Source organism: Castor canadensis, chromosome 6 (genome assembly GCF_047511655.1).
Source record: "Castor canadensis chromosome 6, mCasCan1.hap1v2, whole genome shotgun sequence".
Classification (NCBI taxonomy): Eukaryota; Metazoa; Chordata; class Mammalia; order Rodentia; family Castoridae; genus Castor; species Castor canadensis.
This window is the reverse complement of record NC_133391.1, coordinates 156,195,567-156,267,655: the sequence shown is the minus strand read 5'-3', so window position 1 is coordinate 156,267,655 and position 72,089 is coordinate 156,195,567. Positions and strand designations below refer to the sequence as shown.

Below are 72,089 nucleotides of genomic sequence, written 5' to 3'. Positions count from 1 at the left end.
ATAAATAAAATAGAAATAAAAAGCTAAGGGCAAGGTGCTGTGATACAGAATTTGCCTAGCATGTGTGAGCCCTGAATTCATGCCCCACACACACACACAAACATACACACACACACACACACACACACACACACACTCCTTCAGAAGATTTAAAGAATAAATGACAAACTTTGACCACAAGCCTAAAAATTAAAAACAAGGGACAAAACATGAAAGCAGCAACCATCATAGATCAGATTTGGACATCAGAGAAGGTAAAAGATAAAAAAACAAACTAGGACAAGTCACTGTGAATATTCATTTTAGCTTTCATCTTATAAGTTTTCCACAGTAACATAACAGGTAGAAATTTAGACATTAAAATTTTTATTTCTGTTACTTAATAAGTATTCAGAAGAACATGATTAAATGCCCTCTGGATTAAAAACACTTCTAAGTAATAAAGCCACTCGTTGCTCTGTAAAGAGTATGAAGCTTGCTCACAACCAATATTTTTGTTTCCAGATCAAATAAAATTAAGGATTAAATTAATACTTCTTAAATAAGGAACATTTCTGCCTGTGACTGATACACTGTCCACACATGACAAGAGATACAGGGTTATTGAAGCCATCTTGTTGTCCACAAGAAAGAACAGGTGTAAGAAGAGGCAACACACTAAAGACAAGAAACAAGAAGGTGGATTTTGAATCATCAATGTGAAGGCGTTACCCTGCCAACCCAACCTCACCATTCCCTATTTCCAGGTGACACATTGTCCAGCTAATTCTTTCACTGAAGAAAAAACATTTCTAACTGATATTAGGTTCCATTCAATGCATGTGTTTCAAAGTTGGATCCTAATGAATTTAGACAATAAAGTCATCCAGAATTAACCACATGTGAAAACAGACAAAACATAAATATAAAACAAAATGAAAGAATTGTATGGCAACAGTATGGCTAAGCAGAACAAGTCAGGGGCTAGAAGACTGAAACAGAAGAAAAACAGGTATACTGTTCTGTATATAGAGGGATACCTTAATTTGTTTTCATATATTATCAAACTGATCTTTGGCATAACATTATAGGTGATTTATTATGCATTTTGACAATCCTACTTTTAATTACTAAAAGTATTTGCTTCTTACTACTTCATTTGATAGACTATTGTTTTCCCATGGGTACAAGTTTTTCCGGAGTATGTTTATGAGGGTAAGTTTATATTGTTCTGTATCTATCTTCCCTTTAAGACAAACTTGGTTTTTTTGGTTTTGTTTTGTTTTAGGGAGGTTTTTCTGGGGATTGATTTCAGTTTTATTGAGGATTTTGGTTCAGTTTGTTGCAAATGTGACATCCTGGTATTTTTTACTCAAATATTGGCTAAATTTAGACCTGTCTTGATAATTTTTACTAAGATGTTTGATGAATTTATATTGTATTTATATAATATAGCCAAATGAAATGGTTTCTCCACACAAGTAAAATCATTGTTCACAGTGAATGCAAGTAATAATTATAGGAATCGTGATCTTAGTGATTCATATGCAATCTGTTTCTGTCTATTCCTTGTCCATGGCAGAAGTGTCTCCCAGATTTATAAGACTCTTTCTATCATAATATTTCATGGCAATTTATGTAATATTCCTCAACATGTTTATTTCCCTCATAATTAAATGCCTAAGTAAACTCTCCCTACAAGGAAATACCCCTCTTGCCTGGGTTTATAAAATTATTTTTTCTTCTCAACGGATTTTTTTTTCTAGAAACAAATGCTGCACCCATCCAAGCTGTCAGCTAAGGATGAATGATTATTCTATATTTCCATTATTTCTCTAATTTATACTGATTGATACTAAACTGTGACTTTTCTTATTTCTGATATTTGGAAATTTTTTACTATGTTTCTTTAAAAATACCTTTTTCAACTTTATAACTTCCAAAATATTTTCACATTTTCCAACTGGTATAGCATCTTTTCTATTAGGCCACATTGATGTGGAATTACTTATTCTTTTATTTTTTTTTTTTATGTATTCTGTCATTTCCATGCCACTTTACCAGGTAGGAAATATATCAGAAATTGAACATTTATTTGTTCTAAATTGCATGTGACAGAGCCCTAATTCCTAAGTGATCGTACTTGGAGAAGGAGCTTTCAATAGACAATTATCTTCTTGACTTATTTAAAAAAAAAAACTATCCTGTTGAAGTATAATATGCTTGGCTGAAGGCAGACCCTCTTTAAATGGGATTGGCATGAAACCCACTAAAATTGCACAACTAAAATTTCAGAATTTTAAAAAGAGGAAAGAGACAAATGGATTCTAAGTCTGAAGCAAAACTGTCCTCTAAAGTTTGAGGACAGCAGAGAGAGCAGTATAAAAGTAGGATTAGTTGTTGGAAGATGTAGCAGCAGTCAAAATGAAACATCCATTGATGGTTTTATCAGGAGTGTAGGCAATGAGATCAAGTGATGAAGCTATCTATATTTATGGTATATTTTGGATAGAAGGTCAGCAGACTTGATGTTCTAATAGATATTGTGAGTAAAGACACAGGTCAGTCACTAATGAAGAGATGGAGAATGCTCTGAAAGGGCATATTTCAGGAAGAACTAAAAAATTTACTGGTGGGATGTTAGGTAAGAGAAACTTCATTGTAGGTAGGTGGAGCAGTTCGTGAGAACATTGCATTTCTGACTCAGACATTTCCAGAAGTGTGTGGTACATCTAGGCATTGAAGATCATGAAAAGTTGAGTTTCTTGTTGTTGAGTAGGGTTGTTGTTTGCTTGTTGGAGGGGTTGGGTTCTTTTTGGCAGTACAGGGATTTGAACTGAGAGCCTTGTACTTGAAAGTCAAGGGCTCCACCATTTAAGCCACACCTCTAGCCCTTTTTGCTTTAGTTTACTTTTCAGGTAGAGTCTCACACATTTTGCTTGGGGCAGGCTTCCCTCTGCTGTCCTACTACCTCTGCCTCCTGTCTAGTTGGAATTATAGGCATGAGCCATGGTACCAGGCTTATTTTTAGAGATGAGGTTTTAATAACTCTTGCCTTGACTGTCCTTGCACCTCATACTCCCATCTCTGCCTCCTGCAGAGCTGCTGTTTCACACTTGAACCACCATGTTGGGCCCTAAATGATAGATTTAAATTCACAAAATAGTGTTTGCCAATTATGAAAAGGGTTGAATAGAGAAGAGAAGGGAGAATGCTACACATGATGGAAAATACTGTCATTAGTGAAAAGGAAAAAAGGGATTCTCTGATAGATTAGAATTAAGAAAAGCACCAACAGTGAAAAGAGGGAGGTACATATTTGGTCACATGAATGATTAGAAAAAGTCTTATAATTGGGAGGAAGATAGCTATAATTTCTGAGGGGTTTCATAAAGTGAAAATAACAAAATGTCACTATTGGGTTTGGAAAGTAAAATTCAACTTATCTAATTAGCAACTAATACAAAAATTAATAAGGAATTGGAGTGAATTTATATCTAAAATACCAATTTGTGAAAGAGAATTAGTATGTAATAGGAACAATAATTTGACATTGTTTGTGAATAAAGGGAGTACTGAGCTTGTGTAATAAAAGAATGTAAAGGAAATTTATATGTAACTTAGCAGATATTAATTATTAGATTTTTATTTTGTAAATGTGTAGTGTTTGAGAGAGTTAAGTGCAATCCAGTAATAAGGCCAGGTCATGAAATATCCTGTCCAAAGATTGCTAAGGAGCTAACGATTTACATAGAAATGTCTGCTTCTTGGCACAAAACCTACTGAAGGACCCTGTTGAAATGCAAATGATTTTATTATATCAGATCACATTAAACTTCATAAATAGCCTAATGCACATAAATTCTGTGAAAACTGTTTGTGTAGAGAAAATAAATGGATTAATATGAGAGCATGCATACATTAGATAATGCCCATAAAGCAGCTTTATTTGCTGTTTAGCATTTAATTTTCTTGGTTATAAACAATCCATTCTAGGGATATGAACTGGCAGATACTTGAAGCTAAATATTTGCATCTGATTAGAAATGTGAACATGAGAGAGATAGGCAGACTTACTAAATAAGCAAAACCTCATGAATTGTTTATTCCCTTATTTAATCAGCATATTAATATTTTCAGCAACACTAGTGTTCAAAAATATTTTCTCAATAAGAATTGACTTATTTAAATCTTTGAAACAATAAGAATTTTTTGTAAACATTATTTTTTGGTGTTTAAAACAGATGCCTTAAGTTGAGCAATTAATCTGAAAGTTAAAAATAAATCGACAATTTCAAAAGAATTCACTTCTGATAAACTTTTCTCGCATTTGTGAAAGAATCTAACATAGAGCCTATGAATGACTTACATTGATTATCATCAATATCTTCTAGCCAGAGATACACACTTGTAGTTAAAAAGTTGACTTTGGTTGTTGTGTAGAGCAAAAGCATACTGCATGAGGAATTGCAGGGTCCTGAATTGTAGAGTGTGTTAGAATTTGGTATAGGACATGATCTTCTGGCAGGTGATTGGTGGAAGGGTTTCCCTGCATTTGGTTGTTGTCAGGAAGTGCATGTGCTTCTATGCCTGAGAACTTTAATACCTTACTTAGAAGGAAAGAAAACCAAGTCAAGGCATAATCATAACTGGCAAAGGATCCACATTTAATTATCTCAGTGAGAAGGGAATGCTTGGTGTTTTGTGTGTTGAAAAATGGTCATGTTTGGTTTGGCTTCAGACATAATTAGGGAGTAGTCCTTTATTTTCTTTGTTTCTTAATGTCCAGAGTAGCCTTGTCTCATATTGCCATTGTATGAAATTCCTTGAGATCAACAACAGCACACCAAAGGATAGATGTGAGATTCATACCTATTCACGGCAATGTCGAGTTTAGCCGACACTATAGAGCCAGCTTGCAAATATCGCAGGCTGATTTTTTTCTTTAGATGTGTTGATGAAAAGTGTACTAGTCGCAACTTTTTCCTCTACAACTCTTTCAAAATGAGGAAAAAAAATATATGTGTAGCTGAAAATGATCAGTTTCACAATAATATTGATGGGCAGCAAGGCTTTTCTTCAAAGTGAGAAAATGTAAACTATCTCCTGTGATAAAGTGATTGAAAATACAAAGTGTAAAGATGAAAAACAGCAGAGAAAACCATAAAGAAAAAGGTATTGTCAGGGACATTGAGGGCATTGTCAGAATTATCAACCAAAGAATGACTTTTGAGATAAATTGGCAAAATAATTTCAATTTGGAAGAATAAAAGAAAGAAATATAGGAAGATGAATAAACTGAAAGAATTTTGAAAAGGACAATTCAGAATACATATTTTTAGATATAAATAGTTATTAAAAACCACTATGTATTAGAACAGGACAGAAATGTCCACACTTGTGCATGTGTTGCAGTGTAATACAACGTAGAAAGGGTTATCAGTTCCTAATTGTCACTGGATCAAGTAGATACCCAACTGGAAAAAATACATAGATGATGGATTAAATAGAGAGATGATAGACAGAGATAGATAGATAGATAGATAGATAGACAGACAGACATAGATACAGAATAAATAGATATATCAAACACACAACACACAGTATACACAACAATAAATTTCAGATATAATTTTGACCACAGAATAAATTTAAATAAAAAAAGAGGGTATAACAAAGGGGAATGTCTTTAACATCACAATTTATATGACAAATTTTACTGACACATGAGGCACTAGGATAAAGAAAATGGATGAAACATTACATTATAATAAAATTTTTAACTTTTTTAGGTTGTTGGTTGGAATTTGAACTTTTGTGACCTACTGTAAGTATCTAAAGAAGCTTGGATATCTAAGTGCCCTGTAAACCAGGCATTCTGCTTATATGTATGTGTGTATGTGATATACATGTGCATATATAAATGTGTATGTATTCCTCAAAATACACACACAAGAATGTTATTTAGAGTTCCTTTTGAAAATGCTAAAAACTTGAACAACACATTTATTTCATAATGGATTACAAGTATGTTGATATGTTCATTAAATGGCTATGGAAAACAACCTCCAAGAAGACCCTACTGGTTCTTCACTCCTGGTATTGCCTCCTTCTCCTTGTTGACTGGACCTACTCATTCCTTGCATTGCCTCACACTGCTTGACTGGACTACTCTTTCATTTCTAATGAATAGACTAAATAAGCAGCAATAGAATTTTATTTCCAAGATTACATAATAAAAAGATTATGATTTTGTCTAGAGTGTCCTCTCTCATTTCACTACTTGCTCCAGGGAAAATCAGCTATAATGTGAGTTGTCTCATGGGAAGGCCCACAAGGCAAATAAGTAATATCTGTGAATAGCATCCAAGATGGACCACGTGAGGTGGCTTGGAATCTGACTTCCTTTTCAAATCTTTGGCACAGTCAGAGTTACTCAGCTAAATTCTACATGCTATTCTGACCCACAGAAATTGTGAGATAATACATGTTTGTTGTGTAAGCCTTAATGTTTTGGGGTAATTTATTTCATAGAGGAAGATAACAAATTTAGTAGAAAGAGAGAGAGGTAAGAGCAAGCTATAAGTATAAAAGAATGATAATCATATAAAAAGAACTTGGGTAAATATTACAAATAATAAGCTCACCAATAAATATAAACATAAAATGATTCATAGTACTGGAATCTATTTACAAACAGTTCAAAAAGAAACAAAACTAATTCATAGAATTGGAAGCCAAAATAATGATTATACTTGGGGAAATAGACTGGAAGTTGTCCTGAGAACTTGTAGGTCTAATGTTTCTTTAATTTGAAAAGGTATAAAACTGTTTACTTTTAATTTGTTTTTTCTGAATATACTATTTAGATAATGATCATATTAGACATAAATTTCAAATTTGTTCTGTTTTTTTTGACTTACTTTTGTCCACAAATTTATTTTTTAAATATTTCTATAGAAATAATATAATGAGTTATTTTTCATCAATGTGCTTTTTTATTTTAAGCAATTATTTTAAACATTTGCATTAATTATAGTTACTGGTAATTTAAAGTTTATTTCAATCATATTCTTTTGTTTTTCTAATCACTGTGTCATCTTTGTTCTTCCATTGACTTGATCGGTTTGATTTTGTTCAACATCTCTTATCATTTTGAATGCTATAACTTAAATGTTGGTTCTTGGAATCGATTCACAGTTACTAAGAAAATACTTCATGTTATTTCTCAGAACCTGGCTCTTATAGTTTGCTAAATTAGCAGGATTAATCCATTCAGGGCTTCTGATGATAATGTATTGCTCAAATGAAAGAGAAATTCTGTAGTCCAAATTTTTAATGCAAATTATTAATTTTCATAAAATATACATAGGTCAGGAAAATCTAGAGATCAATCTCTCTTTATCTATCTATATCATCTAATTTACATAACTGAAGGAATTGTTGAGTGTTTTATCTGTATATAAATGTAAAAAAGAAGATAACCAAGACTCTAGAATTTGAACATCATCTTGAAGTTCTATAAAAGACTTCACAGTGCAGTTATCATTCCATTTGCCCTGATAATGGGTTTGCACCCCATGCATTGACAAAATAAAAAGAAAAGCCATTTGCAAATGAAGTAAATAGCACTTAGAAGTGCAGCCACATGTGGTAGAGCTAAAATCTATTCCAAGAAAATCTGTAAATGACATTAGGACTAAAATGAGGAGTAAAATTGGCCATAAAAATACTTAGATTTCTAAGTTTTGATAGCTTTTAAAAGTAAATATCCATAATTATATATAAAATGAAAAAGTAATACTAACAGTAGAATCAGGTTCACAAGGTCAGTGGAAGGAAAAAAATTCAAACAAATGGGCTAGTGTAGTATTAACTTGTTGATAGGAAAGAAAATAGAAAGTAATTGCCCAAATCTTTGCAAAATTTGCATCAGAGAAACTTAAGATTGTTGCTCCACACAGAGAAGAAAATAGGGTAGACTTAAATCATTAACACTAATATCCTAGAATAGCTTTCCAGTTGCCAAATTATCCCACTACATTCTCTGCATTATATTGATAATGAATATGAATTGAGTTGAATTTAAGAGCTTGATCTGGGCAGAGAAATGGACAGTTTTTAGAATTGCCTAGAGTACCAAATTCCCTCCAAGGAGTCATTGTCAGTCAGTTCAAGTAATGAAGGATGGAGGACAATTGTGTTTGCACAAATGCAAGCACAGTAAACTTCTAAATGGTACTATGACCAAATTTTATTTCTTTTCTGTCTTAAGAGACCAGTATCAAAAGAAAATATATATTGCAATGAAACCTCTTTATACAAATAATTTAAGCTAATAAGTTTAAGAAAGAGTTTTCTGTCTCTTTCCCACTTCTTCTATGAGCAAACTGTAAGCATTCCTTAAGGAGAGAGCCACTGATTTCTCTTCAGATTGTATAAATCTTTCACTTTTTTTTTTCTCTTGCCTTTAGGAGAAAGCAAGAAAATTCTTTTAAATCTAAATTTTATAAGTTATCTAAGCACTACCGGATTTCAACAGTTAATTGTATCCAAATTCTTCTCCATATTCCATAAGAGTCAAAAAATGCAAATATCCATTAATTTATGCAGTAAAACTATGCATAGATAAGCATATGTTTTATCATTAAATAAGCATATTTATTTTGTATATTCCCATTATATATACAAGTAGGTGGTTTTGTGTTTTATAAATACAAATGCATGTGTAAATATGTATAGAATTGAGACTTTAAATATCTTGGATCTGATTTATGCTCCTCTCACTTATTTTGTGAATATCACTCTACTACATTATGTCACCTCTTAGTCGCGTGCTTTTGAGTTTTCAGCAACTAACTCCTGAAAGGAATTTTGTATCCAAGAACTGTAATTTTGATTTTCAGGAATCCTGTCTACTATGTTGGTATGTGGTCATTTTCCTCGATCTCAGTGGCTAGCCCCTGTTTATGTTTCTGTGTCAGAATACCCATTTTTAATATTCTTTTGTCATCACCAGGCAAGAATTTGGCATCTTTGGACTAATTTACCAACTTGGCCAAAAATAGCCACCTGTTTGAAAATTCCATGGTTAAGTGCAGGCTCATAAACAATAAAAACAGTTAAGCAAATAAAATAAAAACATTCTGTTTTTACCATATAGACTTCTTAATTTTACATATGTGTCTGGAGCCAATAACTTTAGGAAGCTACACAGTTCAAAATCTTTATAAAATGATTCAGTTAACCCTTTTATAATATGAATAAATTGATGACAATAGCAATGATTTGAAGAAAACACATATAGAAACACAGACATAATAGCATCATTTGCCAGACTCTCTCTAGGCACTTTTCATATATTAACTCATTCAACCATCACAACAAAACTTAGAAAAGTACTGGAAACAGAAAAAAAACCTCACATTACCACTCTGGTAAGTGAATCAGAAATCAGACCCAAGCTGATTTACTCCAGAAACCATGATACTTAACTTCACTTATTCTTCACTTTTTTAAAATAAATTTCTTCATAATATTAATCCCTACCTTATACTGTATATGGTAAGCAAAATGTTGTAGCATCTCACATTACTTAAGTATCAATCAACATACTGTGTGGGCTGGAAGTGGAAGTGCAAACCTGCAATCCCAGTTGTTCTGGAGTTAGAGATCAGGAGGATACTGTTCCAGGTTAGCTCAGCCAAAAAATTAGCTAGACATAATCTCATAAAATAAACTGGGTGTGGTGGCACACTCCTGTATGTCAATCAAGGCAGCAGGATTGTGTCCCTAGGCTTGCCCTAAGTATAAACATGAGACACTATCCAAAAAGTCATGAAAGCAAAAATGGGCTGTGGGTGTGCCTCAATTGGTAGCATGCCTGCCTTGCTAGCATTAGGCCCTGAGTTCAAATCCCAGTGCTTCCAGAAAAAAAACAAAAAGATACCACCTGCATATGAAAAATTTTAGATATATTAGGTTTTAATTTTTGTTATTGAAATTGGGAAATAAGTATATATGTATGAGTATTTTGTGTGTGTGTGTAAGAAACAGAAATACTCTAGATATAATTTACTTTTAGATTTCAAAAACTAGTAAATTTAAATCTAAATCTAGAGTCCATTTCTTTTTCCTAAGTTATGTTCTTCTCACTTTATTTGGTCAACACCATTCTACAGATTATGTTACTACCTAGTCCCAGTGTTTTGATTATTTTTATTTTCAAATTGTAAATAATATAATCATAAAATGCACAATTATCACTTGTATTATGAACCATAAATGTATGTAATACAAATGTAAATTAGACTTTCACATTCAACTTGTAATTATTTTCTAAGGAAAGATATGTTTTTATAAATAAATAGTTATAAACTTCCCAATCCAAGTTTATACTGAATTATTTTAGTGAAATTAAGTAACATATGCTTGTAATTGTTGACATGACAATAATGTTAAAATGGAATTTTTTTCTTGGATGTATTACATTTGATGCTTGGTTTTGATTAATAACTCTTGCAACCATTAAATGAATTTGTTACTTATAAGTACAAATCCATGATTTTTAAAATGCACTGCACTACATTACTACCTAGCTACTAATGTAGCTAGTCTATCTAGCTATCATCTGCTGTCTTTAAGTACACACAGATACTTAAGCCCTCTGTATCCATACAAGTGGAAATGTCAATAGTTGAGAAAGATATCTGCAAATTCAGAATCCTGTATTTCATTTCATCTACCTTATTTTTCACTGTCTGAAGCACAAGTGGAAATTTAACTGAAAGACAAAAAAGAAAATGGGATAAATTTGTTATTGCAATTTTAAGATCATATGACTTCATCAGTTCTATCAATGAAAGAATTTGGTATTCAGATTAGCATACTAAAATATAAATTAGAAGAAAGTAGTTATGTGAACAGTAGATAATGAAATGCCATGTTTGTGAATAGCTTTGTACAAAATGCTTTCAAAAAGATGTTAGTTTCTGATGGCAGAGGACTGACCTAATTAAGATATCTAACTATATTGAATGCCTACATGTTTGCAGTCTGAATTCTCTAAATGATTTCATGTGCTGGCAGTTAGGAAAATGTAAAGACCATGGGGGGATTGATCTTGTGACCTCAACTTCATTAGCTGAATACACTTAATGAAGTGACTTTGCATGGTCCTAGGAATAGCTGAAACACTTGTTATCATTACTCATCAACCCATGTGTAGACATTTTACCCTAATGAAAGTAAAAGCTACTTCAGCGATTTTGCTCTTGTACATAAAAAGGGTGGGTCACCTCAGCCTTTCTTTGCTTTATTTTTAGGAGTATATGAAACTTCACCAATATTCTCTAATCTTTTTTGGCTGATTCTCATTTCATTTTTCATAAATCACAAATGCATAACTTTTAACAATCTGTATAACAAAGTATACACATTAAAGCAGAGCATTTAATCTGTTCTTTCTTTCAGCACACATTTTTTTTCTTTTCTGTTTTTTCTTCTTTCCCGTAGTCTGAGGTTCAAACCCAGAACCTTGTACATGCTAGACAAGAACTCTCTCAGTAAGCCCAATCCCTGGAATATTTCCTTTATATGATGTCACATTATACAAATTATGCTATTTTCATTTTGATACCAAGGCATCAAGACTGATGTTGCCCTATCATTGAAATATTGTCAGTGACAAATTCAAATGATTCTATAGACTGTCATTATTGGATATATTCTCAAAGAGTATGGAAATCCTAAATATTTTAAGCATGTCTCATGTAACCAATTAGACATAGCCACTGTCAGAATGTAAATACAGGACTGACAGAGTGTCTCGTATGGTAGAATGCATTTTAGCAAGCACAAGATCCTGAGTTCAAACAAAAAAAGTTCTTCCAAAAAGAGAAAAATATGAAAAAGTAGTATCAGCTGTTTAGATTTTTTTTTTTGCAATACTGGAGCTTGAACTCAGGGCCTACACCTCAAGCCACTCCACCAGTCCCTTTCATGTGATGGATTTTTTTGTGATAGATCTCGAAAATTATTTGCCAGTGATGGTTTTGAACTGCGATCCTCCTGATCTCTGCCTCTTGAGTAGCTAGGAGCTATTTAGAAATTTAAATAATGAGATACATATATATGTATATATGCATTGTACATGTGTACATATGTACATATATATTATATAAAAATTAATTATTAGCAAAGTATAAGCCAAAGGTATCACCAAGTTCAAAGGTCATTGGCACATTATAATCAATTTTTCAATGACCATTTAATTTTAGAAGACTTTTATTACATTAGTCACATTCTACAAGATATCCTTCTTTCCAGGTCATTATTCACTTCTATTTTATGATATTGTAACAAAACAACTTTTTTTCTCACCCCTCTATTACTTTTTGTGATCTCTCTCCCTCCTTTGAGAAACAATTTTATTCCATTTTCACACATGAAGATTACATACTTTGCTCATATTCACTCCAACTTCATGAAGTCACGTTTTCTTATGTTACTTCTTACTCAAGTAATTAATTTTCTCACTGTTAAATATATGTAAACTTTTTCTGTCCTAGAAAATTATGTGTCTCAAAAAATATATATTTCAGTGTAATCTTTTCTTAAAGATAGTTTTTGTTTGGGGAAGTTATTTGTTGTCTGCATAATCTTGAGCAGTTAGGCTTCAATATATATTCAAGGAATTTTCTTATGTTCATACCCTAGACACTTCCCCTTTGTGTTTAAAGGTTTCCACACTGCCTTTATAGAAATCACAAGTCCTTTAAATATCTGTTAAAGTACCTATTTTGCTATGACTAAATATTATTTACATTTTTATTTTTGGCAAGTTTAATTTTAAATACAAATTAAACGTAATAATAAGAGGAGTCTTGGATTTCACAATCTTAGTTTTTATTTGTTTGTTTCAAAAAAATATTGTCATAATATATATGGTTTGTGTCCAAATCTATGTACACAAGAGCTGTAATGTGTACACACATTATACAGTGAGAATCACTGGGAGATTCAGGGGCAAGCACCACCTTCCTCTTGATAGTCAAGATCAATCTGCCCAGCATGGGCTGTTAACCTCCTTGTTTGCCTGTCAATTTGATAACATGAGTTAAGTGACAATTTCAACTCATAATTCAAAAGAATCACTTTTCTCTTCGTTGGCAGAATACTCTTCCTTTTCCATCAAAGAAAAACTCTCACACAATGAACCCCAATAAAAATGGGGACAGAAGACAAATATTTTGTTCATGGTAAAATAGGATTAAGAGTGACAGGAATCACTGTAGTACCCAGGAATAGCTAGATATTTTGCTTAGCAATTTATGTATTTGGGGTTCCCATTATATGAAGTGGGCATAAATTTTGACATGACTGTATCCTGTACCCTTGCTTCCGATGAGTTGAGACATATGGGTGCTGCCAGTCTCTCTAAATGACAAAAAAACAACACATCTTGACTTTGGAATAATTATAGTTACTTAGGTCTTATTATATTTCTTTTTACTAAGGACAATGTGTCTTTCCCAAACTGAATTTCTTAGATAAAGATTGTAGGTGAGAATATCTACTCAGGACAACGAAAAATAGTCATTATAAGCTTTGATGGGATCTCATATCCAACAACTGATTAATTTATGCTGCCAAATAAATTCTTTCCCTTCAGCTTCAAGGATTAAGAGCCATATTGCTAATCTCTAATTTGTCATTACAAACATTATCTTTGATAATTCTACAGATCATTCTGAGGATATATCATATCTCTTTGGCTCTGGGGCAAAGATATAACCTTGACTGGCACTCCACAGTAACAAATAAGACTTGGTACAAATATAAACATGAACTGGGTGGGGCGGGGGATAGTTCAATAGCTACCTGAAATAGAAGTCCAGGACCTAATTACTGACTATAGGATAGACATGGAAGGTTTGGGGCTGTTAGAGTTCTAAAACACAGATGTATGAAATTCATGATGCAAATCACTTCTGCAAGAGTTGCATGTGGTTCTCAGTTTTAGAAGAGATATTTGGTTAGAGCTTCTCAAAGGAAAATGAAACCACAGGGTATGTTGCACTACGGAGCACAGCTGAACCTGGCAGGAAGTATGAATGAGAAAAATTATTTTCTTGAAACCAGGATGAATGAGGGACTATTGGCTTAGTAATGAATGAAACTGACATATAAGCCTGAAGTGGTATTGTTATAGTGAAGCAGAAATCCTGTCTTCATCATCCTCTCCCATTTTAGACAAGCAAAACATTTATGTTATTATCCCTCTCCCAGGCTTGTCCACTCGGGAGGTGTTGCATAGCCTTTGTGTACAATTCTGATTCATTCTCTTCAGTTCCCTGTCTGTATTCACATTACTGAAGACCCAGATGACTCTGCAAGGAGGCAAACAGAATGCTCCTTCCCAGGTCCAAGTGTCATCATTTTGGATATAATCTTTTATCACATATTAGTCCATGGTATCAGAAGTTCTACCAGTTCTGGATGTTTTGGCAGAATAGTCTTGTGCATGGCAATGTATTAAGTAATTTAACTTCAAAAGCCTTCTAGCCCCCTGAGGTCCCAGAGCTCAGAAAGTCCATAGTTAATCTCCCAGCTGTTAGAACTTCAAATCAGCACCCAAAATCTCTTGCTATTTTTTGAGGTTTCATCATAGTGGTTATGTGAATGCTGTGGGAGGGTGGTTCACTGTTCATCTCCTAGTATTCAAGTAACTTTACCACTTTGATGACCAAGGGAGAGAGATATCCTGAGTTCCTCATGGTACCTGGGACTTGTCTTGAACAGGGATGATATAGGTTTATTGGTGGCTTTTTTTCCCTGCCTTTCTTTTACTTACTTTCTTTCCATCTGTGTTCATTACCTTTGTATTTAAACACCTTTTACATGTGCACTGAAGTGCAAATATTCATTTAAGAACCTCCTGCTTTACATATAGTATTATATAACAATTGGCACTTCAATGAGTTTTCAGGGAACTGACTAAATATACATGCCACTTATGGGGCTTAACATTTTTCTAAGGAAAATTAAGATTTATATATACAGTATTGTTTGGGTCACATCTTTATCAATTTGAGAAGAAAGAACTGCATTTTCAAAAATTGAATAAAGGAAGCTTTTGCAAAATTTAATGATATTGATAAAAAATTGGAGAAGGTAGAGTTTGATATTCCTATAAATGACAAAAATATTTTTTACCAAAATCTTAAATCCATCTGTAGAGATACATTATTTCAAATACATGATAAGTATTTTTCATATTCAGACTTCTCTTCTACAATACCACATGGCATGTCTTGATTGGTGAGTCTCTTCTTTCAGAGGCTCTGATCTCTTGTTAGTGTTCAAGGATTTCTAGGTTGATAGAAGCTCACTTTTTACTACAAGTTTTATGGCTCTAAAACCATTAGAAGAACATTAATGCTTCCCTAAATTGCTTTTTGGTAGAAAATGTAATATGTTTGATGAATTAAAATGAAAAGATGGAAACATAACAGCATATTGGATTACTTGTTAATTTTTTCTTCTCAAATGTTTTATATTGAAGGGGATTGATTTGTAGAGTATCTTTTCAAACCAATTTCACCTTTGTTTCCAGAAAAACTACATTTTGTCCTAGAAAGCTATTGACATTTCATCAGAATAAATAGATTCAGAATTGCTGCCCAGTAAAATCTTTCTTAGCAATAGTTCTCTATCTTCCACCAAAGACAATGCAATTGACCTTGGGTCAGAGGATAAAAACCTGCCATTATGAAGTGACAGAATAAATGGTTGTCTTCCTCTGCTAAGTTTTTTGGCATCACTGAGCTCTTTCAGTGATGATTTCATGTAGAAGAGGCACGAATCCAATAACCACAAAAACATAAATTAGAAGATTATTTTGTCTCTGTCAATTAAATTGGAAGGTTTATCAGAAACAAAAAAGAACATCAACCACATTTGGAGATCATAAACATGAATGAAATAGGACCTGAACGTATGACTTCTAAAAACAAGTTAATTTCATTTCCCCAAAATTGCTTATCTTTGAGTACTGTTTCATTTAAGAATAGGAGGCTAGATCCATTTAAATTATTATCATCTCACACTAACAATTCAAAATAATTCCATTAATTTTCTTTTTCTAAGTATTTGAAAATAAACTTAAATAGAAAACATTTAACATCAAGTAACCATTTATTTCCTTCAAAATAGGAGAAACTATTGTTTGAAATACAAACAAAAATAGTTTTTCATCCTTATAATAAACAATAAGGAGCATACAAATATGATTTTTTTTTTCTGTTCTGGGAATTGAACACAGGAACCCAGGAACCCAGAGACTTGTAAGTAGTAGGCAAGCACTCTACCGCTGAGCTACATCCCAGAATTAGTTTTTATCTGCTTTTTAGAAAAATGTAGATATACAACAATCTTCTAAGAATATTCAAAGTTACACAGAGATAACAGAAAGAAGGCTGTTCGAAGCAGGTGTGAGCATATTTTCTACTTATTTAAGATTGAAGGACACTGTCTCATACACCAAAAATAGAAATGAGCCCTAGTTCTTTTTTCTACTCAGTCATTTATCAGTTCTACAATCATGGTCATGTTCCTTAGTTCTCTGAATCTTTCTCATCCATTAAAAGGCAAGAGTTTTAATTATGTTTTGCCCAAGACAGCCTTCTAGTTGCAATTATACCATAAATCATTTTATTGTTGTCATAAAAAATAATTTCCATTGAAAGTTTACAACTTCTATAAATTTGAAAAATTTGTATCACTTAAATCACTATACAAAAATTTCTCTGAAATGAGTATTGATATCTGTTTTATCATATTCACTATGTATCAGGAACTCTACTGGATGCTTATACCCAGCAGTTAGAGGTGGCAACATTTAAAACTGTTATTTTCTACTTGATGAGATGGCCTAGCATATACGGCTAAGTAGAAAAATGCACCTTAATTTGAAAATATGGAATAAATTACTTTATATATTAAATTAGCTTAAGATATTGTGGGTTATCCAGAAGGGGTGAATCATTATAACTGAAAGGAGGGTAGTATCAGAGTCAGAGAAAGAGAGGTCCCATGATTTTATAGTTCACCATGAAAATGGAAGGGTCCATCAAACAAGGGATGTGAGTTGTGTGTAGAAACTTGAAAACAGACAAAATCGATTCTCCCCTCAAGCCTTAGGAGGAGCATGGAGGGATGATGACCTGAAGACACATTTTCTTTATCCCATGAGACCCACGTTAGCCTTCTCACCACCTCAGGGTAATAAATTTGTATGTTGCAAGCCGTCAGTTGCAGTAAATGTTTTACAACAGCAGTAAGAGGCTGATAGGTACTTTTTAAACTCTGAAAATTTTCCCTCACCTAGAAGCAATAAATAAATAATGAAATGTGTTAAATTTAATCCTGTGATTGCTAAATTTTTATAACATAGTGGCTAATTATTTCAACATCCTAAATGAATACAAACAGAATTATATGAAGAATTAAGGAAGCCAGGTATGACAGCACATGCCTGTAATCTTAGCACAGGGAAGTTGAGATAGGAGGATGGAGAGTTCAAGGCCAGCCTGGATTACATCTTAAATTCCTGGCCAGACTGGACTACATAGTGAGACCCTGTCCCAAAACAAACAAAGAAACAAAAAGGAAACAAGAAAAGAACATGGAAACTTATAAATGAAAATGCATTATCATGTCTACAAAATAATTAAATATACAGAGTAAACACTATTATACCATTGTACATCCTTTTTATCATATTTATCCACCAACCTGAGAATAATACTAACCTGCTCTCCATCTCACCTCTTTCTAGAGATAATCTTCTATTTATCTTCACTTATATATTAAATTTCATCCCTCTCATTTCCCAATTCCTATGTGGAAAAACCCACACTGTATCTTCAGGGTTAAAACTTGAAGATTTGCTATTGATTTAAATTTATGGTGAATTGAATCATAATCTAGGATTTGGGTTTTGATTTGGGCCTTATTAATTATGAAACTGGAGTTATTGGGTTTGGGAGGAATGGAAGGTGAAAAAGATTCAGAAGGAAAGACAGTCGATGCTATTATCCATAGTCTAAGGTTGAAATACCTAGAGACAAATATTTGAAAATGCCTTACAAGTAGTAATATTTATTTATAATTCAAAAGATGGACACAAGAAGCCAGGCAGTCATAAGCATAAGGGAGTACTGAAAACTGTGGAGCATTGTAAGATTACCAAAGTAGGAAGTGCAATATGAAAGAAAATGGATATCTTAGGTCAAAGTTGACAGCTTGGGAGCATGAAGAAGAAAAGCCAAAAGAGACCATTGTGAATGAATATCTGGTGAAGCAAGGGAAATGTTAAGTGAATGAACTGTTTCAAGGATAATTTAATAATCGATTTTGCAATTGTTGATGGATTGAATAAGGACTGAGACTAGACCATTTAATTTATAATTGTGGAAATTATCAGGTATCTTTGCAAAAATGGCACTGATTGCAAAAGAAATTTACAACTAAAAACCTTTGGAGTGCATTCAATACAAATATAGACAACATTTAAATTGGAAAGAGATGTGAGTCATAGGAATTTAGCTTCCTTTTTATATTTCTATGGACAAAATACAGTTTGTGGGTCCTGGACACTGTTCAATAGATTATCTGTAAGATGAAATGGATGATTTCTGAGTAAAACAAGTCATTAGATGAAGGAGAAAAAGATATACAGCACAATTAAAAGGAAAAGTTTAAAGCCTAATTAATCCACTAATTACAGAAAGTAAGAAAGATCATATGAGTACAGTTACAAATGGGCATGTGAGATTTTGGTATGACAAAGTGGACAATATTTTAACACTTAATGTTGGTTTGCCACGCCAACAAAATAAATTGGAAAAGATGAACTGAGAAAAGGAATAAAGGAGAGTTTTTGGAGGAGAGAGGACTTCTAAAACTCATCAAAAAAGTCAGGAAATGGACTGTAATGAAGGGATTGCATTTCAGCACAGTACCAAAGAGCATCAGAAGTTAGTGACAAAGTCTCTAAGCCATGTCATTCATCACCTGTATAAGTGAGAAGTTGGTGAAGGATTGGACTTATTTACAGATAGACTTTTGCTAAGCAAATTATACTGGGGAATGGGAGATGAAGATGTATGTCAAACCATTTCTGTTCTGGCAAAGCATATCTAGAAAGGAAGATTTATTTTTATTTCTGAGGAAAGCTGATATACCAGTAGTGCCTTCAAATCAGTCTTTCTGATTCTATTCTTGTCCTTCTATTGTCTGTATCCAACATAGTAGCTAAAATTATTCTTTTAAAATTTAGGTCACATCATCTAACAGCTTTGTTCAAAGGCCTACCTACAAAACTTTATATAATTTCACAACCAGAGCCCTACTCCATTCCTGATTAAGTCAGGTATCTCACACCTTTGCTCAAATGATCACCTACAAAGCTTTATATCATCTGGCCACTAAATCTCCCTTCCTGACTTTGCTTCAGCCAAACTGACTTTCTACTCTCATTAAACTTGCTGCATATGTTCTGCCTTGGGACATTGGCCTGAGCTGTTTCCATCATAGGAAAGAATCTTCTAAAATGTATCTTCTTTGTGAAGTAGACGCATTCTTCCATTTTTCTCCATAAATCTTATGTTTTAGTGATGGCCACCCAAACTACCTTATATATAACTCTGCACCTAGTCCCTCTCCTATACATTAACATTTCACATCTGTCTTGCTTTCTAACTCACTTTTTCATGTTACTTGACGTGACAGTGCCTTCTTTTCTAATCTGTCAAAGTGAGAAAGCAAGGGTCTTATTCCATTCATTTACTAATGTGTCTCAAGTGGTTAGATCATTGCTGGAAATGTAGAAAATACTCAGTACACTTACTGAATTTGTGAGTATTTTTGGTTATTTTCTATATTGTGTGCTGTAGTTGTTTTGTTTTCTTTGTTTTTGCTTGTTGGCCTCCTTAAAACCAACCTATTAGGAATCTATTACTCTGATATCCCATCTAGAGCTAAGGTAATATCCCATGATTTAACCCCTTTGTCTAGAAATCCATCATTCTTAAATAACCATTTCTATGTGCAGTTCTCTTCTGTCAAAGCTGCCATATATGAAGACTGTATCATACTGGTCAAGATCAGAGTGCCTGATGTTGTTTTTATTTACTTAATGCATCAGTTTCTTACGGATCAGAAGTGTTTGTTTTGAATCTAGTGAGACCTAAATAAATGTTATTCTCCATCATTATTATTGGTTAGGTACAATATATAATTTGTAAGGGTTTCAGAGGATTACGTAAAATAATACCAAACTCTAATTTCATTTTAAGTATTTCATATTTTTAATCTCTTCTCTAGCATTTTGATGCTGGTTAAGCCGACTCAATATAAAGTGACTCAAGTGCTTAGTCTTCTCTAACCTACAAATATACCATAAACCAGGATTAATTTGTGTACCTAATCTATTTCTAGTTTTTTTTATTCAAAGTGGTGGCACCAATCTCTATAGAATGAAATATTGTCCTAATACAATGACAATACCTCCCAAAATACACACCTAAGGTAGAATGTTTTGTTAAGCTCAAGCTCATACAACCAACTTTACACTGAAATTTTCATGTAGATACTTAAAGGGACTCTGAAAATCAATTTGTTCAAAATATTTATATCTATTTCCTCATTCCAATTTTCTCTTCTTCCACACCTACTATCGCTTCTCTACCAGTAAAGAATGGTAGAGTCAACTTATTGACTAAATCTTGAAATCTAGAACTCATTCATAATTTTCCATTCTTTTAATAACCATTTTCATTTCTTATCATTCAACAACCCTTATATTTTCATCTCCTGTGTGCTGCAGCACAATTTTCTCTTCTTTTCATCTCCACTATCAATGCAGTCACCTCCTACGTCTAAGGGTTCAGCACTTTCCAAACTGGATTAACTCGGATTAACTCTCTTACTCTTTCACAGTCAATAAGTCTCTTTCAAAAATAATTCTCCTGATAATGTGTAATTGATTATAACACTCTTCTTAAAGTTCTTCCCTGCTTTCCCATTGCTGCTAGAATAAACTCTAAACTTTTTTCCCCATGGCCCAGTCTATTACAACTCTCTCTAAGCTCTTTTCTTACTCTGTTCCAGCCACATAGGACTATTTTTAGTTCTCCATGCATACAAAGTTCTTTGCATCCTCAGGGACTTTACACTTGATACTATCGCAGTCTGCAAACGTCCCTCTCCCCAGTGAAGTGCTGACCAGCACCTCATTGCTTATGTCATGTGATAAATGATCTTCAGCAAGTAGCCTTACCTCACCAGTCTATCCAAAGTAGTGCTTTACTCTTTCATCACATGATTCTTCATCTCATCACTTTATGTGTTGCCTTTACAGCATTAATAAACAAATCAAACACATTATTAGTGTATTTACTCCAGGGAAGTGGGCCTGTGAGACATTTTCCTGACAGAGTGGAATCTCTACAATGCAAGAATCACACTTCTATTGTCCACACACCATGCTTAGCACAATTGCCAGTGCATATAGGCAGTAAATTCATGTTAGTAAATTAATAATTAATTCAATGTTAAAAACTCATTGACATGTTTTCTTGATTTTTAGAACACACTATTTAAATCATAAAAGTGATTTAACAATAAATTCATGCTTTTTTTAACCTGTTGTTTGTTAAATTTATGTTAGTATATAAATTGTTTTATTACAGCCATGTGACTATGTACAAAATGGAATAACTGAAATGGTGCACATATATAACAAATTTAAATTCTTCATTTAATCAAAATTGCAAAATTGAAATATAAATAAATTTCTTATGTCATACACTTCAGTGACTTTACTGGGATGAAAATAGTGCTTGAAGCTGAATAACAGACTGTCTTACATCTGTGAGTTTTCAAGTTTTGACCAATATCAGTGTGGCTTGAGGCTGTTGGACATCTGGTAAGTTTCACTCCTGCATTTTGGCATGTATTTCCTTGCTATATTTGGGGGAAAAAAATAAACGTTTGAAATGGTTGTGAGAAATTCATCCTTGGATATTCTAACTATTTTAATAGCTTACCAATTGTCATTTTTTCTGTTAAGTTAATGAAGATAAAGATCAAATAAAATCATTTAATTACTATAACCAAAACCTAAGTAGTAGAAAAGAGTTATGTACACAATTTAGAAATTTTAAAAAATGGACAGAGTATGTAATATAAGTTAATATTTTTCTGAACTTTGACATATTATACATTTTGGATTTGTTTGCTTTCAGTTTTTTTTTTCTTTGAAAACATAGTCACTTATGTAGGCCAGACTAGCCTTGAACTCATTATCCTCCCATCTCAGTCTTCTGAGTGCTAGGATTAGAGGCGTGTGCATACACTGTATTTCCTTTAAGTTATCATAAGCCACACACAGTAAAAGAGAGAGGACTTAAGATTTGCTTCTAATTTTATAAATTGAGAAATCTTTATTTTTTCTCACTCTAATTTTCCTTGTCATTTTATCTTCAACATATGGATTGATATGTTATATACAACACAATGGATAGTCTATTTTGTTAGGAAATTCACAATCCTGTTAAAGACAAGACCTAGGAAGATAACTCAGTAAGTAATAAAAGCCAGGGAACTAGTAACAGTCCAGAGTTCTGACAATGCTAAAAGGTTCAAAATGTGTTCACAATGACACAGAACCAGTCTTGAATAAAACTATTATTTACACTCTCTCATGTCATGAGCATGCCAGCTGACAGATGCAAAAATTGCCCTAATGATAATGTGCTCACACATCTCCATTTATTCCCATTGTCCAACATAATTATTAATAACACTTCTTTTATTCTCAAAATAACTGTCTTAAATAGTTTAGTCTTCCTGTTTAATGTTCTCATGAGCACCAGGGCTACAGAAGCAAAACTGTTACAATGTCTCTATGTTCTATCTTTTCCTGCCACCTCTTGAAACATATATAGCCTATTCCCTTCTTCAGCTCTGCCATATCTGGGTTGATTCAAGGTGCAGACTGAGTTTATGAACTTCTCTTTATTTCAGGAATTCACCATGAATTGATGGAAACTCTCCTTTTCTAAAGAGTAAGACACAGGCTTATAATTTTGCCTTTGATACAAATGTTTGCCTTTGATATATAACTTTGTAATGCCTGGTTATAAAACTTGTAGTGATTCTTTTAAGCTACAACTCCTGCCATCCTGGCAACATATAATCAAAATTCCAACACTATCATAATATTTGAGGTCTAGCTGGACTCATGTGTATGACTGTGATCCTTCTGACTCATGCTTTCCTTTTGAATTCATTGTGTATGTGTGAGTACTTTCAGCCAAGTCCTAACCTGACACACGTTTCCCAATTAAGACCAAAGTTCCTCCTCTGAAAAACTGAGATTCTGTGCCCTGTATATGGCATTAAGTCACATCGTGTTTGTTTTCAGACTAACCTTTAGAAATCCTTCTTGTCATATGCTGTCCAGTTCTATCTGAAGCATTGGGTAATTCAGAATTCTGAAACAAATCAAACATGTTATTATACCCTTATTTCCCTTGCCAGAAATTTCTCAATGCATAGTCTTTTCCTTACACAAAAGAAACAACTCAAGAGTCTAGAGGAAATCTAAAGTCTCTTTGTAAAGTATCTGAGAATACAGCCTTACTTCACAATCCTTTCAGATTTTTTTTCATATAACTAAATGCAAAAATCCATTATCAAGCTATATTTATCAAATTACATATTTAGCTGCCTAAATATGTAGTACTATCATGATTTTCATGGTGATTAATCTTCATTTCTTGGTGTCATGGAAAACATGAGGAAGGATTCAGCAACTTGAAGAAGAATATTCAGGAGCTCAGCACTGCTGACATTAGATTAACACCAGCTACCAAGGCTGCCCCTGAGAACATCCTTAAGGCAAACACACCTTATTCTTTGTGATGAACATTAAAAATTCACATCTTTGTATGCACATATGAATAATAAAAGAAAAATAAAAAAAATAAACAAAAATAAAAATAAAAATACTTCCAGAAAATGAAAAAAAATAATAATAAAAAAAATTAAAATTCACATCTACTCTCCCTTTTTGGCCTCTACCATGGATAAAATTCCTTTACCACACTGTTTAACCAATCTCTTTTCTATCCTCTTCCCTGCTGAAGAATGATTTTCTAAGGAAACCATCATTACCACAATCTACACCGGAGCAGTTCAGGTTGACTCTCCACGACAATGAAACACCTGGAAATGTCGTCAAATTTAAAATCTACACCCACAATTCAAATATGCACCTCACCCAAACTTTTCCTCCCAATTAAAACTTCTGTTTTAGGTCACTTATAAGGCCCCTTTCTTTGCAGCTATGCATATGTATATCCCAATTCCCAATTTCACACCTGAAATTGGGATGTATTTTATAAGACTGTCATGTGCAATTATGTTTCTAATAACATTTTTTGAACTTTAAAAATTCCTATGACTATTATTAATCACTGATGTCATAAAAAATTAAATATATAAACATTTCTTGAATAATTACAAATCAATTGTGATGGTTGATTCTGTGTACCAACTTGGCTAGGTACGTAAATACTTGGTCAAATGACAGTCTATACATCAGTATGAAGATATTTTTTAGAAATGATTTAAATCAAATCAATAGATTTTGAGTAAATCAGATTATTTTCTATAATCTGGGTGATACTTGTTTAATAAGTTAGAAGCCAAAAGGAAAAATGAGAGTTATTCTGGGGAAGTGAGAATTTTAACAGTACCCTGCATTCAGATTCATGCTACATCCATTCTTCCCTGGGTCTCCAGACTTCTGCCTTGCCCTATGGATTTTGGTCTTGCCAGCCTCCTCAATTATCTGAGACAGTTGCTTAAAATCTCTCTATATATAGAGATAGATGATAGATAGATAGATAGATAGATAGATAGATAGATAGATAGATAGAAAGATACTAGCAATAAAAAATCTTGTTTTATTATATACATATGTACATATATATATATATATATATATATATATATATTTCCTTTTTGGCAATACCAAGGTTTAAACTTAGGACCTTGTACTTGCTAGACAGGTATTCTACTACAAGACCCACAACACCTATCCTTTTTGCTTTAATATTTTAAAAATAAGGGCTCCGATCCTCCAGCCCTGATCCTCAGCCCTGCCAGGGTCATGTTACTCCAAACTCCCACCCCTCTGACCTGCTCAATCTCTACCAGACCAAGCCCCTAAGGCCTGTCAAGCCATTGATTCACACACACATGATCTCTGCCAGCCACGCCTTCAGGCCTCCACAGGCCTGCACAATCTCCACCAGGCTGCTCCTCTCACGCCTGAAGAAGCCTGCATGATTTCCCCCCGGTTGTGCCCCTAAAGCCTACCAAGTCAACAATCCACAGACACCCACGATCTCCACTCTGCCAGGCTCATGCCCTTCAGGCACTCCAGGCCCACTCTCCAAAGGCCTGTGAGTTTGCTTCAACAAAAGTCCTCTGCCTGTAGCCATGAGTGCATATATTAAAAGGACAGAAAGGTCTCAAATCAATGACCTAATACTACAACTTAAACTCCTAGAAAAACAAGAACAAGCAAATCCCAAAACAAGCAGAAGGAAAGAAATAATTGAAATAAGGGCTGAAATCAATGAAATAGAAACCAAAAAAAAACCATACAAAGAATCAGTGAAACAAAAAGCTGATTCTTTGAAAAAATAAATAAGATTGACAGACCCCTGGCAAACCCAACTAAAATGAGGAGAGAACAAACCCAAATCAGTAACATCAGAAATGCAAAAGGGGAGATAACAACAAGCACCATGGAAATCCAGGATCATCATAGACTACATTGAGAGTCTATACTCTAATAAATGAAAATCTTGAAGAAATGGACAGATTTCTAGAAACTCACAACCACCCAAAACTGAACCAAGAAGATATTAATCACCTGAATAGATCTATAAGACAAAAAGAAATTGAAGCAGCTATCAAGAGCCTGGTACTGAGGAGGGGAGGGGGGAGAGGGTGGGGGAGGGGAGGGGTGAAGAAATGACCCAAACAATGTATGCACATGTGAATACATGAATTAAAAATACATATTTTAAAAATAGGGTAGTGGTTTTCTGTCCAGGCCAGCCTGGACCACAATGCTCCTATTTATGCTTTCTGCATAGTTAGGATGACAGACTTGCACAACCATACCCAGCATGGTTGAGATTGGGTCTTGCTAACTGTTTGTCAAGGCTGTCCTTGAGATGCAATCCTCCCATTCTCTGCCTCCCAGGTAGCTAAGAGTACAAGTGTAAAAAATAATAGGTAAAAGAGGGGAAAGTGGAAGGAGGGAAGTTAATTTAATTAACCAACATGTAATTAATTACTTGTAATTACAAGAGTTTGAGTTAAAGACTAATTATTGGGCAATTTTTGAAATCATTTTCCTACCACTAATATGAACTAAGCTATTGTAATGGAATTTAATTAGCCATTAGGCCGCTAATTTATTCACTGAAAATTCAGAGATAGGTGATAAATTAGCACAAGTCCAAAATTGTTCTAACATTTCCCAGAATGGCCAAAAAAATGATGAAAGAGTAAAGCATTCATATCTAATCATGTCACTTACTTTGCTAAAATATGGGTCAACTATAATATGAAGAAGAAAAAATTGAACCAAATATCCTTAGTCCATTTCCAAAAAATATTTTCTGGTTCAATGTCTCAAATAATGTTTATTTACATTTGGAAAAAATGTTTCTCAGAATGATGGGGATGAGCTACTTTGAAAGTCTTCGTTAACCTTCTTATTAACAGATTTACTATTGCTACACAGTCAAGTTTTCCAGGACAAGCACATGGTCAACCCCTGTAAAGACTTGTATAACTGTATGGACTTGCTCTGAGTTGTATTTTCACAGTGGGTGTTGAATTACTTGAGCACATAAGGCTAGCTTATGAAAATCTGACTCTGGATGCATGTGTAGTCTCTTTATTATATGAGAAATGTTTTCATTTAAGTATTTCTCCAGTGCACAGAACTTTCATTTGGTATAACTAGTATAAATGAAATAATTATGTTTTCATGATAAAGAGATTCCATCTCATCCAAGTCAAAATGGCTATAACGAAGCAAACAAACAACAACAAACGCAGGCAAGGATGACAGGGAGAAAGGAGGCCATGTAAACTATTTGTAGGAATGTAAACTAGTGTAGTCACTATGGAAATCAGTCTGGAGTTTCCTGAAAAATCTAGCAACAGCACATATATACATACATATATATATGTATATGTATATATATATATTCCTTATATTCCAAAGGAATGTAAGCCTGCATACAATAGATATCTGCAAATCCATGTTTATTGGAGCAGTTTTCATGATAACCAAAATATGGAAGCAGCCTAGACATCCATCAATTGATGAATGAATAAAGAAATTATGACATAGATAGATAGATAGATAGATAGATAGATAGATAGATAGATAGACAGACAATGGAGCTTTATTCAGCAAGAAAGAATAACAAAACATGGCACTTGCAGGAAAATGGATGCAACAGGAAATTGTCATATTAAGTTCCAAGGAAATACTCAAAAACATGAATATTGCTTGTTTTCTTTCATGTGAAAAGTGTAAATTTATAGTGTAAATACCGTGTACACATGTATGCATATGGAAATATAACACTTGCTGAAACTGTTCCAGGAACAGGGGAAAATGGGAGAATGGAAAAAGATGGAGGGGGTGAATTCACATATTATATACTTGATATATTATAAGAACTTTTGAAAATTCCATGATGTACTCCCATCCAGCACAAGAAAAAAGAGAGAAAAGATAAAAATATGCAAATAAATAAATGAAGACATGAACATAGAAGAGGAACTATTTGGGAAGAGAAGGGGATCAGCCAGAGAGAGAGGAATAATACAGGATTTGGGGGATGAATGTGATCTAAGTACATTATATACATGTATGAAAATATCATGAAACCCATTATTTTATACATTTAATAGATGGTAATAAAAATGAATAGAGAAAAAATAAATGCTATCTAACCTTATTTCCATCCACAGTGAAATGACTCTTTCCAAAAATGAGATCTAAATATAAGAGGAGAAACCTAAAAAGCCTACCACAGGCACGCTAATTGTCTAGAGTCCTAGATCAGCCAAGATCAACTGTATGCAGGTTTCAAAGATTTTAACAAAGACAGAGGAAAACAACAGACTAAAGGATAAAATAAAATGGCAAGACTAAAATTTCCCATATTTAAATGAGATTCTATTATTTCATTAGTTTCAGAAGGTTTAATGCTTGAGTGTATAGACAAAGTAACACATAAGAAACACCTTTTTAGAAGACATTTACCATTTTTATTCCTTGTAGACAATTCCTGCATATATATCCAAAATCCGTATCTGTTCAGAGCATGCATTTTAATTTATTTAAACTTCCATAATTTCTTTACAGTTGTATAATATTGAAAGTCATGGTTTTGTTAACTGTAACAATGGCAGGATGAGACTAGACATGGCTAATACTATGTTTTCTGTTTTAAACAGTATGTGTAATTTTGTGAAAATAGGCAAGAATGAATTTTCATTCCTAAGAAGTATATATTAGTGATATCTATTTCAGGAATATCAGAAAAAACAAGTTATCAAAGTCTCTTAAAAAATATTTTGGTTCTCCCAAGCATTTCCAGACATTTTCTAACAACATTTTCCACAAGTAGTGGATGAGAGTGAGTCTCAAGGACTCAGGGGAAAGTGTGAGCTTAAGCTCCTGTCTGCTCATTCATCTACATGGGCTTTCAGAGAGGAATGGCCTCTTTCCTTCTAGTGCCCAAATTTTGAGATAGCTTACATCAGAAAACTCTAACTCAGTTCCATGCAAGGAAAAGATTCTAGAAAATTTACTTTTTGTTTTCCACTGGTGATACCCAGGAAGCTTTTATCAGTCAGATGGAATTGCAGAAAGGCCAAGAGAAAACTCAGCACAGTTAATAAATTTGTCAATTTTGCATCCATGCACAAATTTCACACATACTCAAGCTTCCTCACAAAGATGATAAAAACTTGTCATATCTACCCAACATGGTATAAATATGATTCACATGACTAAAGACTGATCCCTGTTGAAATGAAACTTGCAATCCTGAGAGAAAGCTGGAGGTGGAGGAGGGAAGGAAAAAGATTGCTGAGTCCCTTCTAAGTGCCAACCACTTTCATTTTACGTAATCAAGTTCAATTCTTACTGCAAATCTGCAGGCACCTGGGCACTTCTCAGGCTTTTTGAATCCAAGTGGGGAAGGCTGCCACCCATCCTGAGAAGGTGAAGACAAGCACCAGCAAATATTTACATATTCTGGCCCATGGCATCTCAGTAAAGTCCACAATCAGGTTTTCAAAAGGCATTCCTCCAACACTTTGGCACTCTTGGCCCTTGTCGGAGATTGTTTGTGGCACACAAACTGCACCTCTCACATTCTGTCTTATTTATGCTGGAGAGCTTGGGGACATAAAAATCCTGGGCCAAGATGGTCTCGAGAGCTGTCTGCCCTGAGTGAGTTCCTTCATGGAACTGCTTGACAAATGTGGGAGCCAGTGACTCAGGTATGGCAATGCAGCCATCAGTAAACTTCCACCATCTGTGCAGTAGAAAATTTCCTCCCTCAGTCTCAAACCAAGCCTGTTCTTGTGACGTGTATGCCATGGGCCCTATTCAAATAAGGGGTACAGGAACAAGGCAGCTGTCAGTGAAGCTGAAGTTTGCCCTCCTGTGGGGGCTGCTTGTTTGGCTTCCTTATCAGTCATTCAGTTTCCCTCAGCAGCTGTTGTCTCCCCCTTCTTGTACCCTCAAAAGTACATAATCGTTACTCACTTAGGGGCCCAGACAGCTTCTAGTATTTCTAGAATTTTTTTGTCCATATTTAATACTTTTTCCTCCTGAGTTAATGAGCCCCCTTTCTTTATATAGGGCTCCATGGACATGAATGGTAGTGAAGGTATATTTAGAATCCATATAGATACTTACTCACACTCCTACAGCAAGCTGGAGTGCCCACATGAGAGCAATAAGCTCAGCCTTTTATGAAGAGGTCCTGACTGGTGGTGGTCATGCTTCAGTGACAGCATCCAGAGTCACTATTGTGTATCTGCAAAACGTGTGCCGTCCCGGAAAAAGCTGCTGCCATCCATGAAATACTAAATGTCTACATGACTAATAGGCTGGTCTGTCAAGTCTGGCCAGCTGGAGAATACCTCATCCATAATCTCTAAACAGTCATGCTCCAGTGGGACTGAATCAACTTGTAATAGGGTGGCTGGGTTTACTGTCTTAACAATCTCTAGCTGGATACACAGGTTTTCACATAACATGCTTTGATATTTGATCATTCTGGAGTTTGTTAGCCAATAGTTTCCTTTATTTTCCATGAGAATCAAAACAGAATGGGGGGAAAATTCCAAGATGGCAGCTACAGGGAGGAAGCAGAAAGCATGCTTCCTAAGGTAAAATCTTGGAGAGACAATGGAGACACACCTTACAGGAAAAAACACCAAGAAGAGGCAAAATTTTGACCCCTCTACACTCCCAGCCCACACATAGCATCTCCACTTCATGCTAAATGGAAAAACCAGGAAGGCCCCCATGCAGCTTCCAGACACCAGTGCCCAGACTGCTTGGGAAGACGCAGAACACAAGGTGAGCTAAGCAGCACATGGTACTCCCACACACAACCCTGGGCCAGATCAGCATAGCCCCCTGGACATATCAACCCCCACCCAGGGAAAAAAGAGAAACTGAATAATAATAACAAAAAAGACACATAGCAAAGAAGGTGGAGCGCCCTGAGCAATGAAGGGGGGGAGGGGAAATCCCTCATGGAACAGTAAATAAACAAGCCAGCCAGAGAAGACAGGAGCAGCGGCACACGCCCACCAACCAGGAGCAGGAAAGCTTGTAAAAGTGGTGGTGGGAGGAAAACTCCACAGGAGAGGGGGGAAGACCCACTTCCCATGTGAACTGTAAATAAACACGCCAGACTGAGAAAGTGGGTGTAGTCTCACCTCCCCCAGTCTGCTTCAAAAAGGAAAAGCTTGTAGTCGTGGCAGTGCCCAGGAGATCTAAGTAAACAAAGCCTGTGGGGCTAGGTGAGCATTAACCTCACTCCTGAGATCCTCCAGCAACAGCAAAACTATAATTCAAAATAGATGGAGCAATAAAAGTCTTCCATGATAAGCAGAAACTAAAACAATATGTGACCACAAAGCCACCACTACAAAAGATTCTTCAAGGGGTTCTGCACACAGAAAGTGAAACCCAACTTAACCATGAAAAGACAGGGAACACCAAATCAAAGGAAAAGAAAAAGCAAGAAAGTAGAGAGTAACCTCAACTTAGGTATACACAATCAAACCTTCAAACAACTAAGACAAGTAAATGACAGGAATCACCACATACCTATCAGTACTAACACTTAATGTTAATGGACTTAATTCACCCATCAAAAGGCACCACTTGACGAAATGGATAAAAAAGAAGATCCAACAATTTGTTGCTTACAGGAGACCCATCTCACTGACAGAAATAAGCATAGGCTTAGGATGAAAGGTTGGAAGAAGATTTACCAAGCCAATGGCCCCAAAACAGGCAGGAGCAGCAACACTTATCTCTGACAAAGCAGACTTCAAACCTACATTGATCAAATGAGATAAAGAAGGACATTCCATACTAATAAAGGGGAAATAGACCAAAAGGAAATGATAATCATCAACCTGTATGCACCCAATGTCAATGCACCCAATTTCATCAAACATACCCTGAAAGATATAAAAGCATATATTAACACCAACACATTGGTTGTGGGAGACTTTAACACTCCATTATTATCAATAGACAGATCATCCAAACAAAAAGTCAATAAATAAATCGTAGATCTAAAATATACCAAGATCAAATGGACCTAGTTGATGTCTACAGAACATTTCATCCAACTTCTACACAATATACATTCTTCTCAGCAGCCCATGGAAACTTCTCCAAAATAGATCATATCCTATGGCACAAAGCAAGCCTCAGCAAATATAAGAAAATAGAAATTATACCATGCATTCTATCTGATTACAATGCAATAAAACTAGAGCTCAACAACAAAAGTAAAGACAAAAAACATGCAAACAGTTGGAAACTGAATAACTCATTGCTTAATGAACATTGGGTCACTGATGAGATAAAAGAGGAAATTGAAAAGTTCCTGGAAGTCAATGAAAATGAAAACACAACAACCGGAACCAATGGGACACAGCAAAGGCAGTCCTGAGAGGAAAGTTTATAGCCATGAGTGAATATTTTAAAAAGACTGAAACAGCCCAAATCAATGACCTAATGATACACCTCAAAAACCTAGAAAAACAAGAACAAGCAAATCCCAAAACAAATAGAAGGAGAGAAATAATAAAAATAGAGCTGAAATCAATGAAATAGAAACCAAAAAAACCATACAAAGAATTAATGAGGCAAAAAGTTGGTTCTTTGAAAAAATAAATAATATTGACAGACCCCTGGCAAAACTGATTAAAATGAGGAGAGAAAAAACCCAAATTAGTAGAATCAGGAATGCAAAAGGGGAGATAACAACAAACACCATAGAAGTCCAGGAAATCATCAGAGACTACTTTGAGAACCTATATTCAAATAAATTCTAAAATCTTACAGAAATGGACAGATTTCTAGATACATATGATCATCCAAAACTGAACCAAGAGGAAATTAATCACCTGAATAGACCTATAACACAAAATGAAATTGAAGCAGCAATCAAGAGTCTCCCCAAAAAGAAAAGTCCAGGACTTGATGGATTTTCTGCTGAATTCTATCAGACCTTTAAAGAAGAACTGATACCAACCCTCCTTAAACTGTTCCATGAAATAGAAAGGGAAGGAAAACTGCCAAACACATTTTATGAAGCCAGTATTACACTTATCCCAAAACCAGGTGAACACACCTCTAAAAGGAGAACTATAGGCCAATCTCCTTAATGAACATTGATGCAAAAATCCTCAATAAAATAATGGCAAACTGAATTCAATAGCACATGGAAAGATCATTCACCATGACCAAGTAGGCTTTATCCCAGGAAGGCAGGGGTATGAAAATCAATAAACATAATAAACCCCATTAACAGAAGCAAAGACAAAAACCATTACATCATCTCAATAGATGCAGAAAAAGCCTTTGATAAGATCCAACAAAATTTCATAATAAAAGCTCTAAGAAAACTAGGAATAGAAGGAAAGTACCTCAACATTATAAAAGCTATATATGACAAACCTACAGCCGGCATTATACTTAACGGAGAAAAACTGAAACCATTCCCTCGAAAATCAGGAACTAGACAAGGATGCCCACTATCTCCACTACTATTCAATATAGTACTGGAATTCATAGCCAGAGCAATTAGGCAAGAAGAAGGAATAAAAGGAATACAAATAGGTAAAGAAACTGTCCAAATATTCCCATTTGCAGACAATATGACCCTATGCATTAAAGACCCAAAAAACTCTACTGAAAATCTCCTAGACACCATCAATAGCTATAGCAAGGTAGCAAGGTAGAAAAATCATTAGTATTTCTATACACTAATAATGAGCAAACTGAGAAAGAATATATGAAAACAATTCCATTTACAATAACCTCAAAAAAAACCAAATACCTAGGTGTAAACCTAACAAAGGATGTAAACGACCTCTACGAGGAAAACTATAAACTTCTGAAGAAAGAGATTAAAGAAGACTGTGGAAAGTGGAGAGATCTTGCATTCTCATGGATTGGTAGAATCAACATAGTGAAAATGTGTATACTCCCAAAATAATCTACATGTTTAATGCAATTCCCATCAAAATTCCAATGATATTCATTAAAGAGATTGAAAAATCTACCGTTAAATTTATATAGAAACACAAGAGGCCATGAATAGCCAAGGCAATACTCAGTAAAAAGAACAATGCTGGAGGTATCACAATACCCGACTTCAAACTATATTACAAAGCAATAACAATAAAAACAGCATGGTACTGGCACAAAAACAGACATGAAGACCAGTGGAACAGAATAGAGGACCCAGATATGAAGCCACACAACTATAACCTACTTGTCTTTGACAAAGTCACTAAAAATATACTATGGAGAAAAGACAGCCTCTTCAACAAAAACTGCTGGGAAAATTGGTTAGCAGTCTGCAAAAAAACTGAAACTAGATCCATGTATATCACCCTATACAGATATTAACTCAAAATGGATCAAGGATCTTAATATCAGATCCCAAACTCTAAACTTGGTACAGGAAAAGTAGGAAATATTCTGGAATTAATAGGTATAGGCAAAGACTTTCTCAATGGAACCCCAGCAGTACAGCAACCAAGAGATAGCGTAAATAAATGGAACTTCATAAAACTAAAAGACTTCTGCTCAACAAAAGAAATGGTCTCTAAACTGAAGAGAACACCCACAGAGTGGGAGAAAATATTTGCCAGCTACACATCAGACAAAGGTCTGATAACTAGAATATATAGGGAACTTAAAAAACTAAATTCTCCCAAAATTAATGAACCAATAAAGAAATGAGCAAGTGAACAAAAAGAACTTTCTCAAAAGAAGAAATTCAAATGGCCAAAAAACGCATGAAAAAATACTCACCATCTCTAGCAATAAAAGGAAATGCAAATTAAAACCACACTAAGATTCCACCTCACCCCTGTTAGTATAGCCATCATTAGCAACACCACGAACAACAGGTGTTGGCGAGGATGTGGGGGAAAAGGAACCCTTTTACACTGCTGGTGGGAATGTAAACAAGTACAACCACTCTGGAAAAAAATTTGGAGGCTACTTAAAAATCTAAACATTGATCTACCATATGATCCAGCAATACCACTCTTGGGTATATACCCAACAGAATGTGATACAGGTTACTCCAGAGGCACCTGCACATCCATGTTTATTGCAGCACTATTCACAATAGCCAAGTAATGGAAACAGCCAAGATGCCCCAATACTGACGAGTGGATTAAGAAAATGTGGTATTTATACACAATGGAATTTTATGCAGGCATGAAGAAGAATGAAATGTTATCATTTGCAGGTAAATGGATGGAATTGGAGAACATCATTCTGAGTGAGATTAGTGTAACCCAAAAGACCAAGAATCACATGTTCTCCCTCATATGGGGACATTAGATCAAGGGCAAACACAACAAGGGGATTGGACTTTGATCACATGATAAAGCGAGAGCACACAAGGGAGGGGTGAGGATAGGTAAGACACCTAAAAAACTAGATAGTATTTGTTGTCTTCAACGCAGAGAAACTAAAGGAGATACTTTAAAGCAACTGAGGCCAATAGGAGAAGGGGACCAGGAACTAGAGAAAAGGTGAGATCAAAAAGAATTAACCTAGAAGGGAAGACACACGCACAGGAAATCAATGTGAGTCAATGCCCTGTATAGCTATCCTTATCTCAACTAGCAAAACCCCTTGTTCCTTCCTATTATTGCTTATACTCTCTCTTCAACAAAATTAGAGATAAGGGCAGAATAGTTTCTGCCAGGTAGTGAGGGGTAAATGGAGGTAAGGAAGAGGGTGGGGGGAAGGGGGGAGAAATGACCCAAACATTATATGCACATATGAATAAAATAAAAAATTTTTTAAAATAGAAACATGCAATCCTGTTTCATATTCTGAGGCATGTTTATTTTTACTACAAACTTCTTTGAAAGTTTGTCGTTAAACTGTTAAATGATATTTAATAACAAATATAAATAAAATTACTACCAATATAATTGTTTCAGATGCTAGTGGAATAATAATGAAGAAATACTTATAAGGGGAAACAAACCATACCTAGCTACTTAAGTCTTCCAGTCTTCAAATTTTGTGTAACAGTTAAAATAGTCAAATTTTATGTTGTACCTTCATTCTTCTGCTACCTATTGCATGTGTTAGCGTTTTCTTCCACCATTAGCCTCACAAGTAAAGAATCATGAATTAGACTTCAATTATTGGAGTCTACACTGTTCATCATCTTGCCTATATGAGTTTAGAGACATTTTCTATTAGAATCAAACTTCTAAATAATCTCCAGCATCCAGCCACTCTTCTAGTTTAAAGCTTTGAACATTTTTATAACATTTGAGGAGCTTGCCCTAATTCTTATCCTGGATTACACTTTCTGATGACAATTTTACTGTTTCAATTTACATATTTACATTTGAACTCTTTTACACTGTTCCTGAACATGCTTGCTAAAGTTGTTCTCTCTCATAGTCTGCCTTTTATAATGGGCTGAATGGTAACATGCAGCAAAGATATTTACACATGCTAATCCCCAGAATCTGTGAATGTTTACTTGGAATGTCTATAAATATGATTAAGTTAAAAATCTCCAAGCTAGATCATAGTGTACTATCTAGGTAATCCCTAAATTCAATCACAATTCTCTTCCTGAGAGTTAAACACAGAGGAGAGGCACAGAGAAGAGTTCACACAGTGATGGAGATTGACAGGTGATGTTAGGCAGCCTCAACTCAAAGAATACCTGGAGCCACCAAAGCTGGAAGGTACAAGGAAGAATTTTCCCTCAGAACCCTTAGTGGAACTTAACCCTGACAACAACTTGATTTCAGGTTTCTGGATGATAGGACAGTGAAAGAGTGGGGGCAGGGGGAGAAATGACCCAAGCCTTGTATGCACATATGAATAATAAAAAAAAAAAAAATCAGCAGCAGTAGAACCTTCTCCCTGTGCTTTTCTATTTTGTGAATAAGAAGAGCTTCCAGGCCCATTACGTTTAGCCACCGTTTCTTCCATTTTCTTGGTCTTGGAAATACCTTCCAAAATCCATTGCTTATATGGATTTATCATTATCTTCATTTTCCTGTATGCCCATCTCTAGACCTTTCCTTAACTATGTACCCATAGCTCAGTTTATTAGGAAGACCCTTCCTAGTCAATGTCATTCTTCAAGTTCAGGAAGACTGTATAAATACCAAGGCATTTTCTTTTTGCTAGCACAAACTGTTTTTCTCCATACGTTCTGCACAGTAGTGAATATAGAACCTGGTTGTGTTAGACCAGTTTCTTTTGCAAATAGGAAAATACATCAGTCTGAAAAAGGAGTAAGGTAAATTACATATTTTAATTTTTGGCTTGTTTTGGATGTGGGATTTTGGTTTTAACTCACGGCTTTGTGCTTCTAAAGCCAGTACCATACTGCAGTGCATTTTGGACTGATTATTTTGAAGATGGGGGCCACTTCTTTACTAGGCTACCCGTCAACACAGTCTTCCCAATTGAGGCTTTTTAAGTTAATACGATAATAGGCACGATCCAAAGGTGCCAGGGAAAATTAGTATTTTCATACATATGAAGTTCTAGGGCCAAGGAGATGCATCACGTGAAGGACTTACTGCTCACCATTTTTTCTGGTGTAGTATGGTACAAAGGTATTTATTTTGTGAATTTTTCCAATAAGAACATTTATTTATATTGAATATTTATATGGAGAATTTATGTTTATACAAAATAATCCTATGTTTTTATGTGTCTTTGAAAAGGTTTTACATGTATCTGTATTATAAAGTTTACATTAATATCTTTCAAAAAATAAAAAGAACAGTGAAAGAGTAAATTTCTGTTGTTTAAGAAACATTTGTAACAATTTATTATAGAAGCCCTGAAGAAAGTAATGTACCATTTCTTTCTCTTGTGTAACTGTATGAAATTTCGTACTTTTTATTTACTTGTTGATTTTCTCTCATCTTTCCTTAATGTGAACCATATCTACTGTCTGCATAAAATAATTTAACTTATAATATACAACTTCAATGTATTTGTTTTCATCACTAATAGTGACATATATTTTTTAAATGCTACAAATATTTAACAAGAACTCACATTAAGAAACAGAACCAGACCTCCTTTCCATAAGAGTAACCACTGTCTGACTTTGAACACCAGAGACTGTTTTGGAATTTTCCTATTTTATAATACAGAAATGAAAACTGCAAACATATGAGATAAACACTCGGGGACTCTGTATATAGAGCAGCAATCTCCTATGTTTAAAATTTATTAGCATTTAAAATTTTTTATAAGACTGATAACTTCACTGAAATTTATTTTGGTAAATAAAAACATTAAAATATTAAAGCATCTTCTACCCTAAAAAAATATTTTAACCTGAGTCCTACAATATTGCTGTATTTGCCCTAGATCTAAAGACCACATATGGGGAAGAACATACAATTTTTGGTCTTTTGAGTATGGCTAACCTTGCTCAGAATGATGTTCTCCAGTTCTATCCATTTACTTGCAAATGATAAGACTTCATTTATTTTTCATGGCTGAGTAAAATTCCATTGTGTATAAATACCACATTTTCTTGATCCATTCATCAGTAGTGTGGCATCTTGGTTGTTTCCATAAATTGGCTATTGTGAATTACACTGCAATAAACTTGGGTTACATGACAAGGAGAGAACATATATGGGAGGTAAGGGGTTAGATAGAAAACCTAGAACATAAAAGTGTTTGATGTCCCCACTCCAGAGGAATTAATACAGAAACCTTAAAGTGACAGAGATCAACATGAGAAAGGGATCAGAAACTAGTGTAAAGATCAGTTAGAGATGAATCAGTCTGGGTTGTAACACATTTGTACATGAAAGCAAAGCTAGGAATTTCTCTGTATAGCTGTCCTTATCTCAACTAGCAAAAATGCTATGTCTTTCTTATTCCTTATTTCTACTCTTCAATGGAACTGGAGAAAAAAGTGCAGAACAAGTTTCGCCTGGAAGTGAGGGGAGTGGGAAGGAGATGGTGGAGGCAGTGGCAGGGGGGAGAAATAACCCAAACAATGTATGCACATGTGAATAAATGAATAATAATAATAATAAAGAAAACAGTGAGAAAACAAGAATATAAAATATCTCTAAGAGTTATGCTGATTATATGTTGAAATTATATTGCTCTCGGTAAATTTGGATAAATAAATAAATTTGGATATGTTAAAAAAATTTAAAAAATGAAAAAAGTTTTAGTACACAAAATCTAGCTCCAAATATTGAATACCATATTAAATTCTATTAAATAAATGATTTTAAAGCAATTTAATTTCACAACATGAAAAATGAATCTAAACATACTTTGGAAAATAAAAAAGTGGGTAATGGTCCAACTTCAAATGATTATCAATTTATTTCCTTTAGTTATTTTCTGTTTTGAAACCAATGGCTTTCTTGGGCCCCAGACAAAGATGGTGCAGCTTTGTGCCAGTTGTTGTCTAGATGGAAGAAAATTGAAACTGTTACTATACTACTGTTTATATTACTGGTGTAGGCCATCATTTAGAAGAAATTATAGTAGTGAACTATAACTTTAAGGAGATGGAAATATTTTCTGATAGTCTACATTTTCTTTTTGGTGTTATTAGGGTTTTAACTCGGGGCTTTGTGTTTGTTAGGCAGGAATTTTATCACTTAAGCCATGCCTCTAGTCCTTTTTGTTCTGGTTCTTGCTTTTTTGGCCAGGCCAGCCTGAACCATGATATTTCCTTTCCATGGTGTTGGAGTGTCCCCAAACCTTTTTGCCTAGGCTGGCCTGTAACCTTGATCTTCCCCATCTCAGCCTCCCAAGTAGGAATGAGTCATTGGCGTCTGGCCTCATAGTCCACATTTTAAAATATTAAGGTGAGTGGTTTCCCTTAACTAACATTTAAGAAAATTAATAATTATATTTTCATTTCAGTAAAATATGCCATTTTTTGAGTTAAGTAAATCCTATTGGCATTAATTTAAAAAGAAATTATTTAAAAAAGATTTTCTTTTCTGTGAAAGATTCAACATAATTTAGAAAGTAAAAAACATCAATTGTAATTATAAAAATAAATTACTTATAACTTGTGCATGTTACAGTTTGGACAAATAAATATATTTTTCTCCTTGTAATAGATTAAAACAATTTCTCAAATATTGTGCAAAATATGATCAGTATAAGAAATAAAAGATTTCTTTTTAAAATTTGCCTCTTATTTTAAGATATCTTTAAAATGTTGAAATACATATATACATAAAATTTCAAGCTGGGTGTTGGTGGCTCATGCCTACAATGCTAGCTCTTAGGGAGACTGAGACTGGGAGGATCATGGTTTGAGGTCAACCCAGGCAAATAATTTACAACATCTCATCTCCAAAACATCCAGAGCAAAATGGACTGGAGGTGTAGCTCAAGTGGCAGAGAGCCTGCTTTGCAAGCAACTGCTTTCCAGGTGCAAAGCCCTGACTTTGAACTGAGTTCCACCAAAAACAAACAAAAATCTTCAAAAATTTAAGTAAACATAGACATTTAAAATTCTTTTTATTTATTTATTTACACACTTACTTATTTTTTCCTTCTTTTTTTGTGTTGGGTGTGGGTACATTGTGGCATTTACACAGATTCTTGCAGTGTATCAAATACATCATACATGAATTCACCCCTTTTTTCATTCCCCTTTATCCTCCCTCCCCTGATTCCTGGAGTGTTTTCAACGGGTATCGTTTTTGAATTTACATACATGTGTGCACATTTTTTGCACCAGATTCACCTTAGTATCCCCTTTCCTCAAAACCTAGCCCCTCCTGCTGGTGTTACCCCTTCCCCATAGACAGGACTTGTTCTGCCATCCTGTTCTCTGATTTTGTAGAAGAAAAAAGACAAAAGCTAAAGCAAAATCATAATATTTTAGCTTGTTTGAAATTTTTATTTCACAGGGAGTTTCCTTGTGATATTTCCATGAATATATGTATCATAACCCCAACTGGTTTATCTCATCTAATTTTCTTCATTCTACCTTAGTCCATTTCTTGTTGTAGTTTCAGTCAGTTTAAGATTTCTGTATTCGTTCTTGTACAGAGAGTATATCAACCCTATTCAAGTTCTTGATTTCCCTACTCCTCCATGCATTACCTTCTTGTTGTGACCAGTGTTTCATAGCATATATTCCCTTCTCATATTTCCCTTGACCAAACTATACCTAACTAAAAAGAAAACCACCAAAAAACTATACAGAAATATTTAAGGATCTCAAATAACATAGAAACCAAAACTTTCAAGATTTTAACACTGCCTATAATGAACAAGAAATAAAATTTTAAATTGTTATTCATTATCATAACCTTGTCACTAAAATCCTTCACAGAAGTTTCCTATAAAAATATCTAATACAAATTTTATTTTGAATATATGTGTTTTCTGAGATATATATTATAAAAGAAACTATAATCTTTTATCTGTCTATTGATTATTAATGGATATCATAAAGTATTTTTCCCAAACAAAATGTTATTTCACATTTTGTAATTCTTACAGTGAATTATTTTGTTGGTAGCAACAAATGTTTTCATTACCAAGCCTTGGTACTCTTTTATGTTAAATCTATAATGTCTGATTGTTTCAAAGTCATTGTGGCAACAATTGTACATGATTAATTTAAAGCATTATTATAAAGAATATTCAACAGTTCTATATAGTTTATGCCAGCAACCTTAATGAGGTACTGAAGTATAAAATAATCATTTTATTTTTTATCACCTCATGGTTTCACTTAAAAATATTTCACTTAAAAATGTTTTTGATGAGGCGTTAAAATTTCTGAACTTTAATCTTGAACTTTTCAATGTGACTACTTTTCATTATTTTGTTGAAATGAGGAAGTGTGCATGAAATGCTTCCGGCTGTATGGTAAGGTGGAGAAGTTGTCTCAAGGTAAGCCAATTATTTCAGTTGCAAGCTCAACTAGCAACTTTTTTCAAGGAAAAACAGTCTTGCTTGGGAAAATGACTTACAGAAAATCCATGGTTACCAAGATTTGTTCAGTTGACAGGATTGTCTCAAAACTTCATGGCATGAAGTTGTCACTTCAAAGAAGGCAAGTAACAAGTCTGATGCCAATGATAAAATTCAGACTCTTGGGAGAAAATTTTAAATTTGGAAAACTTATATCTGTCACTGTGAACTTGGCAGCTTCCTGATATTCACAGGTTTATCTGAGGGAATCAGCAGAGAAGTTAAAAATTTGATTTTTGACACACATACGAAAATGTGTGAAATTTTAGAAATTTTGTAAAACAAAGTAAATATTTTCCAAGTGAACACTTCATATTACAAAGTCACACATACATAAAAGATCCTCCTGAATACGATAGACCATTGGACTTTAGTATAACAAGGTAAAAATGGCATTACAATTAACCTTTAAGAAAGTTCTTCTTGCCAAACACTGATACAATATCAAAGAAGAATATCTAAGTTATATGAAAAGCCTATTAAAATGCTTCTCTTTTTCTAATACATCTATGTGAGATCTTATTTTGTTCAAAGGCTTCAAATCAGAATCATAGTAAACTACCTTAAGTGCAGAAACAATATAGGAATTCAATCACCTTCTATTAAGCCAGATATTGAAAAGATCTGCATCTGCAAAATGAAAGTGAAATAGTCTCTTTTTTCATTAATTGCTTTACATTTTATCAAAAAGTTATTTTTCTTAAAATATGTTATTAATGCTGACATATGATGGTTTATTGTCATTTTCTTGAATAAATTATTGGATAAATAAATAGTCTAGCAGTTGGTCAAACTCAGTTTCTAAAATGGAAAATATTAATAGACATTTCTACAAAAACAAAAGCTTCTGAGAGTACCCATAAAAGGGTCCTGAGACCAAAAACTTGAAGAACTATTCATGTATAATATTGTGTCTGCATCAGTTTTATGTACAGAAAATTTTCTGTTCACTTTTTTGTAAAACTTGAGCATAATGTAGATGCCTATGTCCTTAAATAAAAAAATAAAGGGTACTTGGTCAGATGGTAGTCAAATCACCGAAAGAGGGTCTAATCACTAAGACCTGGCAGGTTTTTGGTCTTGTCAAACAAAGAATCCAGGGATGGATATGCAGAGGAGTTTCACAAAGTGAATTTTTATTTAAAGGAAAAGTGAAAGTACACTCTCAAGAAGTTGAGAGCTGGCAACCCAATGGCATATTACTGTTTAATGTTTATGCCTATAGATGTACATAACTGTGGGGATTTTTTGCATTTGTGGCCAGGTTATTCTACAAGGCATGACTGAGCCATTGGGAACCAAGATAGTGATTTATATAGTTTTGCATACAGAAAACCACAACTTTAACTACACATTAATAATGTCTTGTCTGATCATTGTACAGACTTCTGCAGAAGTGGAACAAAAAGCCACAAGGCAGGGGATTCACAGAACTAACAAAAAGACATGGAAGTGTTAAATCAGGGTAGTAATAAAACTAACAGAGTAACAATATGTGTCACTAAGGTGTTAAATCATTATGTATGTAAAACTTAAGACTTATAATGGGGCTATGAAAACTCTCCCACATTTCTTGTGGGTGGTTGCAGTTGGACCTAACACTATCTCCTCGCCTGAGATTCCCATTCAAATTCTTATTGTAGAACATTTAATTTCAGAATTAGGTGCATATTTGTGTGAACATGAACAACTTCATGTGTTGACTTTGAGAACAAAACGTTAGTGATGACCAATGTTGGAACTTTAATTTCTCTTGAAAATGTGTTAGTGCACTTGCCTATGGTAGACTTATCTACCATAACTGAACTTAGTTTTATAGTTTGGATTTGAAGTCAAAGACAAGTATTCATTGATATGAAAGTTAAAAATTACTTTTAACTTCTTAGTAAACTTTGGTTGAATTCATTCATACATGCATTTAAAATTAATAACAATTATACATAATATTAAATTTTTTATTTTAATAAATTTAATAAATACCTTTTTAGTGTTTAATGGAAATAATAAATTTTAGTTATCAAAATATGAATATAATTATTTTATAATAGAAGTAAAAATATATCATACAGTTCTTTTTTGTTTGTGTTTTTTGTTTGTTTATTTTTTTATTATGTGCACACATTGTTTGGGTCATTTCTCCACCCTGCCCCCCTCCCCCACTACTCCCCCCACTCAGTTTCAGGAAGGTCCTGTTCTGCCCTTGAGACTGATTTTGTTGAAGAAGAGACATAAGCATAATAAGAAAGACAAAGCGTTTTTGCTAGTTGAGTTAAGGATAGCTATACAGAAAGATTCCTACTATTGCTCTCATGTACCCATGTGTTACATCCCATGTTGATTCCGCTCTAACTGATCTTTACATTGGTTCCTGATCCCCTGCTAGTGATAACCTGTCATTTTAAGGCTTCTGTATTAGTTGCTCTGGAGTGGGGATATCAAACGCTTTCATGTTTTGGGTTTTCTACCTATTCCTATATCTCCCATATGTGCTTTCCCCTTTTCGTGTATTCTGAGTCCAACAACATTGCCGCATTTGCCCTAGATCTAAAGTCCGCATATGAGGGAAAACATACGATTTTTGGTCTTCTGAGCTTGGCTGACCTCACTCAGAATGATGTTCTCTAGTTCCATCCATTTACCTGCAAATGATATGATTTCATTTTTCTTCATGGCTGAGTAAAATTCCATTGTGTACAAGTATCACATTTTCTTGATCCCTTCATCAGTAGTGGGGCATCTTGGTTGTTTCCATAACTTGGCTATTGTGAATAGTGCTGCAATAAACATGGGTGTGCAGGTGCCTCTGGATTAAATTGTGTTGCATTCCTTTGGGTATATCCCTAAGAGTGGGATTGCTGGATCATATAGCAGGTCTATGTTTAGATTTTGAAAAAGCCTCCAAATTTTTTTCCAAAGTGGTTGCACCAGCTTGCATTCCCAACAGCAGTGGACTAGGGTTCCTTTTTTCCCACATCCTCACCAGCACTTCTTGTTGGTGGTGTTTTGGATGATGGCTATTCTAACAGGGGTGAGGTGGAATATTAGTGTGGTTTTGATTTGCATTTCCCTTATGGCCAGAGATGGTGAATATTTTTTCATGCATTTTTTGGCCATTTGAATTTCTTCTTTTGAAAAAGTTCTGTTTAGTTCAGTTGCCCATTTCTTAATTGGTTCATTGATTTTAGGAGAGTTTAGTTGCTTAAGTTCCCTGTATACTCTGGTTATCAGTCCCTTGTCTGATGCATAACCGGCAAATATTTTCTCCCACTCTGTGGGTGGTCTTTTCAGTTTAGAGATCATTTCTTTTGTTGTGCAGAAGCTTTTTAATTTTATGAAGTCCCATTTATTCATCCTTTCTCTTAGTTGCTGGGCTGCTGGGGTTTTATTGAGGAACTCTTTGCCTATACCTATTTGTTCCAAAGTGTTTCCTACTCCTTCTTATAGTAACTTCAGAGTTTCTGGTCTGATATTTAAGTCCTTGATCCATTTTGAGTTGATACCAGTACAGGGTACTAGACATGGATCTAGTTTCAGTTTCTTGCAGAAGAGTAACCACTTTTCCCAGCAACATTTGTTGAAGAGGCTGTCTTTACTCCATCATATATTTCTGGCACTTTGTCAAAAATGAGGTGGATGTAGTTGTGTGGGTTTATATCTGTATCCTCTATTCTGTTCCACTGGTCTTCATGTCTGTTTTTGTGAGAGTACCAAACTGCTTTTATTGCTATTGTTTTGCAATATATTAGTAGACAAGAACTATAAATACATCAATTCAAAATGTAAATTACTCAATTTCTGTTCGAATATTAAAACTAAGTAAGGTTTTATTCCAGCTTATCTATTATTCTGAATGAAGAAAAATGCAATAACATAACAAACTACTTAATTTTCACATAGGCATTGAATTTCTTATTCAAGCTGTTTCCATATTAAATAGCGATATACCATATATTCAATAGTTTATAAACAACAGAAATTTGTTTTTCATCATTTCAGAGACTTGGAAATCCTAAGATCTATGTACCAGAAGATTTAGAGTCTGGTGACGTCCAACTTTCTGGCTCACAGACAGTTGATTGTCTTTTTACCTTCTGCTCACATCATTGAAGATGTGATGAACTATTCCAGAGCCTGTTCAATGAGGTCATTAAAGCCATCATGAAGACTCAGTCTTCTATCCATATGACCTAATCAACTCCCCAGATCTCTGTCTCCAAATACCATCATATTGCATGATAAATTTTGGCATATGAATTTTGGAAGGATATGAACATTCAGGCCATAGTATTCTGCATCTGACTTCCCAAACTTCACAGATTCATTCCAGTCCAATAGCATCAAAAGCCTTAACTCATTCAAGAGTCTTTAATAGCTAATGTCTTCAATCTCAGAGAAAAATCATCTGAATAAGTACAGGTGAGAATTGAGATGGGACAAATTCTGAGGCAAATTTCTCTACATCTGTGAAACTGTGACTTTAAGTACATAATGTGATGCAAAAATATCATGATAGAACAATTATAGTATAGACATTCCCATTCCAACAGGGAGATAAAGGAAAGAAGAAAAGAGTGGCAGGTACTACACAAGTCCAAAACCTTAAGACACAAGAATAATCTTGAACTCAATACTTTGTTTTTCAGGATTATTGGAGTAGAGGTCTCACCTTGGGGACACACAGAAGCTGAATTCCTGCCTCTACGCCCTAGGCCCTAGTTAGATGCTCAAGGTTCAGGGCAAGTATTGTCCTCATCCTTTCCAGTCCTCACTGCAACTCTCACAGATTGGAATTGCACACAGCTGGCATTGTTTCTTTTACCTGTAAATTGATGATTTGGTTAGTACATATGCCATTAAAGAAGTGTTGAATAAATGCCCAGAGAAATTTTTTAAATGCCAGATGCAGTAAGGATAAATACATACATAAAAAAATGTCCATTGCTTAAACCACAAGATTTTCTATTAATTGTAGCTGATACCTTCTTACTGAAACAAGAAGTGATATTCCTCAATCATTAGGACACAATGTGTTTATTGTTTTATCACTATGTATCTTTGATGCATTCTAAAAACGTAATCTTTTTCCATAATATCTGTAAGGGTCACTGTTCCTCACATAGAGAAGATTGTCTATTTTATATTCATAAATCCATAGGAATAAACATTATTAGGTTATGCTTTTTAATTAGAGGGACAGTAATGAGAGGGCATTTTTGGTCATTATGTTTTCTTAAAGTAAATCTCCAAAATTATTTATTTTTTCACCTTCTTGAAAAAATACACAAAATTAATTCTTTCAATTTTGTTGTGCCAAAAGCATTTCAATGGTTTCTCACTGACCACAAGGATTAACACCTCCAGGGACTGCAGTAATCTCCACTCTTATAACCACGTAGCCAGAATCTGAGGCTGAGAAAAGTCTAGAAGGTACAACTCCACAAACACTCCCCTCCATTCATATCTTAAGAATTTTGTTCTGACAAGAGATCTAACATGAAGTGCATTTCTGCCTCTTTCTCTCCATTTTGGAAGCTAATTATTATGCAAGTCAGATTCCAGTGAGTTCCAGAACCTCAGGAAACACTCTGAAGATTGTATTGGCTGTGCAAATCTGACTTTAGTATATCCTGGTGGACTAACATTTGTCTTTCCTGAAGAGCACAAGGTCACCAGAGATTGACTTCACCAAAGTATTATCTGTAAATAGCTTATGGGATAAGAAGCAAGGAAGAGAATTACTTAGAAGAAGTTATTGATAAGTCATGAGGCCAGGTTTATGCTTTGGGGCTCTGAAATGAAGGTTGTGATGGGGAAACCTCTGAGAATGCAATTTTCTTTGGGTTCTCCCAAAGGCCAGGTTTGGCTGCAGCTTTGAATTTCTGGACACTTTTATGTATGTAGCTTTAGTCCAGCTAATTTTTAGTGCATGAATAAAATATTTCAAATCTCAACTTTTGTGGATTATCAAAATCAATCTTAGAAATGATTTTCCATTACTTAGGGGTAGCATAAAGTTTAATTTTATGCTATTTAATATGTTTAATAACTCAAGAGAGGGGAGAGACACAGTCAAGGAAAAGACATTAAAAATTTACAACAGAAGAAATTTATAGGCTTTCAGTAAAGAGTCATTTCATGCCTTATTGTGGCAGTGAGTACCTTCCCAGTATATTTCTCCTAATGGATGAAAGTTCATCTTTCAAGAAAATTAAAATGATCACATTATGGCTATTCTTTATCTCTGTTATAAAACTTTTTACTCATAAAAAAGAAAGTGTGTATTCTCAATGTAAGTTGTGTTAAAATTACTTATAACAAAACAAATATACTGAATATACTGATCCACTAAAACAAATTCAACAATAAAACATTGCTGAGCCTTTCTTCTCCTTCGTCGTCTACATTCCTTTGTCTCCTTCCCTAATGTCATTTATTTGAGTTTTTGTTCTGTCCTATTTTATTAGTTCATGTATTTTGTTACATATAAGTATTATATTATTATTGCTATTATTATACTTGATAATGTTAAAATAGTGTTGAAATAGATGTCTGCTATATCTCAAATAGGTAAATGTTCACCTACATTCAGTCATCTCTTTTGTAGTCAGTAAAGACCATTTTACTGTTTGTGATGAAGGCTAGAACATGTGTACCTTCCAAACCCAAGACAAGGAGACCAGGGTGTGAATTATCCCTGTGTATTTGGCCTTTTTGTGGTAGTACAGGGGTCTACATTTTGAGAGGTACAAACAGATGTTGGAAACATCAGGGTATCTGACTCACTATATACAGAACACATGTTCTAGTGTGTCATTTGATTAACATATGGGTATGGATAAGGAAAAACCAAACTTCATTTTGTTAAGTGATTGCATTCTTTTAGAGAAAGGTATTATCCTGGCTTCTTCTAACTGTTCCAAGTATTTTGATGAATTAACTTTTCTGAGGTATTTTGTTATCATCAACTTTTTTCTAGATTCCATCTATATTGATGTTATAGCTAAAATCCATTCCCTTTCTCTGCTTGATACTATACTGTTGCTATTTTGAACAATGACACAAAAATGATGCAAACAGCCTTACAATGTCTGTTTCTGCACATGTGCATATGGAATTGGCATTGGTGTACTGAAGTTTATGAAAATGCCCAATAGCTTGACATAGTGCCCCAGGGTTTCCTTTAAAGGTTATGGAATTGCATCCTCATACTAATTGTACCTGTATCCCCTTTTATTTCAAAACTTCACCAACAATGGGATTGCTAGATGCTTTAATGAGGTGGATGTAAAACAGGATGTTGTTATGATTTTATTTTTGTTTCCTTCATTGCTAAGGAGTTTGAGCATATTTTTGAATGTTAAATTGTTAATATATTGAATATGACAAATGTAATAATTCTATGAAATACTCATGAATCTAGTTTGCTCATATTTGTATGGGGCTATAGTTTCCTCTATGATTTATAGGACGGTTCGTATATTATGAATGCCTATCCTTTCTTGCTTACATATTCAACAAGTGTCCTCTAATTTTACTAATTATATTGTTTGATTAAAAATCTCAACTTAGATTAGTTGATCAAATCAATATTCACTGCTTTTATGTCTTGTTCTAAAAAATATTTTCTTCTTCAAGACATGAAAATAACCTCTCATACTTTCTTCTGAATGTTTTACCATTTTGCTTTTTTATTAAGTTTGTCTTTAACTTTTCTGGTATTAATTTTGGCCTATGATGGCAGTAATGATTCTATGTCTATAGAGATGATTGACTTCTATTACTGTAGAATATATCACTTTACATTTGCCTAAATGCAGCATATCATACATCAACTTTTTCATAAACATAGTTTTTTTCAAGAGATTTTACTCTGTAAATTTGGTCAATTTAATTTTCTCTTGTAATTACCAAAACTAGTTAATTTCTATAGTTTTATAATAATTCTGGATATCTAATAGGTCAAGTTCATTCATCTAGCTATTATTCAAAACCTTTGAGGAAACATTAGTTTTACTCTTCCTCTTTAAGTAACTGTTAGAATCAAACTATCAAATTCCACAAGAATTATTGATTATGACATTGTATTAAGTCTACTATCCAATACACAGAGCTGTTATATATTTTCTTTTTACTCTTTGGATGATACAATAATGCTATTTAGAACTATATTTTCTAAACACTGTAAGCTGTTATACATAGATGTGACTTAATTTTAATATTTATATATACATGTAAATTGTAAAGCCCTTGCTAATTCTTTTACAGTAACACAGCTAATTCTTAAAATTGTTTTTGTAAAATTATTGTCCCTTACTTTTAAATAAGTGTAACTGAATATTTAGAAAATAAATCCAAATTCTGAAAAGTTAAGCCATTTGGTCACCATCCCATGCTCATTAGTGTACTAAATCCATATCTGAATCTTCAGAAACCCAAGTAATGTTCTTTCAGCTGCAGGAAGTCCAGATGGAAAGTATCAGCTCATTGCAAATTCCAGAAACTCTTGCTTTTCTCAGATTTTACAGTCCTCTTTTTATTCCCTAGTGTTCACAATTCAACTAAAAGAAAAATAAGAGAATTCAAAATAGAAACTTGACGTTGGCATGGTAGCAAAGAGGGAAGTTAGACAGAAGAATGGTTTGCTTGGGGGAAAAAATATATATAGAGAGAGAGAAAGAGAGAGATTTGGTCAGAACTCAGTAAAGTGATAAATTTTTGTTGTTTTAAAGATTTTTAAAAATAAATTGGGACCATGGAAGAGTTTCATTATTTTTATAAGAGTTATAAGAGCTAGCAGAGATCCTGTACATGCCTCACCCTGCTTCCCCAATCCTAATGTCTTTTATAAATGTGACATATGTGTCAAAGTTTATGGATGGATAAATAGATACATATACACACACATATACTGAAGATGGATAGGTAGATACATACACACATACATACATACATAAAAGATATGTAGATAGATCAATTAGTATGTATAGATATAAGTAGATACATACATACATACGTATATACACACCTAGATTTTACTTATAAGTGCAGATCCCACAATATTTTTCAACAGAGGGCAAGTGATGACTAAAATCTTTCTTGTGTCTTAGTGTGGAGGTTTTTCCTAATTCAGCTATCCAAAAAAGGAACGTAAAAACAAATACTAGGTTGCACATCCTAGCACATTGCATTGTAGAAAAATACATTAAAGCTTAATGGGAAGTCACATTACAGAGTTTCTTCATAAAAATACAATTAAAAATAATTTTAAGCTTGAACAATACTTTATAATCCATTGTTTCATATGTGATACCTCAGTGGGGGGAGGTATTTAGTGATAGTGATATTGAAGTGTCCAATATCATATGCCTACATGTGTAAGATGATATTATTTGGAAACTTTGTAATATCATCTGTGCCCTTATTTCCATAAAATAACAATGATTATTTGGGAAACATAGTAAAAGCTGATGTCCCATATTGTCTACCCTATGTTTAAGTTCTCCCCTGGGGGATTTGCTAAACCACATGTTGTTTACCCAATTTTTGAGCCAAAGCATTAAAAGACTCCTATGGGTAAAGATGTTTTGCCAGAATATTGGTTCTTCAATTCAATATCACCTCTCTTCTTGGCAATGCATTTATTTGTTGAATAAATGTTTTTTAAAGTGGGATGTAATTCAAAATATCAGAAAACATTAAAATGGTTATGTTGAGTTTCATTGCTTTACATAGATTTCAAGGAAAAATCTATTTCAGAGAGGTTATACTTGGGAGAGGTGTAGGAAAATAGCAACACACGATCATAAACTTTGATCACTATATTTGTCGCAAATGGTATAACTGAAAGAATGTGTTCCTCTAGATTCCAACTTTTTAAAGAATGTAAAAGTAAAAGTAATAAGGCAATTTAAATTGCCTATATACTAAGAATACAGAGAATGTTATGGTTTTAATAATCAAACACCACTTGTAATGATAAGAAAAGGGAGTTTCATAAGGTCTAAGTCTGCTTTTTGATAAAACACTTCTCAATATCTTATTAAAATTATAAATCCTTTATGCTTCAGAAATGAAAATTTTTTCATTATTGTTGCTATTGTTTTTTATGTTTAAAGTCTTCTACAAGATAATTCAGCAGCAGGGTGGCCCTGTATAGTTAAGAGACTATCTACAATGATATTTAATTCACTTAGTATGAACATTCATATGTTAAAATCAATATGATTGTCATGTTGTAGAAAGCTGCCCTGGGTCTTGAAGACAAGTGATGTATACGACACTTATTAATATGTTGAAATACTAGAGCATCTGTGCTTTGAAATGTTTGAAGTCTCAGTGTTTCGGCAAAGGACTTGTGTACAAACTGTTAAAATGGATTAGTGATGTAACTGGATGAAGAAATTGAGTTTCATAAGTGATATCAAGCAACTTTTTTCAAACTTAGAAGAAAGGAATTTTGTAAGACAAACTCACCACGAAGAGACAGGGAAGGGAAAGAATAATTGCCTGCAGATAAGGTGTTATAGACTATGTCATGCACTCTTATAAACTCCTTTAATAATTCCCAAAGACCTTTCATTTGAAGGTAAATGTAATGGAAATGATTTTGGAAAGTATATCTCTGTGTATTCACAGGCATACGAAAAGAAAGAAAAAATCCATAACATTTGTAATATAACTCCCCAAATGTTGATTTTTGTTTCTTATTCATATATAATATAATTTGTTTTATTATATATATATAATTGTTTATGGCAATACTTTTTCTTCTAATACCTTAATGAATATATGAAGATATATTTTCCAAAATCATTTCTACTACAATTGGTCCCCTCATATAAAGTTTCAGCCATGCAATATGAATACACTCTAGTAGACCATGTACCTACTATGTGTGAGTCCCTGGGTTAAATCCCCAGCAACAGAAAAAAAAAGTTAAAAAATAATATTGTATAAAGTTAAGGCATCCAGCTTGATTTAATGTACATTCATATGACAAGATATTTACCACAATGAAGCTGAGTAACATATCCATAACTTCACATATTTGTCTTGTTGTTCTTCTCTGTATGCATCTGCCCTCTTAGGAAACTTCAAGTAGTGGTGATACAGAATTCTTAACTATACTTATTGTTACATATTAGATCACCAGAATGTATTTATTTTGTAAAACTGAAGCTTTATATCTCAAGACCAGCATCTTCCATATCCCATCCCTTCAGACTCTGATAACTACCATTCTTCTTCTACTTCCATGAGAACAATACCTTTAAATTCCACATGTAATGGAAATCATGTGGTATGTGTCTTTCTGTGCCTATTTCACTCAGTATAATGCAATCCAGGCTCATCCAGTTGATCACAAATGATAGGATACCATTCATCATTATTTCATTGTGTTCATCTATTCAGTTATCTGTTAAAGGACATTTTTAAGTTATTATAGGTCATAGCTAATGTAAATAATGCCACAATGGGTCTGGCAGTGCAGATAATTCTTTGAGATGCTCATTTCATTTCTTTTGGGTATATACTCAGAAGTGGGACTACTAGATCATGTAGTACATCTGTTTTTAATTTTGTGAGAAACTTTCATACTGTTTTCCACAATAGTTGTATTAAATTATACTTTTGTTAACTGAGAGTGCACAAGAGTATATTTTATTCCACAACTTCACCAATATTTGTTATCTTTCATCTTTCTCACAATACTCATTCTTAACAGGTATGTGATGATAGTTCACTGAGACTTTAATTTACATTTTCTGAGATTAGCGAAGTAAATCACTGTTGTATATACCTGTTGGCAATTTGGTAAATATCTATTTGGACCCTTTGCCAATTTTTCAATTAGACTTTTTTTGGCTTTTGAGTTGTATGAGTTATTAGAGTTTTCAATAAATTAATCCCTATCAGATATATGTTTACAAATATTTCTCCCATTCTGTGGATTGCATTTTTACTCCATAGATTATTTCTTTTTCCTTTTTTTAGTTTGAGGCAATCCATTTTTCTATTTTGCTTTTTGTTTCCTTTGCCTTTGGTAACATATGCAAAATCTTCCCAACAGCCCAATGTCGAAAAGATTTTTCCTCGTGGCTTCTTCCAAGAATTTTAAATCTTCAGATCTGTATTAAAGGCTTCAAACATTTTTGTTTCATTTTTGCACATCATGTGAGACCAGGGTGTAATTTCACTCTTCTACATTTGGATATCCAGTTTTCCTAGTGGAATTCATTAAAGAGATGATCCACCCCCTGTTATGTGTTATTTGCATGCTTGTTGACTATCAGATGAATGCATGTGTGTGGATTTGATTCTGTGATCTCTATTTTGTTCCAGTGTCCTATGTGTCTGTTTTTATGCTTGTACTGTACTGTTTTAATTTAGGCATTCTGTAGTCAAGAAGTGTGATGCCACCAGCTTTGCTCTCCTTGTTCAAGACTGTTGGTGCTGGGTGCCAGTGGCTCATACCTGTAACTCTAGCTACTTGGGAGACTGAGATTGGGAGGACCACAGTTCCAAAGCCAGCCTGGGCATAAACTGTGTGAGATCCCATCTAAAACAATAGGTGGGTGTAGTGGCATGAACCTGGCATCCCAAGCTGTACGGGAGGCTGATATTGAGAGGATCTCCGTCCTGGGCTAATCTAGGTGAAAAATGTTTTCAAGATCCTATCTCATTAGAAAAAAAGCTGGGAATTGTGTCATGCACCTGTTGTACCAACTACAGTAGGAAGCACAAAATAGAAGTATTGTGATCCAAGCCAGCCTAAGCAAAAAGTGAGACCTTATCTCTAGAATAACCACAGCAAAAAGGGCTGGAGAACTAAGTTCAAATCCCAGTACCCCCCAAAAAAAATATTGTGTTGCCTTTTATTGTTGTACATGCACTTCAGGATTTTTTCTCATCGACAAAGAATGCCATTGAGATTTGGACAGTGATCGCATTAAATCTGCAGATTACTTTGGGCATTCTGGACATTTAACAACATTAATTTATTCCAACCAATGGATATGGCATGTCTTTAACTTATTTGTTTTCTTTTAATTTTTCCATTATCAGTGTTTTATAGTTTTCTGTGTACAAGGCTTTAATCTCTTTTTTTTTTTACTGGAATTGAACTCAGGGACTTGTGCTTACTACACTGGCATTTTATCACTTGAGCCAAGTTTTCATCCCCAAGGCTTTAAACTTTTTAATAGATTTATTCCTAAGTATCTTATTGAATTTGTTGCTGCTATTATTGGTATTTTTTTCTTAATTTTACTATTCAGAAAGACATTGATTCTTGACAAGAGAAAGGAAAAAACTCTGAGCAACAAATAGTATTTATCCAATCTTGAGCAAGTAAGATATCTGGAGTACTGTACAGACAATTTGAATGCTACATTCAGAATATCGATGAGAAGGAGAATTAAAATTTTCCTTAGGACAGAAACTGAGTAACATATTTATCTGATAGCTGATATATTTTTTCTTTGCTTGCATTCTTCTGTTCTTCTCTTCCTTTTCTTGTCACTTCCTCCCTTCCTTCCTTTCCTTCATTTCTTCTTTTCTCCCTTCCTTCCCTTTTCCCCTCCCTTTCTTTTTTCATTTCTTTTGTCACGTTTTAACAGTGTATATATTCCTTCATTTTCTGTTTCCATTGGTTTTTCTCTCTCCTGAAGCTGTTTTAACTTCACAGAATTTATGAAAACTCCTCACTAATCTATTTATAAACTAGAACACTGAATGCAAGAGAAGATTAAAAACATCACCATGACTTTGAATTTGTGAATTATTTCTGCAAACAGGACAAGGTGATGCATTTTCCCTGTACCTTCAGCTAAAGCCATGAATGTTTACCTACTATATGAGTATTGTTAATCTAAAGTATTCTTTACATCTTTGTGATGAGAATTTAATTTAGGAATGGCTAAAAAAAATGTATTTTTAAAAATTGTCAGAAAGTTTTAAAGAGGTTTATTTGGTATAATCAATATTCATTCTCAAAAGGCCAAGTGTCACTTTATGTCTTTGATAGCTTATGTTATAAATAAAACCTATTATCATGTGCTGCTTGTACATTGCAAATATAAAAACTTAATACATGATTTTATTCATGTAACCAAAAATTATTTTTCCTTTCCTTTTTCCTATATAAAAAAATAACACTAGTTATAAAAAATGTTTGAAAGTTAAAAGAAGTACATTCCTTTTGGATAGAGTAGGATATAGCCATATAATATTGATTTATATGAGGGAAAATGAGCACTCAATATTTTAATTCTTCTGAATAAATGATTGCATGTTACTAGACTTTCCATTCTTATGTAAATTTACATTATAAAGAGAGCTATATTTTTGGTAAGATCATTAAGATACTGTGAATTAAGCTAGCATACCCTAAAGAGATAGCCCTGCTATAGGAGTCAAATACTCCTTCTCATTTGGGAGCAGGTACTTAGTCATTCAGTTGACACTTCATCTGTGTTTCATCCAGCATATCATCTTTTCATGTAAATTGCAAATATGTAGTATTTAACATAATGCCAGGGTATAGATAAAAGTAAAAATGTTAGTACAGCTATTAATATTATTGTTTTTATTATATATTTGTTATACCAAACTTTCATAAAATAGAAAATAAACATTACTGGGCATAATAAACCCACCAATTTTAAATGAATAAAATATAAAATAAAAATTGTATGCAATGAAATCAACAAATAGAGAGATACATAAATTAAAATCCTTCCTGAGATCTTGTTTATATTGAGATCTAAGTATTGTAGGTAATTTTTCCATTAGAGAAATGATGTGGTGACACATGAAGACTCCAAATAAAAGAGCTTTAAAAAACATTCAAAATGTTAAAAAACAAGGAATTCAGAGCTGAGGGAAAATAAATATTGATATTTCAAACTTTAATATATTACAAAGATACATCAACAGCAAAAATCATCTCGTAATTCCAGATATAATGGATGACTTCTTGTAATAGATGTCAGAGAAATGGAAACATAGGAGACAAAAACACAAAAACATACATCCTTATGTTAAAAGTGAAAAAATGTCTTAATTGGGTTTCAATTTCTCACAGTAACATTATTGTAGCTCTTTTTAAAAGATAGCAAACTGGGCACCATTGGCTTACACCTGTAATTCTAAGTGCTTAGGAGGCAAGAGACAGGGAAGATCATGGTTCCAGGCCAGCCCAGGGGTAGAAGTGTATGAGACCTCATCTCAATAAAAAAGGCTGGGCATGATAGCACAAGCTTATCATTCTGGCTACTGAGGGAAGCATGAATAGAAGGATCCCCATCTAGACCTCCCAGTGCAAAAAACAAGTGAGCTCTTTTTAATTTATAATAAAACTTTATTTGCCCACAAATAAAATTTTGGCATAGAACAGTTTAGATTGGAACATGTTTGCATTTCTATTTGCTGGTTTGAGAATTTTTTTTCAAATTGATGGTCCAAGTATCACACAGATGTACCAGTTGCTACTGATAAGCATGATTAGAATTAGTGTTATGGGGCCCATGAGCACTGCTCTAATAAGGAAGCGGTGTGTCCTTGACCAAAGTCTGTCAAAAAGGAGATGTGGCTGCTGGATTCTCTGAACCTCACTTCACTTAACACAAGATCCTTCCAGTTCATATAGTTGATGTAAATGGAAAGTTTTTCATTAGTAATGACAAATAATATCAATACACACACACACATGCACATACATACATACATATATATATACACTTATGTACAGATACATATACATATATATGGGGCTCTTTTAGGTATTCATTTTTTCATGGACAGTTAAGATTCTTTTTCCATATCTTGGCTGCTGTGAATAATTTTGGAATGAACATGGGAATATATATATTTTTTTTTATTTCTTCAAGATAGTGATTATCTTTTGTGAAATAATTATTACTATGATTTTCTGCAATGCTTCCTGATTGGATTTTCTTGGGCTCAGCCAACCCATTAGATTTACATTATCTGACTGTGCAGTATGTACTGGCCTGACTTTCCTTAGAAAGACATGGTACAGGAGAAGAAGTATGGCAGTGAAATAGGCTTTATCATCAGCAAGAGTTGTCATCAGAAACAATGCAAGAGTCCAGAGTTATGCTCTGGTGTGTCTTTATCACAGGCCAGATGCAAGGAATGGAGACTACAAAAGGATGGACACTCCTGTCTTAGAAACCCCATATCTCAAATAGAAGCCAATATCTTTTATAATGCTTCATAAGCAAAGCTTTCCATATCCCAACAAAGGCAATTCTTGGACCCATAAAAATACAAAATCTGACTTAGTGCATTCATGCTAAACCCAGAACAATGGCTTCCCACTAATGATTTGTATTCTATTCAGTTTTCCTGTCCAAATGTCACTTACCTATTTGGTTTCATGTTTAATAGAAAGAAGGCTTCAATGAAACACAGCTGTCCATCCATCTCCTTGGAGAAACAGGGACAGGATCTGATTTATCTGAGAGTCAGAAGCTGAAGGCCAGCGGGAGCAGTGAGGTTCCCCAAAATTACAGAATAATGTGACAGAATGTAGATTAATTCTATATCTGCCAACCATGCCCTGCCACCTCTGTTGAGATCCATTCAACACTTACCTGTTTCAGCTCCCTCCCAGTTCCCACCTGCCTCTCCAGCTGGAGTGCACACCTTAACACTGCATTACTTTTGCACAGGATGCAAATATTATATTCATCACAGTAGATTAAAAACATGAGTTTATCAATGAGTGAATAAGCAAATGACACTGAGGACACTCGCTATTCATAATGTGTCAACAATTGACCCACTATTATCAACTAAGAAGTAATATGTCTTAAGAAATTAATTGGGGGAGGATCCAAGTTGGTGACTAGAGGGCAGAAGCAGACACCATGAGCTCAGTAAATCAAAATCTTTGCTGAGATGCTGGAGCCACACTTAGCAGAAAAAAACCACCAGGAAGAATCAAAAATCTGACCCCCTGACCACCAGCCTGTACAAAGCTTCTCCATAAAATGTTACACTGAGAAAAAAGGAAGGCTTCCATACCACTAGACACTGGCTCCAAACCTGCTTGGGAGATGCAGAGCAACAGGTGAGCAAATAAATGGCAAGAGGTATTCCCATAGCTACCCCTGGGATAAACTAGCATACCCCCTGGACAGACTGACACCTGCCCTGCAAAAAAAAAAAAAGAAAACTGAATAATAAACAAGGAACTGAAAAGGAACACACAACAGAGGGGGTAGTGTGCTCTGAGAGCACTGGAGAAGAGGCAAGTGGCAAGGAGTTGATCTCTGGGCAAACTTTCAGTAAACAAAGACTAGAAAGGCAGAAGGACCAACAGTGGGCAGGTGATAAGTCGCTGCCTGAAATATGGCAGACAACAATCCACAAAGCTCATCTCCTGAGCCAGTGAGCAACATCCAAAGTCAAATGACATTGCAAAATTGAAAACAGTGATGGATCTCTGACCTTGCCCCAGAGAAAGGGAACAAGGAAAGAAACAAGCCCCCAATAAACCAACACAGTGAATACCCAACTCCAAAGCAGGACAGCTAGTGGGCCACAGAGCTTATCTCCAGAAAATGAGGACAAGCCACACCTCACTGAAGGGGGAGCTTACTAAGCAGCTGTTGTTGAAAGACAGGAAAAAAAGCTAGCAAGCTTCCCCAATCACCTGGCAAGACTAAGACAGAGCTTCTGCTTAAATACCAATGCAAGGACTGGATGTTGAAAGAGTAATACCAGAACTACTAAGTCTGAAATTCTATTGTTCCTGAACATGGAATTTTTTTGTGCATTTTGTTTGTTTGTTTTGTTTCTTGTTTGTTTGTGTGTTTGTCCATCTCTCTCAGTTGAATTTCTTTGTTTTTGTTTTTTTTTTTGCGTGAGTTTTACTATTGTGAGTTAGCGAATACCAAATTACACACACACCAGAGATGGAAAGAGCATACATACATTAACCTAAAAACTCAACAAACCCACAAAACAAAATTAAACCAAGGGAAAGAAAACAGGTGACTGAAATCACCAACAGCCTATCAAGAACATAGGTACAGAGTAATAAATGGAGCAATGGAAAGATGAAAAAGGTATGGAAACCATTATCCCTCCAAAAATAATTTAATACAGGATTCAGAGAGAAATTTAAAAAATGGATACACAGTTCCAGACTCCAACAAAATGAAGATAAACAATACCAAGGAACCAAACAAAGCCCAAAAGAACACCCTGAAAGGCAAAATCCTGCAAGTAATCACTGAGAATTTCATGGAGATTGTACTAGACATGGTCAACCAAAATGTACAGAAGGCACTCCAGAAATTCCAAGACAACAAAAATAAAGAACATTAGAAGACACAGAAACAAATAAAGGAACTCATGGGAGCCATAAATAAACACCAATGTGAAACAGAGAACATTATAAATAGAGAGATAAATGAATTAAATATGAAAATTGACAATATTAAAGAGGAAGTGACCCATGATATGGAAAACCTCAGAAAAAAGAATGAAACAGAAATATAAAACATGATGGAAGGTCACTTCAGCAGACTAGAACTAGTGGAAGACAGAATCTCAGAACTTGAAGATGAAATGGAAATTAAAAGAAAAATTGAAGAGCAATTAGTCAAACAACTCAAGACCTGTGAAATGAATATTCAAGAACCCACTGACTCCATCAAAAGACCAAACCTGAGAATTATGGGCAATGAAGAAGGATAAGAGGTGCAAGAAAATGGAATTTGTAATATATTCAACAAAATAATAACAGAAAATTTCCCAACTCTGCAGAAAACTCTGCCCATTTGTGTACAGGAAGCATCCAGGACACTAAACAGACTTGACCAAAATAGAACTACCCAACAACATATTATCATTAAAACAACAAGCACAGAGAATAGAGAAAGACTACTGAAGGCTGTAAGAGAGAAACAATAAGAAATAAAACTAAATAACATACAAAGATAAACCCATCAAAATCATAGCAGGTTTCTCAACAGAAATCTTAAAAGCAAGAAGAGCATGGAGTGAGGTGTTCCAGGCACGGAATGAAAATAACTTCAACCCTATGATATTCTACCCAGCAAAACCATCATTCAAAATAGATGGAGCAATAAAAGTCTTCCATGATAAGCAGAATGTAAAACAATATATGACCACCAAGCCACCACTACAAAAGATTCTTCAACGAATTCTGCATGCAGAAAATGAAAGGAAACAAAATCTTGAAAGGACAGGCAGTACCAAAGCACAGGAGAAGAAAAGGCAAGGAATCAGAGAGTAAAATTGATTCAGCTGCATGCAATCAAACCCTTAAACAACAAAAACAACTACATGACAGGAATCAAAACATACCATCAATACTAACAGCTAATGTTAACAGGCTAATTTCCCCATCAAAAGACACCATTTGGCAAGCTGGATTAATAAAGAAGATCCAACAATTTGTTGCTTACAGGAGACTCGTCTCATTGATAGAAACAAGCACAGGCTTAGGGTGAAAGGCTAGAAGAAGATTTACCAAGCCAATGGCCCTGAATACAGGCAGGAGTAGCAAAACTGATCTCAAACAAAGTAGACTTCAAACTTACATTGATCAAATGAGATAAAGGACACTCCATACTAATAAGAGGGGAAATACACCAAAAGAAAATAACAATTATCAACCGATACGCAATGATAGTGGGAGACTTTAATACCCCCCATCACCAATAGATAGGTCATCAAAAAAAAAAAAAAAAAGAAATTCTAGAGCTTAATCACACCATAGATCAAATGGACATAGCTGATGTCTACAGAATATTTCATCCAACTTCTGTACAATGTACATTCTTTTCAGCAACCCATGGAACTTTCTCCAAAATTGATCACATCTTAGGTCACAAAGCAAACCTCAGCAAATATAAGAAAATAGAAATAATCCCATGCATTCTTCTGACCACAATGCATTAAAACTAGAACTCAGCAACAAAAACAACATTAAAAAACCTGAAAACAGTAAGGAGCTGAACAACACATTTCCTAATGATCAATGGGTCATTGATGAAATAAAAGAGGAAATTAAAAGGTTCTTGAAAGTTAATTAAAATGAAAACATAACCTACCAGAACCTATGGGACACACCAAAGTCAGTCCTAAGAGGAAAGTTTATAACCATGAGTGCATATACTAAAAGGACAGAAAGATCTCAAATCAATGACCTCAAACTCCATCTCAAACTCCTAGAAAAACAACAATAAGCAAATCCCCAAAAAAAGCAGGAGAGAAATATTAAAAATATGGGCCAAAATCAATAAAATAGAAAAAAACAAACAAACAAAAACATACAAAGTATTAATAAAACAAAAAGCTTGTCTCTGAAAAAATAAACAAGGTTGAGACATGCCTGGCAAACCTGACTAAAATGAGGAGAGACAAATCCAAGCCAGTAAAATCAGAAATGCAAAAAGGGAGATACCAAAAAACACCATGGAAATCCAGGACATCATCAGAGACTATTTTGAGAATGCATAATCCAATAAATTTGAAAATCTTGAAGAAATGGGCAGATTTCTAGATACTTAGGACCATCCAAAATTGAACAAAGAGGATATTAATCACCTGAACAGATCAATAACACAAAATGAACTTGAAGCAGCAATAAAAACCTTCCCAAAAAAGAAAAGTCCAGGACCTGATGGATTCTCTACAGAATTCTATCAGACCTTTAAGGAAAACTAATACTAACCTTCCTTAAACTCTTCTATGAAAAAGAAAGGGAAGGAACACTCCCTAATACATTTTATGAAGCCAGTAGTACACTCAACTCAAAACCTGACAAAAACACCTCCAAAAAGGAGAACTATAGGCCAATCTCTTTAATGAACATCAATGCAAAAATCCTCAATAAAATAATGGCAAACTGAATTCAATAACACATCAGAAAGCTCATTCACCATGACTAAGTTGGCTTCATTTCAGGGATGCAAAAGTGGTTCAAAATACACAAATCTAAAACTGTATTACAGCACATTAATAGAAGCAAAGACAAAAACAATTTGATCATCTCAGTAGATGCAGAAAAAGCCTTCAAAAAGATCCAACACCACTCCATGATAAAAGCTCTATGAAAACTAGGAATAGAAGGAAAGGACCTCAACATTGTAGAGGCTATATATGACAAATCTACAGCCAACATCATACTTAATGGTGAAAAACTGAAACCATTTCCCCTAAAATCAGGAACAATACAAGGGTGCCCACTCTCCCCACTCCTACTGGAATTCCTAGCCTGAGCAATAAGGCAAGAAGAAGAAATAAAATGATCACAAATAGGTAAAGAAACTGTCAAAATATCCCTATTTGCAGAGCACATCATCCTATACCTTAAGGACCCAAAAAACTCTACCAAACCCCTAGACACCATAAACAGCTACAGTAAGGTGGCAGGATACAAAACCAACATACAAAAATCATTAGCTTTTTTATACACCAAAAATGAATAAACTGAGAAAGAATATATGGAAACAATTCCATTTACAATAGCCTCAATGAAAAATCAAATACCTAGCAGTAAACTTAACAAAGAATGTGAATCACCTCCATAAAGAGAACTACAAACCCCTGAGAAAAGAGATCAAGGAAGACCACCTTCTGTAGAAGGTGGAGAGATCTCCCATTCTCATGGATTGGTAGTATCAACATAGTAAAAATGGCTATACTATCAAAAGCAATCTACATGCTTAATGTAATTCCCATCAAAATCACAAAGACATTTATTACAGAAATTGAAAAATCTACCCTAAAGTTCATTTGGAAACACATGAGAATGTGAATAGACAAGGCAATATTCAGCAAAATGAGCAATGCTAGAGGTATCACAATACCTGACTTTAAACTATATTATAAAGCAATAGCAATAAAAACAGCATGGTACTGGCATAAAAACAGACATGAAGACCAGTGAAACAGAATAGAGGACCCAGATATGAATCCACACAGCTTTGTCCACTTCATTTCTGACTAAGCCACCACAAATATATGATGGATAAAAGACAGCCTCTTCACCAAATGCTGCCAGGAAAAGTGGTTATCCATCTGCAAAAAACTTAAACTAGATCCATGTTTATCACTTTCTACTAGTATCAACTAAAAATGGATCCGGGGCCTTAATATCAGACCTGAAACTCTGAAGTTAGTAAGGGAAAGAGCAGGGAATACTGTGGAAGTAATAGGTATAGGCAAGGACTCCTTAGTAGAACCCCAGCAGCTCAGCAACTAAGAGAAAGGATGGCCAAATGGGATGTCATAAAATTAAACAGCTTCTGCACAACAAAAGAAATGGTATCTAAACCAAAAAGACCACCCACAGAGTGGGAGAAAATATTTTCCAGCTATATATCAGATAAAGGATTGATAACCAGGGAGAGATTCCAAGATGGTAGCTAGAGGGAGGAAGCAGAAAGCATGCATCCTATAGTGAAATCTTGGAGAGATGCTAGAGACACACCCTGCAGGCATAACCACCGAGAAGAGGCAAAACTGACCCTTCCACACCTCCAGCCTGCACAGAAAATCTCCACTTCACATTAAACAGAGAAACCAGGAGGGCCCCTGGGCCTCCAGTCACCCGTGCCCAGAAGGCTTGGGAAGATGAGGACAAGGTGAGCTTAACAGTACCACGGTACTCCCACAGACAACCCTGGGCCAGAGCAGCATAGCCCCCTGGACAGACCGACTCCCACCCGAGGAAATAAGAGAAACTGAATAATAAGCACTAAAGACATGTGGGAAAGAGGGTGGAGAACACTGAGCACCGAAGATTGGGGAAGGGAATCCTTCCTGGAACTGTAAATAAACAAGCCGGGCCTGGCCGGAAAGGCTCCAGCAGGAGTGGGGGCGTGCATCTGGCAACCAGGAACTGGAAAGCTTGTAAGAGTGGCAGAGGGAGGAAAACTCCACAGGAGAGGGGGGAAGACCCACCTCCCATGTGAGCTGTAAACACACACGGTGGCTGGCAGGAGCAGCAGCACCACCCAGTAATCAGGAGCAGAAAAACTTGTAAAAGTGGTAGAGGGAGGAAAACTCCACAGGAGAAGGGGGAAAACCCACTTCCCATGTGAGCCTGAGAAAGCGGGTGCAGTGTCATCTACCCCAGTGTGCTTGGAAAGGAGAAAGCTTGTAGCAGAGGCTCGCACACAGGAGAACTCTGAGTAATCAAAGCCTGCGGGGCTAGGTGAGTGTTAAGCTCACTCCTGAGATCTGCATAAATAACACCGCCAGCAACAACAGGCTGACAGCAGTGGGCAGGTAAGCCACAGCCACAGATACCATTCACAGAACTGTCTCCAGACTCTTTTTTTTTTTTTCTTTCTCTCCCTACCTTTGATGAGAAAACAACAAACTACACCTGCATGCTGAAAAACTTACTGAAACTATATTGAATTTGAACTTGGGACACTTTGTGGGTTTGTGATTTTGTGTGTGTGTGTGTGTGCTGTTTTGTTCTACTTTATACGTACCCTTTGATGAGACAACTACAGAACAACATCTGAGGCACCATCTCCAGGATTGGAGACTGAGATGGACACCAAAATTATTAAGACTGAAACTTCATTGAATTTGAACTTGGAGGGCTTTATTTTTTCTATTTTACATTTTGTTTTATTTTATTTATATATATATATATATATTTCTTTCATTTATATATTTTTTATTTTTATTCTTATCTTTATTCTTTTTATTTTTTTATTTTCAATCCTCTCTCTGTCTCTCTAATGCCTGTTCAGCTTACTGCAGATTAGTACACTAATACTCTTTGTTAATACCTTTGAAACTTTTTTGTTTGATTCCTTGTTTTGTTTTTTCCTACTTGTCTGTTTGTTTTTCCCTTTTCTTTAACTTCTTGCTTTCCATCTCCTCTCACCCTTCCATTCTAAATATTACCATTGTTATTATTGCAAGCTAGAAAATACTTAATTGCACACAGTACAGGGACAGGAACAACACCAAAGACAATGATGGGAAGACAGAAAAACCAGAGAAACCTGTATCCCCACAGCAAAAAATTAGTACAGGAACCAGAGAGGAATGAAGAAAACAGATACTCAGACACAGACTCCAACAAAATGAAGATAAACTATGCCAAAAAAACCAATGAAGCCCACAAGAATAGTTTAAAAGAAGATATACTACTCAATGTAGTATATCTTACAATGTAGTATATCTTGATATACTACTCAATGTACTCAATGACAATTTTATAGAGATGATACTGGATATGGTCAACAAAAATGTACAGGAGACACTCAAGAAATTCCAAGACAACAAAAATAGAGAATTTGAAAAAACAAAAGAAGAAATAAAGGGAACTATAGAATCACTATATAAACACCAAAGTGAAACAGAGAACACGATGAATAAACAGATAAATGACTTCAGGACAAAAATAGACAACAGTAAAGAGGAAACCACCCAGGATATGGAAAACCTCAGAAAAAAGAACGAAACAGAACTGCAAAACAAAATGGAAGGCCAATCCAGCAGAATAGAACAAACAGAAGACAGAGTCTCAGAACTTGAAGATGAAATGGTAATTAAAGGAAAAACCAAAGAACTATTAATTAAACAACTCAAGACCTGTGAAAAGAAAATGCAAGAACTCACTGACTCCATCAAAAGACCAAATTTGAGAATCATGGGCAGCGAAGAAGGACAAGAGGTGCAAGCAAAGGAAATGCGTAATATATTCAACAAAATAATATCAGAAAATTTCCCTAATCTAGAGAAAGATATTCCCATACAGATGCAAGAGGCCTCCAGGATACCAAACAGACCAGATCAAAATAGAACTACCCCACAACATATCATCATTGAAACAACAAGTTCAGAAACTAGGGAAAGAATATTGAAGGCTGTAAGAGAGAAAAAACAAATAACATACAAAGGTAAACCAATCAAAATCACAGCAGACTTCTCAACAGAAACATTAAAAGCAAGAAGAGCATGGGGTGAGATATTCCAGGCACTGAAAGAAAATAACTTCAACCCCAGGATACTCTACCCAGCAAAACTATCATTCAAAATAAATGGAGCAATAAAAGTCTTCCATGATAAACAGAAACTAAAACAATATGTGACAACAAAGCTAACACTACAAAAGATTCTTCAAGGGATTCTGCACACAGAAAGTGAAACCCAACTTAACCATGAAAAGACAGGCAGCACCAAACCAAAGGAAAAGAAAAAGCAAGAAAGTAGAGAGTAACCTCAACTTAGGTTCGTACAATCAAACCTTCAAACAAGTAAGACAACTAAATGACAGGAATCACCACAGACCTATCAGTACTAACGCTTAATGTTAATGGACTGAATTCACCCATTAAAAGGCACCGCTTGATGAAATGGATTAAAAAGGAAGATCCAACAATTTGTTGCTTACAGGAGACCCATCTCACTGACAGAAATAAGCATAGGATGAAAGCTGGAAGAAGATTTACCAAGACTATGGCCCCTGAAAACAGGCAGGAACAGCAACACTTATCACTGACAAACCAGACTTCAAACCTACATTGATCAAATGAGATAAAGAAGGACATTCCATACTAATAAAAGGGGAAATACACCAAAAGGAAATAATAATCATCAACCTGTATGCACACAAAGTCAACGCACCCAATTTCATCAAACATACACTGAAAGACATAAAAGCATATATTAACACCAACACAGTAGTTGTGGGAGACTTTAACACCCCATTATCATCAATAGATAGGTCATCCAAACAAAAAATCAATAAAGAAATCCAAGATCTAAAATATGCCATAGATCAAATGGACCTAGTTGATGTCTACAGAACATTTCATCCAACTTCTACACAATATACATTCTTCTCAGCAGCCCATGGAACCTTCTCCAAATAGATCATATTCTAGGGCACAAAGCAAGCCTCAGCAAATATAAGAAAATAGAAATTATACCATGCATACTATCTGATCACAGTGCAGTAAAAGTAGAATTCAACAACAAAAGTAAAGACAAAAAACATGCAAATAGCTGGAAACTAAATAACTCGTTACTTAATGAACAATGGATCATCAATGAAATAAAAGAGGAAATTAAAAAGTTCCTGGAAGTCAATAAAAATGAAAACACAACCTATCAGATCCTATGGGACACATCAAAGGCAGTCCTGAGAGGAAAGTTTATAGCCATGATTGCATATATTAAAAAGACTGAAATATCTCAAATCAATGACCTAATGATACATCTTAAATTCCTAGAAAAACAAGAACAAGCAAATCCCAAAACAAATAGAAGGAGAGAAATAATAAAAATAAGAGCTGAAATCAATGAAACAGAAACCAAAAAAACCATACAAAGAATTAATGAAACAAAAAGTTGGTTCTTTGAAAAAATAAACAAGATTAATAGACCCCTGGCAAACCTGACTAAAATGAGGAGAGAAAAAACCCAAATTAGTAGAATCAGGGATGCAAAAGGGGAGATAACAACAAACACCATGGAAGTCCAGAAAATCATCAGAGACTACTTCAAGAACCTATATTCAAATAAATTTGAAAATCTTAAAGAAATGGACAGATTTCTAGATACATATGATCATCCAAAATTGAACCAAGAGGAAATTAAACACCTGAATAGATCTATAACACAAAATGAAATTGAAGCAGCAATCAAGAGTCTCCCCCAAAAGTAAAGTCCAGGACTTGATGAATTATCTGCTGAATTCTGTCAGACCTTTAAAGAAGAACTGATACCAACCCTCCTTAAACTGATCCACGAAATAGAAAGGGAAGGAAAACTGCCAAACACCTTTTATGAAGCCAGTATTACACTGATCCCAAAACAAGGCAAAGACACCTCCAAAAAAGAGAACTATAGGTCAATCTCCATAAAGAACATTGATGAAAAAATCCTCAATAAAATAATGGCAAACTGAATTCAACAACACATCAAAAAGATTATTTACCATGACCAAGTAGGCTTCATCCCAGGAATTCAGGGGTGGTTCAACATATGAAAATCAATAAATGTAATAAACCACATTAACAGAAGCAAAGACAAAAACCACTTGATCATCTCAATTGATGCAGAAAAAGCCTTTGATAAGATCCAACACCATTTCATGATAAAATCTCTAAGAAAATTAAGAATAGAGGGAAAGTACCTCAACATTATAAAACGTACATATGACAAACCTACAGCCAGCATTATACTTAACGGAGAAAAACTGAAACCATTCCCTTTAAAATCAGGAGCCAGACAAGGATGCCCACTATCTCCACTTCTATTCAACATAGTACTGGAATTCCTAGCCAGAACAATTAGGCAAGAAGAAGGAATAAAAGGAATACAAATAGGTAAAGAAACTGTCAAAATATCCCTATTTGCAGATGACATGATCCTGTACCTTAAAGACCCAAAAAACTCTACTCAGAAGCTTCTAGACATCATCAATAGCTACAGCAAGGTAGCAGGATATAAAATCAACATAGAAAAATCATCACCATTTCTATACACTAACAATGAGCAAACTGGAAAAGAATGTATGAAAACAATTCCATTTACAATAGCCTCAAAAAAAATCAAATACCTAGGTGTAAACCTAACAAAAGATGCGAATGACCTCTACAAGGAAAACTATAAACTTCTGAAGAAAGAGATTGAGGAAGACTATAGAAAGTGGAGAGATCTCCCATGCTCATGGATTGGTAGAATCAATACAGTAAAAATATCTATACTCCCAAAAGTAATCTACATGTTTAATGCAATTCCCATCAAAATTCCAATTATATTCATTAAAGACATTGAAAAATCTACTGTGAAATTTACATGGAAACACAAGAGGCCACGAATAGCCAAGGCAATACTTAGTCAAAAGAACAATGCTGGAGGTATCATGATACCCGACTTCAAACTATATTACAAAGCAACAACAGTACAAACAGCATGGTACTGGCACAAAAACAGACATGAAGACCAGTGGAACAGAATAGAGGACCCAGATATGAAGCCACACAACTATAACCAACTTGTCTTTGACAAAGGAGCTAAAAATATACGATGGAGAAAAGACAGCCTCTTCAACAAAAACTGCTGGGAAAACTGGTTAGCAGTCTGCAAAAAACTGAAACTAGATCCATGTATATCACCCTATACCAAGATTAACTCAAAATGGATCAAGGATCTTAATATCAGACCACAAACTCTAAAGTTGATACAGGAAAGTGTAGGAAATACTCTGGAGTTAGTAGGTATAGGTAAGAACTTTCTCAATGAAACCCCAGCAGCATAGCAACTAAGAGACAGCATAGATAAATGGGACCTCATAAAACTAAAAAGCTTCTGTTCATCAAAAGAAATGGTCTCTAAACTGAAAAGAACACCCACAGAGTGAGAGAAAATATTTGCCAGCTACACATCAGACAAAGGACTGATAACCAGAATATACAGGGAACTTAAAAAACTAAATTCACCCAAAACTAATGAATCAATAAAGAAATGGGAAAGTGAGCTGAACAGAACATTCTCAAAAGAAGAAATTCAAATGTCCAAAAAGCACATGAAAAAATGCTCACCATCTCTAGCAATAAAGGAAATGCAAATTAAAACCACGCTAAGATTCCACCTCACCTCACTTAGAATAGCCATCATTAGCAACACCACTAACAACAGGTGTTAGCAAGGATGCCGGGGGAAAAAGGAACCTTCCTACACTGTTGGTGGCAATGTAAACTAGAACAACCACTGTGGAAAAAAATTTGGAGGCTACTTAAAAAGCTAGACATTGATCTACCTTTTGATCCAGCAATATCACTCTTGGGGATATACCCAAAAGACTGTGACACAGGTTACTCCAGAGGCACCTGCACACCCATGTTTATTGCAGCACTATTCACAATAGCCAAGTTATGGAAACAACCTAGATACCCCACTGCTGATGAATGGATTAAGAAAATGTGGTATCTATACACAATGGAATTTTATGCAGCCATGAAGAAGAATGAAACGTTATCATTCACTGGAAAAAAATGGATGGAATTGGAGGACATCATTCTGAGTGAGGTTAGCCTGGCCCAAAAGACCAAAAATCGTATGTTCTCCCTCATATGTGGACATTAGATCAAGGGCAAACACAACAAGGGGATTGGACTTTGAGCACATGATAAAAGCAAGGGAGAGCACACAAGGGAGGGGTGAAGATAGGTAAGACACCTAAAAAATTAGCTAGCATTTGTTGCTCTTAACACAGAGAAACAAAAGCAGATACTTTAAAAGCAACTGAGGCCAACAGGAAAAGGGGACCAGGAACTAGAGAAAAGGTTAGATCAAAAAGAATTAACCTAGAAGATAACACACATGCACAGGAAATTAATGTGAGTTAACTCCCTGTATAGCTATCCTTATCTCAACCAGCAAAAACAGTTGTTCCTTCCTATTATTGGTTATACTCTCTCTTCAACAAAATTAGAGATTAGGGCAAAATAGTTTCTGCTGGGTATTTTTGGGGTGGGGGAGGAGAGGAAGGGGACAGAGTGGGTGGTAAGGGAGGGGGCTGGGGCAAGGGGCAGAAATGACCCAAGCCTTGTATGCACATATGAATAATAAAACAATAAAAAAAAAAAAAGGATTGATAACCAGAATATACAGAGAACTTTAAAAGCTAAACTTTCCCAAAATCAATGAACCAATAAAGAAATGGGCAACTGAACTAAACAGAAGCTTCTCAAAAGAAGAAATTCAAATGGCCAAAAAACACATGAAGAAATGCTCACCATCTTTAGCCATAAAGGGAGGTAGAGGGCAGAGGTAGGAGGTGGGGAGCAGTGGGGAAAATGGCCCAAAAAATGTATTCGTGTGTGAATAAACTAATTTTTTCAAAAAAGCAAAGAAAAAAAGAAAAGAAATTAATTGGATGAGCACAGTTTTTTTTTTTGAAAAAATCAGCAAAAGTAGAGAAGGCACAGAAAAATCTAGGAGATTATATGTAAAAAGAATTATTTTAAAGTAAGAATACAATTTTTATGTCTTCACAATAATCTTTTTGTCACTTTAGAAATTCTATATCTGCATCCTTTTTAAAATTTATTTTATTTTTTATTTAGCATATATTAATAATATAAGTGTGTTTCATTCTGATGACTATATT

General features: G+C 34.5%; 1 long non-coding RNA gene across 1 annotated transcript; it reads right to left on the bottom strand.

Annotated features, from left to right (window-relative positions):
• Positions 1-21,853: 21,853 nt before the first annotated feature.
• Positions 21,854-30,253, bottom strand: LOC141423936 (uncharacterized). Its single transcript, XR_012448703.1, has 3 exons — positions 30,086-30,253; positions 23,477-23,540; positions 21,854-22,008 (listed from the first exon to the last, which is right to left on the bottom strand). It is a non-coding gene; the product is annotated as an uncharacterized lncRNA (long non-coding RNA).
• Positions 30,254-72,089: the final 41,836 nt, after the last annotated feature.